The sequence below is a fragment of the Oncorhynchus mykiss genome, chromosome 1 (assembly GCF_013265735.2).
Source record: "Oncorhynchus mykiss isolate Arlee chromosome 1, USDA_OmykA_1.1, whole genome shotgun sequence".
NCBI classification, from domain to species: Eukaryota; Metazoa; Chordata; class Actinopteri; order Salmoniformes; family Salmonidae; genus Oncorhynchus; species Oncorhynchus mykiss.
This window is the reverse complement of record NC_048565.1, coordinates 77,582,953-77,655,041: the sequence shown is the minus strand read 5'-3', so window position 1 is coordinate 77,655,041 and position 72,089 is coordinate 77,582,953. Positions and strand designations below refer to the sequence as shown.

The 72,089-nt window shown below is 42.0% G+C and overlaps 3 protein-coding genes across 5 annotated transcripts; 1 reads left to right on the top strand and 2 right to left on the bottom strand.

Moving 5' to 3' along the window:
* Nucleotides 1–7,114: 7,114 nt before the first annotated feature.
* Nucleotides 7,115–9,103, bottom strand: LOC110529971 (fibroblast growth factor-binding protein 2). 3 transcript variants are annotated; one of them, XM_021612684.2, is made up of 3 exons: nt 8,907–8,997; nt 8,780–8,829; nt 7,115–8,198 (listed from the first exon to the last, which is right to left on the bottom strand). In XM_021612684.2, exon 3 carries the CDS (start codon nt 8,089–8,091, stop codon nt 7,459–7,461), a length of 633 nt encoding a protein of 210 aa, XP_021468359.1. In that variant the 5' UTR covers nt 8,092–8,198; nt 8,780–8,829; nt 8,907–8,997; the 3' UTR covers nt 7,115–7,458. The 3 variants fall into 3 exon arrangements, with proteins under 3 accessions (XP_021468359.1, XP_021468349.1, XP_021468369.1); XM_021612674.2 differs by lacking the exon at nt 8,780–8,829 and having other exon boundaries at nt 8,907–9,103; XM_021612694.2 differs by lacking the exon at nt 8,907–8,997 and having other exon boundaries at nt 8,661–8,787.
* Nucleotides 9,104–17,685: 8,582 nt separating this feature from the next.
* Nucleotides 17,686–18,783, bottom strand: LOC110522259 (D(1C) dopamine receptor-like). The gene is given in 2 exon segments (XM_036976388.1): nt 17,686–17,825; nt 17,827–18,783. Coding segments are annotated over 2 exon segments (972 nt in total). The 5' UTR covers nt 18,745–18,783; the 3' UTR covers nt 17,686–17,771.
* A 12,630-nt stretch (nt 18,784–31,413) lies between these two features.
* tbc1d12a (TBC1 domain family, member 12a) lies at nt 31,414–48,123 on the top strand. The gene is made up of 13 exons (XM_021612662.2): nt 31,414–33,157; nt 35,700–35,832; nt 37,667–37,788; nt 38,043–38,125; nt 41,106–41,223; nt 41,786–41,892; nt 42,135–42,215; nt 42,363–42,457; nt 44,240–44,311; nt 44,500–44,628; nt 44,975–45,084; nt 45,263–45,521; nt 46,387–48,123. The coding sequence occupies exons 1-13, from the start codon at nt 31,704–31,706 to the stop codon at nt 46,453–46,455; spliced, it is 2,832 nt and encodes a 943-aa protein (XP_021468337.2). The 5' UTR covers nt 31,414–31,703; the 3' UTR covers nt 46,456–48,123.
* The last annotated feature ends 23,966 nt before the right edge of the window (nt 48,124–72,089 follow it).

The window sequence follows — 72,089 nt, the reverse complement described above, 5'->3', positions numbered from 1 at the left end:
AGCATGTTTGTTATGTTTGTCTAACATTCCTGCATTTCATTCACTGCAAAAATACAATATGCACAACATCAAATTACAACCAAGCCTCTGTTTTGTTGAACACTTACAAGACTGTAAACTATAGAACTTTCATTACTTCTCTGCAAGTCTCCTTGATTATCTTCTTCAAGAAAAGCTGCATCCCACATCATCACGAGACCATTAATTAAAATTCCCAGTCATCATCAGCAATAAACATAGATTATAAAAAATAAAAAAACATTTTAAGCTCATGGCACCACCTGCTAGATGTGATCAAGTCGACAAAACACAGCCTGACAAAAATAAAGGGACTAGAAATCACCTAGGCCACCACTTTGTCACCAATGACTACCTTCAGATTGTCAATCAAACTTGTAGGGAAGAGTGTGGTAGGTTGAGCAATTTGTTACATTCAGCATCACTCCGTCAAGGGAAATATAGTATTATTTCTAACAAATACCTCAACGTATATTTCAGGATTCTGTGTATCCCTGTCAACATAACAGATTTGAAAACATAGCTTGTCCAAAAAAGTGGTTTCTTGGCACATCTTACATGTAACACTTGATTTACTTTTAAAAAAAGGAACATCTCAAGAGGTGGTCCAGGTAAGTCCTGACATCGCATAGTGGGGGGGACTCACAAAATCTTACTTGTACTCTATTGCTCCTCTGTTGTTCCTCAAGTAAGAGGGGAGGCAGATGACATGCCCTACTCCTTGAAGTTTGCAGTTGTCTATTTTGTAATGTTTTACCCTTTAGTGTGTGTACTTTACTGTACTTCTACTTGGGAAGTTCAAAAAATCTTCAAATGTATGCCTACATTCAGATACAGATCTCTCTGTTCAATATCACTTACCCATCCATTTCTTGATGAGTTGTTTCGGACAGGTATTTTGTTAGGCAAGTTCTCTGCATTTGATTATTGATATGTTTAGCAAGCTCAGACTCCATGTCATCAGATAAGACCTTGTGTGCCTCTGCTACTCCATTACACTCTCACAGATACATGTTCATTTCTTTGATGTCAATGTACCTCTTCAGTGTCATTCAGTCTATTTATTCATCCTTGCTGCTGCTCCAATGGACTTCTTCCCTTCTCTCACTTCCTTGGCTGCTCTCTCAAGAACCTCTAGGAAGGCTAGGCCCCTGCTTGTTTTATGTTTGTATACACGGGGCATGATGATGTCTGCTCTGTAACAATAAAAATGCACTGTCTTGAGTTCATATGTATGACACATTGCAAAAATACTAGGCAAAATGTAATCATCATTTGTAAGGGGTATGGTGGCCAATCAACTTAGCCCAATGGCAATTGGCTCAACTTACCCGAAGGCAAACTATTTTATTATTATTTTCTTGTATTTAACTAGGCAAGTCAGTTAAGAACAAATTCTTATTTTCAATGATGGCCTAGAAATATTGGGTTAACTGCCTTGTTCGGGGGCAGAACAACAGATTTTTACCTTGTCAGCTCAGGGATTTGAGCTGATTCCAACGCTCTAACCACTAGGCCACCTGCCGCCCACACAGCTACAAGGATACACTTTCATGCTAGGTTTAGGACTTCATTTGGTAGCTTATAGAGACCCCAACTGATGTATAGAACAATCTTAAAAGCATTTACTTTGTTTAGATAGAATGTATTGTGAAACCTATAACCCAAGAACACATTTGACTTTGTGAAGAAAAATCTGCTTTTTGGACCTAACTTATTTACCACTTTTTCCATGTGGTTTCTTCATTCACAGACTACTTGAAATTATGATATCTTCCTAAATATTTGGTAACATTATTCATTTTGTGTATGGTTTCCTAGAAACAAGTGGTGGCTCAACTAACCATTTGGCTGAACTTATCCCACTCTACCCTACCAGAATGGTACTAGCTTCACAATGACACCAACATCGAATGATTTGATGAGCATAAACATTTGGTAAGTGGTACACAAGGCTTTACAACAGGGTGTAACTGTGCAGCCAGATATCTTGAGTCACGTGTGATTCCAAACGTCCCTTTGCTTTCATTTAAACCACTGAATCACAGCCATGGTTGCTGTTCAATCTTAAGCATCTGGTAATTGGATGCACAAGTCTGGAAATTGACTGGATTTGCGGCCAATTATTTCGCTGTCATCATCAGATGCAAACGTGTGTCTGTGTCAGTTGCCCCTGGTGATTATAGGAGAGCCCATTTCACTTGTAAACATAAGGACATATTAAGTTGCTACTGTTGAAACTCAGTAAAAACTTTGCTTGGATGAAATAATAATTGACCTGCTAATGGGGGCTGGTGGAGGTGTGTAATATGGCATGGAAAAAGCTTAAATGATGTAGGCATTCTTGCAGAGTAAAATTAATCACATTGCAATTAAGAATGGAGTGTGTGACTTTCATTTCTTCTTTGGAGTTCACTGTTTGTCTGCATACCAAGTCACTCACAGTAGTGAATTCTGATTCTTCCTTAGCCCTGCTTCTGGGGGTGGCCCTCTGCCCACGGCATACAAGGCATACAAGTCATCTCTGCTCTATTTTGTCTATGAGGGACAATGGAGCAACTGTGGAGAGGGGAAGAGTCACCCTGGAGAGGAGTCTAAAGACAGGACCCTAGGTTGAGACAGGCATATAAGCACTGGGTGTGTGTGTGTGTGTGTGTGTGTGTGTGTGTGTGTGTGTGTGTGTGTGTGTGTGTGTGTGTGTGTGTGTGTGTGTGTGTGTGTGTGTGTGTCCTAATAATATACAGTATTGGTCAAAAGTGTGGACACACTTTTTTTTAAACAATTTTCTATATTGTAGAATAATAGTGAAGACATCAAAACTATGAAACAACACATATGGAATCATGTAGTAACCAAAAAGTGTTAAACAAATCCAAATTGATTTGATTTTATAGATTCTTCAAAGTAGTCACCCTTTGCCTTGATGACAGCTTTGCACACTCTTGGAATTCTCTCAATCAGCTTACTGAGGTAGTCACCTGGAATGCATTTCAATTAACAGGTGTGCCTTGTTAAAAGTGAATTAGTGGAATTTCTTTCCTTCTTAATGCATTTGAGCCAATCAGTTGTGACAAGGTAGGGGTGGTATACAGAAGATATACCTATTTGGTAAAATACCAAGTCCATATTATGGAAAGAACAGCTCAAATAAGCAAAGGGAAATTAAAGTCCATCATTACTTTAAGGCATGAAGGTCAGTCAATCACATAAATTTCAAGAACTTTTCAAGTTTCTTCAAGTGCAGTCACAAAAACCATCAAGCGCTATGATGAAACTGCCTCTCATGAGGACCACCACAGAAAAGGAATAACCAGACTTACCTCTGCTGCAGAGGATAAGTTCATTAGAATTATCAGTCTCAGAAATTCCAGCCCAAATAAATGTGTCACAGAGTTCAAGTAAGAGACACATCTCAACATCAACTGTTCAGAGGAGACTGTGTGAATCCGGCCTTAATGGTTGAATTGCTGCAACAACAAAAAACAAAACTAAAGGACATCAATAAGAAGATAAGACTTGCTTGGGCCAAGAAACAGGAGCAATGGACATTAGACCGGTGGAAATCTGTCCTTTGGTCTGATGAGTCCAAATTTGAGATTTGTGGTTCCAACCGCCTCGTCATTGTGAGACGCAGAGTAGGTGAATGGATGATCTCTGCATATGTGGTTCCCACCGTGAAGCATGGAGGAGGAGTGATGTGTGGGGGTGCTATGCTGGTGACACTGTCTGTGATTTATTTTGAATTCAAGGCACACTTAACATTCTGAAGCGATACACCATCCCATCTGGTTTGTGCCTATTGGGTCTCTCATTTGTTTTCAACAGGACAATGACCCAACACACCTCCAGGCTGTGTAAGGGCTATTTGACCAAGAAGGAGAGTAGTGGAGTGCTGCATCAGATGACCTGGACTCCATAATCACCCGACCTCAACCCAATTGAGATTGTTTGGGATGAGTTGGACCGCAGAGTGAAGGAAAGGCAGCCAACAAGTGCTCAGCATATGTGGGAACTCCTTCAAGACTGTTGGAAAAGCATTACAGGTGAAGCTAGTTGAGAGAATGCAAAGCTGTCATCAAAGCTGCAAAGCTGTCATCAAGACAAAGCGTGGCTACTTTGATGAATCTAAAATCTAAAATATATTTTATTTGTTTAACACTTTTTTGGTTACTACATGATTCCATATGTGTTAATTCACAGTTTTGATGTCTTCAATATTATTCTACAATGTAGAAAACAGTAAAGAATAAAGAAAAACCCTTGAATGAGTAGGTGTGTCAACACTTTTGACTGGTACTGTATGTGCTGTACAGTGGTGTAGTGGTGCCTGGAGAAGTGGGTATACTCTAATTTTGCCAACATTTTTCCAAACGGCCGCCCAGCGAAGGAAAGGCGTTCTGTGTGGCAAATTCTATGAGAAACAGTGACATACAATCTGAATGACTTTAGTCTTTCACAGTCAGGCCAACCCAAGCTGTACTGTGTAGTAGGTTAATAGTAGGTCTGCAATTGAAACAGATAAACTGAGTCTGAAATTCACAGGTTTACGATTTTCACAATTTTTTTCAGGTTTTGTTTCTCAAAGTCCCACTTTTGTTAACAGAAAATAACAAATTGTTATTTTCTAAGCCCATAACAATGCTAGAACCACATCAGGAGACCACTTTTGAGGTCTGGGAAAAATCTAAGAATGTTGTATTTTTGAGAGTAGTTATCTTTTAAGTCAATTGTGCAGGCACCTAGCAATGTTGTTTGATTTGCTATTTCTGTAGCACATGAGATGGATTCATGATACCATTATGTCAGGAAGGTAAGGGTGACTATGTAGCTAGTTAATATTTAATAAGACGTTTTTGGGGAAAGCCTTTCCATCTATCAGAAGACGGTTAGGTCTATCATTAGCACTGCTATATTTTTCCGGTTCCTTCATTGTTTGAAACCTGGACGTTTTACTTCATATTATGAGGCATGTCTTACATTGCCTCAAAGTAGCCTACAGACAAAATATTGAAACTTTATTTCATTGTCTAGCAGCCAAAGACATTATTCTAATCATATTAGCAACCCATGATAGTCGTTGCGTCTCTCCCGCCTCTTTCTATCAGATATTTCCATCTCTGTACATGAAACTGCTTGCATGTGCGGTGCGCATTTTAGAATGATGTTTTCCCCCCAAATTGCATTTTGGAACATTCACGCATAGGCCTACTGCCGTGTGTACATTGCTGCGCCTAAAATGTGAATAAATAATAGTTTATCAACATTTTAAGCTAAACATTCAGATCTGTTCCATCATTCCTACACTCTTAGAAAAACGGGTTCCAAACGTTTTTTTCGATGGGTTGGTCACTATGGGAACAGCCAAATAACCCTTTTTTTCTAAGAGTGTATTAATTGATACCTCCACTACACTTCATTGATACGTATTGGTGGGGATTAAGAAGTGAGTATACACATTGCCTACTGAAAATAAGTGGGTATACGCCGTATACCTGGGTATACACTCCACTACACCACTGGTGCTACAGATGTAAATGAAGGGTTTAGAGAGGTTGGAGGCATGCTGGGCTGCGCTATCAAAGGAATATCATCACGTTTTGCAGATGATTTAGGCCCGAGGAACAAACGGTTATATCTCTAGTGTGAGTTGATTGGGATTGAGTTGCTGACCCAAACAACAATGTACTTTGAAATAAACATCACATGTACTGCTTTCAGAGGTGCGTAATCAGTATGTTACTCAGACAGAGAGTTATGGAGGACAGTTTTGTGACAGAAAGACACAGACAGGGAAGAGTATCAATTCCCTGTAGGAAAAGTCTGGTTCAGGCGGGATGAATCACACCATGACTGTCAGCCCATCCTCTTTCTATTTACAAACCCACCTTCGAATTGGCCATCATCATCACATACATTTCACAGAGACCACACATGGACACACACACAAAAGCACAGTGAGACTTTTAGGCAGAACTCTGTGGCTCTGGTTGGTATAATCAGTCCAAGTTATTTTGTTTTGTTTGCGTTGCTAACCTGAACAAAATAGGAGACTTAAACAGCTTAGCTGTACTTCTATCCCTGTCACAACACAACAAAAAAAAAACGATTTGTTTCTTTCATTGAATTGTTTGTAACTGAGTCTAATGTGAAAATAGTGTGGGACCCAATATAGTGCCAGGAGGTACCCCCTGCCATCTGCTAGCATTGGCAACTCACAATGGGATGTGTGTTGTCTGTGGACTGTGGCCACTGGCTACCACATAACACAATGGCTTACACACAAAGCAACTCTGGACCAGACAGACAGTATTTCAATTGACTGCCACACTGAGTTGTCTCATGAAGATAATCTCAATCCAATCATGGATAAGAAAGTCATGATAGAACCACAGATAAATAAGATTGTACTTTTAAATTTTTTCGGGGAACTATTTATAAACATCCACTTATTACTGTAGTCATAATACTGATTTATTTCACGGAGAGCATGCAATCAATTGTGAAAATGTGGATATTCAATGTGTCACAAGAGGAGACATGCCAGTATCACCTCAGAAACCAATCACAACAGGTTCCCAAGATATATTTTCAATTAACTCTTTCATTATGTCTATTCTAAGTTCTGTTCACGAGGTCTCACAGACGTGACCCTACGTTTCACTACTTACAAAGACTTGAAAATAATCTGTTGATCAGCAGGGTTGGCAATTTTTAAGAACTGCATTTTCTGTGTTATGTTGACATAGTTTTGGTAAAGAAAAACAAACGATGGCTCGAGAGATGATTTATTTTCTGGCAACTAATATGTAGCTGGGATTGCAACAATTTTAAGGGATGAACTAGGTGGAAAATACATAAAAGGTTATCATGATTATCCTATTCATGTTGATTACAATTGATTTGTTATCATCAAGTGTAAACACTTCAGCACAAAGATCTGGTCAATATTATTGTGTTTTGAATACAGTATTACTGTATTTCCCCAGCTCCTGGAATAGTACTTATAGCACAAATATAATAGACAATAGAAATACCAGGCAACTATATCATCCATATAGTCCTACTAATTAACAACTTGTAAAAAAAAAGAACCATGTCATCTGTGTTGATGTATTAAATGAGTCGAACAACTGTTAAATGGTTATATGGTACGGTATGTTTATTCACAGGTAGAATTTTGTATGCTGTGTTAAAGTTAAAAAATATAAATCTGATACAAGTCTAGTGACTACAAATGAACAGTAGCAAATATTGTCTGTAGAAAATAAGATTAGTTTCACAATAAAATAAACACAAATAAATCTCTGCAGCCTACATTTAGGCTCTATATCACTTTATACAAAAACATTTTTGTTTACCTAGCAAAGAAGTAAGCCCGCATACAGAGGTGAGTTCATCAGCTTTGTCCCTTTTTTATCTTACAAAAACCATACAAAGACTTTAACCTTCAAAAAAACTTACAAAGAATGAGCAGACAGAATGCCATCCCTCGGCACAATAATTCTCCACTGGCTCCATGTCGTTCACCTCCCCATCCCTCTCCTCTAACAACGGAGTCATATCCTCTTTCTTCTCCTCCTTCTCTACCATTTCCGGAACCAGGGACACTGAATCCTTCTTGCCTCTGCCTTTCCCCTTCTCTTTGAGCTTCATGTGCGACTCCATGGGGGCCTTGCATGAGCGGGTCTTCAGCACCTTTTCACCGTCGCACGCACTCCTCCTCTTCTTCAGCTTGCCCACCAATTGTTTCCAATGCCTGACCTGTGCTTTCCTGTCACTGTAGGCTTGGCACAGGTCTGGCTGTCCAGTGTAGCGGCACCAGTAGGTCTGCTCCTCGGATCTACAGCTGACGAGCAAGTTCACTACGCCCTCCCCGGACGTATCCCAGGTACAGTTGTGGCCAACCTTTGTGCTGAACCCTCCTGAGCTGGGGACAGAGTTCTTGGGCTTTTTGCCTGCTGGTGGTGGTGGTGGGGGCTGCGACATCTTGTTGTCGGAGTTCTGGCGTTTGGCCTCAGTGCTGGGCAGGACAGGGAGGCACAGGAGGAAGAACAGAAGCCACAGGAATCTCATGGCTCGGGGTGATTACTGCTACTTGAAGGGTTCTATATTCAAATGCAGCCAAGCATCAGTAGCACGCCCGAATGAAACGAAAATCGGACGCGCCACAATCAAAATACCTGCAGGGAGTGATAAAGGAGAGGCAAAACAAAGTGAAACATGAGTGAATTAAACACACCTTACATAGTTAACCCATTCTCTTTCTTTTCATAAAAACACAAGAAATTTCACTACATTTTGCTATGTTCCCTGCTTAGAATACCCCAAAAAGCTGTGCAAAAATGAGTAACTAAAAACACATTCATAACAAATGTTACGTTTACAACATCTATGTTTATTTTCAGTGCACCTTTTAAATTAATCATAATATAATTTGTTTTGTTTTTTACACCTCATTAAATCAATGAGGGAGGAAAGCTTCAGCTCTAAGCTATAGATAGCTGCGGGTTTTGGGGGTTCAGCCCAAAACTGCATTGCTACCTGGTGCACGGGACTAATCCGTATAAAAATCACCTCTACAAACATTTTTGAGTAAGAATCAGCTCATGCTTTTTACACAGGACTACTCTGAAAATCCTTACTTTGAGTGTATCCTGCCGTGCGAAGGAAACCATATTGGAGTGATCCAATATACTGCTACAAAACAAAGACATGCACCAAAACAAACACCCCCAAGTCGGCTCAGAATTTTTTTACTTACAAGTAACATGAAAAAAATATGCATGCACAGCAAGCATACAGTCCACCTGCCTGCAAAAACAAATTGTACTAATCAAATTATTTCCAGTTTCAACATTTGGTATTTGGTATCTAAAGGTTGCACTTACCATGTGGAGACCCAGTGTTTGCTGCTATTCAAAATGCGGGGTCCCGGGACGCTTGCGTAAAAAAAGGGTTATAGAAGGATAAAGGAGAATGGGGAGGGGTACAGAGGGGAGTGTTCAGGGCATAAATGGGTCTGCCCAGACCACCCTTAAGCAGGCCCCCTCCTACTGTAACAATACCCCTCTCAACCCCATGCCTAAAGACTGTATTATCTGTGTGTGGGGCTGGGGTGGGAGGTGGAGTTTGGGTCATGGCGTGTTGCCTCACACACACCCATACCCAACACACCCCCTCTTCACGGCTAAGAAGACAATGTACACACTTGCCAACGTTTCCGGGCAACACACGGACTTCTTAAGCAGCTCTCACATTGAGTGACAGTACAGTGAACAATGTAGAGAGAATGTGGAGAATGCATTTGTTTGATTATGTTCAACATAATGTATTTTCAAGAGCATTGAAGACCATGGTGACTGTACTGTGATAATGGCAATTTATTTTGTACAATCATTCAATATACTTGTATATATACAGTATGTTGGCAGAGCCCACTCTGCCAGCATACTGTATATATGATTTCAATCCAGGTCTTTATTCCAGGTCTTTTGACAAGAGGATATTCTCAGTTTATCAGTATGCATCCAGATTAACCTGGTGAGAAAAAGTCACTTGTGGGGACTTGGCAAATGAATGGCCAAAGGCTTAAAAGCTCACACTAAGTGATAATGTGTTCCACTCCACTGCCAGAGGCTGAGTCCATGCCAACCTAGACCCTCGGTGGTACTCTCTGTATACCTTGTGCTCCCCTCTTTGCTGGCACAGAATGAGAGGTGTCAGTTACGTTGGCGCAGAGAGAACAGCTATGTGGTTATTGTGTGTATATCTCCTGTGTCCATGCATGCGTTGACACTAGCATGTATGATACATGATAATGTTTGTGTGCCCAATACAGTATCCAAGTCCAATCGTTTTTCCAGGTGGTCAAATGTACACAACAAGAACTTGTTTGTACATCCGTGAGCCCTTTCTTCCCCTCAGTCTTCTCATAAATCATTTGACACATTCTAATTGACCATTTTTATTTAATTGCTAACAAAGACGTCTATCCAGTTCATTCAGTATATAACATAGGCTATTGACTTTCCCCAAAATGTTCCTGTATTTGTCAACAACCAATAGTCAGTCTTTTATCGAGAGATAGTGGGGGATAGGGAATAGCAGTATAAGGCAGCTGAAGACAGAGCAACACTCACCCCCTCTAGTGGTGTGTTTATTCTTGAAAGGTGAATGGGATTCAGTGTCTCAATATTCCCAAGCAAGACACCATATTGAATTGGGGAAAACAGCCACCGCTCGTTGACACACAGCAACATAGCTAGGCCTACACATGTGGGTTTGAGGAGAGAAATTGCAGACGCCATTGCTGCATTCACACGTTCACACGTCGGCAGAATTCTGCAAAAACAAAATGTGTGAAAAGGGTGTTAAGTTGGCCTGCAAGTTACGTTTCTCTAGAAATTTGATTATATTAGCTTGTTTCTGTCCTTCCTTCAAGCTTAATCTTTCCCTTCACTCTGCTGATGACACTGAGAGAGTCCTTGACGAGGCGGGAGGTTTGAGAAGACCAATCTCCATTAAATTGTTGTCGAGAGATGTTCGCAATCAATGTGCTGCTAGCTGACTGCCTTTAAGAAACCATTGACTGTGATTAGACACTGATTGAGGCTCCGAGCGGTGCCTCTGTCATCACCCCTCGGACCCTAATGACAGAGGGAATCTAATTGTGAAGCAGGGGAGAAGCACCGTGCTCTGCAGCAAAGTTACCATAGTGTATGTAAATACAATGAAGATTGCCCTCAGCACAAATTTCCATTGCGACACCTAGTAATCACTGCTTCATTGAATTGCATAAAGAAGAACACAGACATACTGACTGATGGCCTGGCTTTGCTATCCTGTCACGCGTCTAGACAAAAGTGCACTGGTATGGTGGCACTGTCAATCCATTCTAAAGTCATAACATGAGACACTTCACTTGGTTCTTTTTGAGGTGTGTGTGTGTGTGTGTGTGTGTCAAGGGCGAATAAAAAAAGAAACGCACTTCCTGCAGTTCTACACAGTTTGACATCACTTATTATGCCTCTCTTAAGGGGTATATGGGGGGGTATTTGAAAGAAACTGTGTAAGTGGAAGGATAAGTGGTAGATTCCCCCCCCACCCCCCAACCCCCCCAAAAATAAATCTATATTTTGGGGGGGAATTTTTATATGAACTGTAACTCAGCAAAATCTTTGAAATTGTTGTATGTTGCGCATATATATATATATATATATATATATATATATATATATATATATATATATATATATATATATATATATATATATATATATAATTATTATGTATAATTTTGTGCTACTAAATACATTTTGCCACTAGGCGGAGAGAAAATGTTGCAGTTTTAAAGTATCTGTCCAGTGAAAATCTCAATTGGGTTGTGTTTTGGAGGACGCATGGCTCTCAACCTTCGCCTCTCCTGAGTCCGTATGGGAGTTGCAGCGATGAGACAAGACAGTAACTACTAACAATTGCATACCATGAAAAGGGGGGTAAATAAAACATTTAAAAAATGATACACTTAAAGAATGTTCTCTCTGCATGTTTCACTTGTAAGCCTAAATTGAATCATTATCAGGAAACTGGGCCCTGATTACATAAGACAGAAATGAAAGTCAGCATGTTGGTTCAAATCCCAGAGCTGGCAAGGTGGTTAAAACTGCTGTTCTGTTCTTGAGCAAGGCAGTTAAACCTCAACAACATATTCCTGGGCAATGATGATGTCGATTAAGGCTGTATAGCAAGCCAAAGGTCACCTGTTTGAATCACATCGGGGACAACTTTAGCTGATTAGCAACTTTAGCTAACCACAAGCGGTTTGCTACTATTTAGGAGATGTTAGCTAATCCTTGACTTAACCTTAACCATAGTAGCCTAATCTGATATGTTAGTTTCACCTAACCTGCTAGCCACTAACATTATCCACAAATGCTAACACAACAAGCAGCCTGGCCTCAGAGCAAGACGTCCTCCATATTGTATGGTATTGTACGACCGGGTATAACGGATGATACTATACATCCTTCAATCTATATGACCGCTATTCCATTCGTAATGCAACACAACGTAATATAACGTCACATAACATCATACTAAATGGAGGGGCAGAAATAACGTCCCAAATCATTCGAATTGTCCTGAGATCAGGTTGGCTTTACAGATATAATCAACCACACCCACTATCTCTTGTCCCAGCAGACCACCTGAGAAACCATTTGTCATCATTATGGAAACAGAATGAGGCTGGCCATAATTAGTGGCTAACAAGCCTCTGATTAACAGCCTCTGCAGGAGGTCACACGATGTAAATGTAAAATAAACATGACTGAAGTCAAAGATTGTGGATTATGAAGATTTCTTTGAATGGCCTTTTACCATTGAAAACAACGGTGACAATTCCAGTCTACATAATGGGTGGCTCTACCATAGGCACCAATGCAATAGCTAATTCCCATTGGATTCCATAAAAATACGACACCTAGCGTTGAGGAAAGTAGAGCCTAGCTACCGGAAGTGTTGTCGAATCCAACGGGTCGCTTTAGCATTAGTTAGCCTAGCATGCGGACGAAAAAGTCAGGTTAATAAAAAAACTAGCAGTATTTTAATCTTCTCAATTCATCATTCATAATTTTGGGATAATTAGGAGTACAGCTCCATCTCCCATCCCTGGACTGAGGTACATTTTCTGAGCCATATCTCGCACCGGCTCTGCGGTGTCCACATTCTGGCATAGCACCGTTCCAACTACAGAGAGAAGTAATGATTGTCTAGTCGGGGTCTTTAAGCTAGGAAAGGGGTTAATGCCCCTTCCCATTCTGACACGGGAAAATAATGCACCAACAACGGGTTACAACAATAACGTAATTTTATAAGTTTGCACATCTAAAGTATAGTATCTATGGTATTTTATAGAACAAAATTTTCTGATGAGGCAACGTGTGCAAGTCTCTCCTCGGGCTGAAATCATGTCACCCAGTATTAGCTGTGTTTGGTCACAACAGGGACCCTCTCACACATGGCAATTTCTGGACTGATGGAATTCAGTCAACAAAACAATAATAATGTGTAATCCTTACTCTCCCTCAGGTATGGGTAAAATGTATGTGGATGATTGCCTGCATGCGTGTGTGCATGTGTGTTTAAAACATTTCTACCTTGAAAACAGAAATTAAATAATGATTTCATACTGACAGTGAATGGTCTAGTTGATTACAAGATGAAAGAATATTTCTGGACAATAGTCTTCTTAATTGTATTTTAGTTATCTCCCATAGAGCCAAACAGACTGAAAATAACATTGTGGCTGTGCACCATTGTGATGGACTATCTAAATTGATACAACCTCATTCCGAGACATGATCAATTCTTTGCATTCATGACTGGCCTGAGATGTTTCACCAAATAAATGTAACATTGTTCAAATGCACAGACACTTTCAGAATGTAACTCTACAGCTGATGAACCTTTGCAGCACATAGCACTTTAGTTTCTATCCTCGGCCAGAATTTCAGCTCATTCATCTGTATGTCATTTCGGGGTGGGATGGTGGGGGGGTCACCTTTTCTGATGCAGGCAGACATCCTGTGCTTTAGTATAGTAAACCTCAGACAGGTACCATGTGAGCTGTGTCTTAAAGGTCAGTGTTCTTGTGAAAAGATAGAAATATCACATATTTACAGTCTATGAAGAAAATGGAGTGAGAGAGAGCAAGAGAGAGAGAAAGTTTGGTGGTAACTGATAAAATCATACAAAGGACTGGTTAATTTTAGATTTGTGAAATACTCAGGTTTATTATAACAATCATAAATTGGATCTGATTATTTTGCAGATGTTTTTAGAAATGATGTGTGTAGGGATTCATTAGACACAAAGGGGCACAGAGAGAAGTGTGTGTATAATAATAATAATAATTTGGTGGGTGCTTATATTTGTCCTGTGTTTTCTGCATATCCCAACTCTCTCTTGAGACACACTCTGAGTGGGATCACAGTCAGGGTCAGCTATTATGAACAGCAACCCTGGAGCAATTTGGGTTAAGTGTCTTGCTCAAGGGCACGTCGATAGATTTTTCAACTTGTCGGCTCTGGGATTTGAACTAGCAACCTTTCAGTTGTGTATTTATTATGAATCCCCATTAGCTGCTGCCTAGGGCAGCCACTACTCTTCCTGGGGTCCAGCAAAATGAAGGCAGTTATACAATTTTACAAACATTACAATACATTCACAGATTTCACAACACACTGTGTGCCCTCCAGCCCCTACCCCACCACTACCACATATCTACAATACAAAATCCATGTGTACGTGTGTGTATAGTGCGTATGTTATCGTGTGTGTGTGGATGTGTGTGTGTGTGTGCATGTGTTTGTGCCTACGTTTGTGTTGCTTCACAGTCCCGCTGTTCCATAAGGTTTATTTTTAGCTGTTCCTTAATCTAATTTTACTGCTTGCATCAGTTGTGGAATAGATTTCCATAGAGCCATGACTACATGTAGTACTGTGCACCTCCCATAGTCTGTTTTGGACTTCAGGACTGTGAAGAGACCTCTTATGGGGTATGCATGGGTGTCCGAGATGTGCGCCAGTAGTTCAAACAGATAGCTTGGTGCATTCAACATGTCAATACCTCTCATAAATACAAGCAGTGATGAAGTCAATCTCTCCTCCTGCCTTGTTGATAGTGCTGTTAAGAAGGTAGAGCAGCGCTATTATGGACAGACTTCTCCCCATCTACCTACTGTTGTATAAATATGTTTTGACCATGACAGTTAACAATCCAGGATTACTCCAAGCAGTTTACTCACCTCCACTTGCTCAATTTCCACATTATTTATTACAATATTTAGTTGAAGTTCAGGGTTTAGTGAATGATTTGTCCCAAATACAATTATTTTACTTTTACAAATATTTAGGACTATCTTATTCCTTGCCACCCACTCTGAAACTAACTGCAGTTCTTTGTAAAGTGTTGCAGTTATTTCAGTCGCTGTAGTAGCTGACATGTATAGTGTTGAGGCATCCGCATTCATAGACACGCTGGCTTTACTCACGCATGTCGTTAGTAAAGATTGAAAAAAGTAAGGCGCCTAGACAGCTGCCCTAGGGAATTCTCGATTTTACCTGGATTATGTTGTAGAGACTTCCATTAAAGAACACCCTCTGTGTTCTGTTAGACAGGTCACTCTTTATCCACAATATAGCAGGGGGTGTAAAGCCATAACACAAGTTTTTCCAGCAGCAGACTATGATCGATAATGTCAAAAGCCACACTGAAGTCTAACAAAACAGCCCCCACAATCTTTTTATTATCAATTTCTCTCAGCCAATCATCAGTCATTTGTCTAAGTGCTGTGCTTGTTGAATGTCCTTCCCTATAAGCGTGCTAAAAGTTTTTCAATTAGTTTACTGTAAAATAGCATTGTATCTGGTCAAACACAATTTTGGCTGATTGGTCGGCTATTTGAGCCAGTAAAGGGGGCTTTACTATTCTTAGGTAGCGGAATTACTTTTGCTTCCCTCCTGGCCTGGGGGTACACACTTTCTAGTAGGCTTAAATTGAAAATAAGGCAAATAGGAGTGGCAATATCGTCCGCTATTATCCTCAGTAATCTTCCATTCAAGTTGTAAGTCCCCAGTGGCTTGTCATTGTTGATAGATAACAATATTTATTTTTACCTCTTCCACACTTACTTTTTGGAATTCAAATTACAATGCTTGTCCTTCATAATTTAGTCAGATATACTTGGATGTGTAGTGTCAGCGTTTGTTGCTGGCATGTCATGCCTAAATTTGCTCATCTTGCAATGGAAAAATTATTAAAGTAGTTTGTGTGTACCATTGTATGTGTGGCTATATATGCTCAGGTATGCATGTTTGATCTATTTCTCTTTGCCTAAGTTCGTTTTCCACGTGCTCTTCCTAAAGATATAATATCAATGGTAATGCAAACCCCCCAAAAATAAGATTTTAAAATTCTATATTTTGATCAAGTCACTGCATGAGTCCATGCTAAAATGTCAAACTGCAAAATGGTAAAACTAATTACGGTCTCTGAAATGTCTCATTAAATGTCTGCAGCCATTTGGAAAGCTAAATGAAGGGGAGGTGAGAGGAGGATAATGTCATATTAATATGCTGAAATACCACCACTAATAACATGAGATGGTAGTATGACATTACAGTAGCTGAGGCTACTCCACCACCACCACTATCCTGGCCGGCTTGTGTATCTATGAAACACACTCGTGTGTGTGTGTGTGTGTGTGTGTGTGTGTCCAGTCGACTCCACTCCACACACCTGCCATGCGGTTCACCAGGTCAGTGTCCTGGATACTGCTTTTGTTTTTCAACCCTTTGTCCTGTGAAGATGAAAGGGGCGCTGGTGTAATTTGATGCTCTCAGGAATCTGAAGTATTTTTTTTAAAAACAGATGTGAAGTGAAATGTGTTCATTTTTGGAACAGTAGGCTACATAGGCCTATGTGTTCATATTAGATTCATAGGAAGCAATGGCTTTGAGGGGAGATAATTTAGATCATATTCCAAATTGTATTTTGATAACATTTGGGGACATTGGAGTTTGGATTAGGGCTCACTATACTATTTTCTATCTCCCAATACTGCAGAGCAGCTTAAGACACTAAAAGAATCATAAAATAAAAATAGATGCAATTATCAGAGGGGAAGATGTGGTTCAGTTACCATGGGTTACATGGTGTTGTCAGGAACTATACAGAAGACAGATGCATCATACAATTATAGTGAAGTGACATGGCGAGAACATAATCTGTTCTACATATTTTTTCAACTTATATTACATTTACAAATGTTGTATTTTATATTTTGTCATTCATTTTCTCTAGAATGTTTTGAGACATTGTGAAATGCATTTTAAAGAAAATATGACTTGACTTAACTTTAGTAAAAGGTGGCAAAGAGATTGCAAGACATTTTTACAGCTATTTTCACAACATAATAATGTCAAGTTATGTTTCTATTATTATATATCTGCTTAAACATTTCAACTTAAAACCAAAATCATTGCCTTTTTATGAATAATTATTTTACCAATATTGCTGATAAATAGATTACTCCTAAGTCTGAGAGCTACTTGACTACAGAAATGCCACCACCATTCTCATGAATTAAAGCAAGTATTTTGTCATGAATATAAAAAGCATTCACAAACTAAATGTCATGAATATCCTCTCGTACAATACACAACATCGCTTATTCATTCAATTGTGTCCCATAAATTAGAAATGTGTGTAGTGGCAAGACTAAAACTAGGCTAACATTTCTTTGTGAATTCCTTCATTTATCAAGACATGCCTATTTAAAAGAATCACAGCATAAATGTGTCGATGCCGATCAGTGAGATAATAAAGCTATTAAAACATTACGCACGGACTTACGCACGGCATAAAATAAGTTAATGATCTTACAATAAAATATAATTTTAAATAAACAAATCAAGAATGCAATACTTCAATTAATCATAACCTACAATTAATTGGGCAATATTCTAATCGTGGATTTGACCAGGGATTGAGTCGCATTCCATGGCTCCGGCTGAAGTAAATGGCGTTATGGTATCCAGTGAAATTTCCCCGTCACACTGGAATTGGACGATGGCTGGCAGCAACGTGTTCTTGTGATTGCGAGATGCGTTTGAGATAAGAGAAACTTTGTCGGACAGTGGGGTTGTGTCCTCTCCCACGTTCGCGATTGCGTGAGGATGCTGTGTGGCCATCAAGACTTGTGCGTCTTTTTGGAGCGTTGTGTCGTGGTGATAGGATACCAATTCATTGCTGAAATTAACAGCCTCCACTGTATTGCTTGAGCAAATTTTATTGCAGCCCAGAATAGTTGTAAAGGCTTTTCTGAAATCCGCGTTAAATGCGTAAATGACAGGGTTTAACGAAGAGTTGGCCCAACCAAACCAAACGAAAATTGTAAACGTGGTGTCGCTTACACACGGAGGGTCACAGAAAGGTACCATGCAGTTTAGGACAAAAAAAGGCAGCCAGCAAAACACAAAAACTCCCATGATAATGGAGAGGGTCTTTAGCACTTTTGTTTCCTTTTTAAAAGCGGTTTTTAATGCGTTTTCGTGCGCGCAAACGTTTGGGTGTTGGTTATTTTGCGCTTGCTCCGCGGCTCTCTCCAAGGAGGATATCCTCCGTATCTGCGTTTGCGCAATACGGTAAATCCTCGTGTAAGTGGCAACCATGATGACCACTGGGATATAGAAACTGATCAGTGATGAGGAAATAGCATAGGTCTTGTTCAAGTTTGCTATGCAATTCTCAGAGTGGTTGCTAAAGTATCCCGCTGACGTCTCCTCGTCGGCCATGTGCCAGTTCAGTTGGACAGGTATGAAGGAGATGAGAATTGACAGCGTCCACGCCACTCCAATCATGATAAATGCAACTCTGTGGGTCATTTTCCGTTCATATCTAAAAGGACTAGCTATAGCCCAGTATCTGTCCACGCTTATGATACACAGATTAAGAATAGATGCCGTCGAGCACATTATGTCAAAAGCTATCCAGATGCCACAAAATCTACCAAACAGCCAGGTGCCAGTCACCTCAGATATTGCCTCCCATGGCATCACGAGGACGGCAACGAAGAGGTCAGACACCGCCAGAGAAATCACGAAAAAGTTGGTTACCTTGGACCGGAGGTGCCTGAATTTAACTACCGCAGCGCACACGAGCATGTTCCCCAGCAGTGTCGACACAATGAGGAGAAACAAAATGCATCCAATTAGCGCGCGCACGCCATTCCCGCCAGTCTCCTCGTCTGTGCTGTCCGATTCCGAACGAACTTGAGTTTCATTTCCAGTATAGTTTTCCATTTGCACTTTTCTGTCTTTGGGTAGAAACGCTTCGATTTCACATTGAACCACGTATTTGTTCACTGTCTTTATTTTCATATAGCGGACAGCTTCCAAAACCTGATCAATTCAAATGGACTAAAGGAGGCTACAGAAAACGTCCAAAACTATCGGTTGCTTCCCTCTCTCGTGATAGGCTATGACTCATAGCAGGTGAGACAATTGAAAAGTCTAAACGGTATCCTTGGAACGTCACAACTCTAACGTCACCCCATTGAAGTTGCAATGTAAAGGGGGTTGGGTATGGGTAAGGGGTATGGACATCTCAAGGATGACACTAACCGTGAGACAAAATTAGCACCAGTGGTCAGCTCATCCAGTAAATTGGCAGACATATCTGTAGCTTACAACAGGTTTCCCAAACATTTCATGCAATTCTACATCATTTTACATATTAGCAGAATCTCTTTTAATACTACACAAATTATCAAAATTACAGGCTAAGAATGGACAGAGAGATAGGACAATGCGTTCATCTTATCATATTTCTCCAATTCCAAATCAGTGTGTCATGTTTGCAACAAAACTGTCCCTGTTTGCAAATAATTACATTTGAGAAGTCATTAGGAATCTGAGCATGGTACATTTAAAAAGGTAGGCCTAACCTTTCACCCCAGACAGAGTGGGCCTACCAATGAAAAAAAATGTAAGCTTTAACTGCTAGCTAATCTTCTTCTGTGGCTTAACCCAACGAGAGAAGGTCACACGTGTTTCCCTAAAAGCTGTCTGGGTTTTAGCATCTTCTATTGTACAAAAAGGGAATATCTTAATCAACTGATAGTGGCGGAGGTCTTTGTGGGCTATACTCAGCCTTGTCTCAGGATGGTAAGTTGGTGGTTGAAGATATCCCTCTAGTGGTGTGGGGGCTGTGCTTTGGCAAAGTGGGTGGGGTTATATCCTTCCTGTTTGGCCCTGTCCGGGGGTGTCCTCGGATGGGGCCACAGTGTGTCCTGACCCCTCCTGTCTCAGCCTCCAGTATTTATGCTGCAGTAGTTTATGTTTCGGGGGGCTACGGTCAGTTTGTTATATCTGGAGTACTTCTCCTGTCCTATTCGGTGTCCTGTGTGAATCTAAGTGTGCGTTCTCTAATTCTCTCCTTCTCTCTTTCTTTCTCTCTCTCGGAGGACCTGAGCCCTAGGACCATGCCCCAGGACTACCTGACTGCTGTCCCCAGTCCACCTGGCCATGCTGCTGCTCCAGTTTCAACTGTTCTGCCTTAGTAATCATTTCAGTCTGATTGGATAAGGCTGCATGTGAGAAATAGAGTACCACAGTATGAATCATAATTCCCATAAAACCTAGCAGTCAAACAAGGAAATGGTTCCAATCGTTTTTTCACCATACATTTTTCCCATATGGGATTTTTAGAAACACTCATAAGGGCTGTGTTTCATGTAGGCTGGTCATTTATGAACATTTGAACATCTTGGCCATGTTCTGTTATAATCTCCACCCGGCACAGCCAGAAGAGGACTGGCCACCCCACATATGCTCTCTCTAATTCTCTCTTTCTTTCTCTCTCTCGGAGGACCTGAGCCCTAGGACCATGCCCCAGGAATACCTGACATGATGACTCCTAGCTGTCCCCAGTCCATCTGACCGTGCTGCTGCTCCAGTTTCAACTGTTCTGCCTTATTATTATTCGACCATGCTGGTCATTTATGAACATTTGAACATCTTGGCCATGTTCTGTTATAATCTCCACCCGGCACAGCCAGAAGAGGACTGGCCACCCCACATAGCCTGGTTCCTCTCTAGGCTTCTTCCTAGGTTTTGGCCTTTCTAGGGAGTTTTTCCTAGCCACCGTGCTTCTACACCTGCATTGCTTGCTGTTTGGGGTTTTAGGCTGGGTTTCTGTACAGCACTTTGAGATATCAGCTGATGTACGAAGGGCTATATAAATACATTTGATTTGATTTGATTTGATTTGACAGAATTAGATTACTTTCCAAGCAAAGTCAATGTATTTGTCTCCTTGGATATAGAAGGTTGTAACTCAGCCTCTGAATTTCAAAGAAACAAACTAATTATATCCCCATGCATCTGAGTCACATCTTTCCTGGGTAATTTACAGCTTGTTTCTAGCATAAAGCATCGCGGGCAAAGGTGCTGTTAAAGATCACTTTATATAATCAGAACTCTATAACCATGTGTGTGAGGTGTATACTTTTGTTTCAAAGTAGATTTGTTTAAGACTACCAAGAAACACAGTTTCAACCTGACTTAGCCCACTTAAATAGGAATAAATAGTCTCCAACACAAAGCCCTCTTGTGGTTAGTAAAGTCAAATTAAAATGAAGATGTTTGAAATTAATTATTCTTACTCATATTTGCCTACTTTCAGCACATGAGCAGCTATCTTAGAGATATAACGGTGCTTCTCTGAGCATGCACTTCATAGCCTATAGGCCAGGGGTGGACAACTCCAGTCCTCGAGGGCCTGATTGGTTTCACACTTTTTCTCCATCCCTAGCAAACACAGCTAATTTAATCAAATTGCATTCTAAACTGAAGATCATGATAAGGTGATTATTGTAGTCAGGACTGGAATTGCCCAGGCATGCTATAGGTTATGGAGCATTTGATTGAGACCATATTAAACATGCCGCCATTCACATCGACAGGGCTGTAGTGGAGCGGGTCGAGAGCTTCAAGTTCCTCGGTGTCCATATCACTAAGGAACTACTATGATCCAAAAAAAACAACAGTTGTGAAGAAAAAAATATACAGCTGAGTTGAGAGCATCTTGACTGGACTCATGACTGACAATTTTTAGGGCCTTCCTCTGACACGGCCTGGTATAGAGGTCCTGGATGGCAGGGAGTTCGGCCCCAGTGGTGTACTGGCTTCACCACTTGGCAACTGCTCAGCATCCGACCGCAAGCCGCTACAGAGGGTAGTGTGTACGGGCCAGTACACCACTGGGGCCGAACTCCCTGCCATCCAGGACCTCTATACCAGGCCGTGTCAGAGGAAGGCCCTAAAAATGGTCAAAGTCTCCAGCCACACAAGTCATAAACTGTTATTTCTGCTACGGCATGGCAAACGGTACCGGAGCGCCAAGTCTGGGACCAAAAGGCACCTGAATAGCTTCTACTGCCAAGACATAGACTGCTGAACAGCTAATCAAATGTCTACTCAGACTATTTACATTGACCCCTTTATTATTTATTTATCTTTAATTGTTTTGTATTGACTCCCTTGCACTGGCTCTATGCACACGCACTAGACTCTACCCACACACTCACACATACTACACTAACACTCCAACGTACACACACACAAACCACATACGCTAACACACACATACACACATGCATATTGACGCAACACTCACACAGACACACTTTCACATACGCTGCTGCTACTCTGTTTATTATATATCCTGATTGCCTAGTCACTTTTACTCTGACCCACATGTACATTACCATTCAAAAGTTTGGGGTCACTTAGAAATGTCCTCGTTTTTGAAAAGAGAACCACATATTTTTGTCCATTTAAAATAACATCAAATTGATCAGAAATACAGTGTAGACATTGTTAATTTTGTAAATGACTATTGTAGCTGGAAACGGCTGATTTTTTAATGGAATATCTACACAAGTGTACAGAGGCCCATTATCAGCAACCATCACTCCTGTGTTCCAATGGCACGTTGTGTTAGCTAATCTAAGTGTATCATTTTAAAAGGCTAATTGATCATAAGAAAACCCTTTTGCAGTTATGTTAGCACAGCTGAAAACTGTTTTTCTGATTAAAGAAGCAATAAAACTGGCCTTCTTTAGACTAGTTGAGTATCTGGAGCATCAGCATTTGTGGGTTCGATTATAGGATAAAAATGGGCAGAAACAAAGAACCTTCTGAAACTTATCAGTCTATTCTTGTTCTGAGAAAGGAAGGCTATTCCATGCGAGAAATTGCCAAGAAACTGAAGATCTCGTACAACGCTGTGTACTACTCCCTTCACAGAACAGCGCAAACTGGCTCTAACCAGAATAGAAAGAGGAGTGGAAGGCCCCGGTGCACAACTGAGCAAGAGGACAAGTACATTAGAGTATCTAGTTTGAGAAACAGACGCCTCACAAGTCCTCAACTGGCAGCTTCATTTAATAGTAGCCGCAAAACACCAGTCTCAACGTCAACAGTGAAGAGGTGACTCCGGGATGCTGACCTTCTAGGCAGAGTTGCAAAGAAAAAGCCATATCGCAGACTGGCCAATAAAAATAAAAGATTAAGATGGGCAAAAGAACATAGACTCTGGAAAGAGGAACTCCCGAAGTTGCCTCTTCCCAGATGTTAAGACTGGTGTTTTTTCAAACTCTGTAGTAGACAAACCAGTTTAAAATCTATAGGTTTATCAATTAAGAGCAGTCAAATTAAGTAATAGTAAAATGTATTTTAACAAATGAGAAGAGAATCATATCAAAAGTAAAAGAGAGCATTGCATTGTGAAAGGCAATTAATTCATATGAACATGTATTGCAATGTGAAACGTGGATTTCTAGATGAAACACAGATTCAGTTTGGTGAAATGACTGTGATTTTGTGTGTTGCACTTAAGCAATTGAAAATGTTCTTAGAGTTTTGATGATCTGTTTTGAATTTTGTACTAAGAGCTGTGAAAACATACCACAAACTTGTGAAGAATTGCACCAAAGTGTAACAGTATACCTTTAGTCCGTCCCCTCGCCAGGCTCGAACCAGGGACCCTCTGCACACATCAACAGTCACCCTCGAAGCATCGATACCCATCGCTCCACATTCCAGGTGAAGCTGGTTGAGAGAATGCAAAGATTGTGCAAAGCTGTCATCAAGGCAAAGGGTGGCTACTTTGAAGAATATAAAATATATTTTCATTTGTTTAACGCTTTTTTTTTTTGGTTATGATTCCATATGTGTTACTTTGTCACGTTCTGACCTTTATTTCCTTTGTTTTGTATTTATTTAGTATGGTCAGGGCGTGAGTTGGGTGGGCAGTCTATGTTTGATTTTCTATGATTTAGGGATTTCTATGTTTCGGCCTAGTATGGTTCTCAATCAGAGGCAGGTGTCATTAGTTGTCTCTGATTGAGAATCATACTTAGGTAGCCTGGGTTGCACTGTTTGTTTGTGGGTGATTTTCTATGTTAGTGGCTTGTGTCAGCACAGGTCTCATTTGTAGCTTCACGGTCGTCATTGGTTTATTGTTTTTGTATAGTGTTGCAGTGTTCAGTGTTTTCTTTATTAAAATTCACTATGGACACATACCACGCTGCGTTTTGGTCCTCTGATCCTTCTCGCCTCTCCTCTGCAGATGAAGAGGAGGAAGACCGTGACGTACTTCATAGTTTTGATGTCTTCACTATTATTCTACAATGTAGAAAATAGTAAAAATAAAGAAACTATTGAATGACCAGGTGTGTCAACTTTTGACTGGTACTTTAGGCCTAGTGATTAACATTATACTAGCTTAAATTATTGGACATTAATGCCTTGGACAGTATAACGTGTGAATGGTGAGATATTTGGCAAAACATTTTCAAGCCGGTAGAGAACCTAAATGGACAATGAGTTTCATCACAGCTTGTTTCTATTTGGAGATGTTAAAATGGCCCCTTGTTTAAAAATGTGCCTAGTCACCACTACTGCCTGTGAAATTTTGTTTGTCCTATATATAGAATGTATATGAATAAGCATAACCTACAGTACATTTTGAAAGTATTCTGTCCTGTTGACTTTTTGCACATTTTTGTTATGCTACAACCTTATTCTTAAATTGATTACCCCCCCCCCCACCCATCAATCCACACACAATACCCCATAATGACAAGGCAAAAAAAAGGTCTCTGCAGAGATGTTCGATTGCGTTCAAGTCTGGGCTCTGGCTGGGCCACTCAAGGACATTCAGAGACTTATCCCGAAGCCACTCCTGCATTGTCTTGGCTGTGTACTTAGAGTTGTTGTCCTGTTGGAAGATGAACCTTCACCCCAGTCTGAGGTCCTGAGCTCTCTGAAGTAGGTTTTCATCAAAGACCTCTCTATACCTTGCTCTCTGTACCTTCATCTTAACTTCGATCCTGACTACTCTACCGGTCCCTGGTGCTGAAAAACATCTCATCAGCATGATACTGCCACCACCATGCTTCACCGTAGGGATGGTGCCTGGTTTCCTCCAGACGTGACGCTTGGCATTCAGGCCAAAGAGTACAATCTTTAAAATATATATATATATTATTTAACCAGGTAGGCCAGTTGAGAACAAGTTCTCATTTATAACTGCGATCTGGAAAAGATAAAGCAAAGAAGTTCGACAAAAACAATAACACAGAGTTACACATGGGATAAACAAACGTACAGTCAATAACACAGTGGAAAATCTATTTACAGTGTGTGAAAATGTAGTAAGATTAGGGAGGTAAGGCAATAAATAGGCCATAGTTGTCACGCGGGACTAGGTGGGTGAAGGAATCAGACGCAGAGAGTTCCACTGTGCAAAAGTGCTCTTTACTTCGGCACACAAAATGATAAGCCCAATAATACAGGGCGCGGACAACAACGTGACAACCCAAAAAACACAGGGTGCCAAGTTAAGAAAATAAATCCACCTCTACCTAAAACGCACACACGTAACATAAAGACAATCCAGCACAAAACAAGGGCGGGTCAACCTACTAAAAACGTCATGACAATAGCAACAAAAAAAAAAATAAGATATGGGGATGAGGTAGTTTGGTGTGCTATTTACAGATGGGCTGTGTACAGGTACAGTGATCGGTAAGCTGCTCTGACAGCTGATGCTTAAAGTTAGAGTGGGAGATATGAGTCTCCATCTTCAGTGATTATTGCAATTCGTTCCAGTCATTGGCAGCAGAGAACTGGAAGGAAAGGCGGCCAGAGTAGGTGTTGGCTTTGGGAATGACCAGTGAAATATACCTGCTGGAGCACGTGCTACTGGTGGGTGCTTCTATGGTGACCAGTGAGTTGAGATAAGGTGGGGCTTTACCTAGCAAAGATTTATAGATGATCTGGAGCCAGTGGGTTTGGCGACGAATATGTGCGAGGGCCAGCCAATGGGAACATACAGGTCGCAGTGGTGGGTAGTATATTGGGCTTTGGTGACAAAACGGATGGCACTGTGATAGACTACATCCAATTTGCTGAGTAGAGCGTTGGAGGCTATTTTGTAAATGACATCGCCGAAGTCAAGGGTTGGTAGGATAGTCAGTTTTACAAGGGTATGTTTGGCAGCATAAGTGAAGGTGTCTTTGTTGTGAAATAGGAAGCTGATTCTAGATTTAATTTTGGATTGGAGATAATTAATGTGAGTCTGGAAGGAGAGTTTACAGTCTAACCAGAAACCTAGATATTTGTAGTTGTCCACATTCTGTCAGAAACGTCCAGAGTAGTGATCCTGGTCAAGCGGGTAGGTGCGGGCAGCAATCGGTTGAAGAGCATGCATTTAGTTTTACTAGAATTTAAAAGTGGTTGGAGGCCACGGAAGGAGTGTTGTATGGCATTGAAGCTTGTTTGGAGGTTAGTTAACACAGTGTCCAAAGAAGGGCCAGATGTATACAGAATGGTGTCGTCTGCGTAGAGTTCGATCAGAGAATCACCAGCAGCAAAAGTGACATCATTGATATATACAGAGAAAAAGACTTGAGAATTGAACCCTGTGGTCCGAAGAACAGGCCCTCCGATTTGACACACTGAACTCTATCTGAGAAGTAGTTGGTGAACCAGGCGAGCCAGTCATTTGAGAAACCAAGGCTTTTGAGTCTGCCGATAAGAATGCGGTGATTGACAGAGTCGAAAGCCTTGGCCAGGTCGATGAAGACGGCTGCACATTTCTGTCTTTTATCGATGGCAGTTATGATATCGTTTAGGACTTTGAGCGTGGCTGGGGTGCACCCATGACCAGCTTGGAAACCAGATTGCATAGTGAAGAGGGTACTGTGGGATTCGAAATGGTCGGTGATCTGTTTGTTAACTTGGCTTTCGAAGACCTTAGAAAGGCAGGGCCGATATAGGTCTATGGCATTTTCTAGAGTGTCTCCCCCTTTGAAGAGGGGAATGACCGCGTCAGCTTTCCAATCTTTGGGGATCTCAGACGATACGAAAGAAAGGTTGAACAGGCTAGTAATAGGGTTTGCAACAATTTCAGCAGATAATTTTAGAAAGAGTCCAGATTGTCTAGACCAGCTGATTTGTAGGGATCCAGATTTTGCAGCTCTTTCAGAACATCAGCTTTCTGGATTTGGGTGAAGGAGAAGCGCGGGAGGGGGGGGGGGGGGCGTGGGCAAGTTGCTGCGGCAGGTGCAGAGCTGTTGGCCGAGGTATGGGTAGCCAGGTGGAAAGCATGGCCAGCCTTAGGAAAATGCTTATTGAGATTTTCGATTATCGTACATTTATCGGTGATGACAGTGTTTCCTAGCCTCAGTGCAGTGGGCAGCTGGGAGAAGGCGCTCTTATTCTCGATGGACTTTACAGTGTCCCCAAACTTTTTGGAATTAGTGTTACATTATGCAAATTTTTGTTTGAAAAAGCTAGCCTTAGCTTCCCTAACTGACTGTGTATATTGGTTCCTGACTTCACTGAAAAGTTGCATATCGCGGGTGGCTATTCGATGCTAATGCAGTATGCCACAGGATGTTTTTGTGCTGGTCAAGGCCAGTCAAGTCTGGGGTGAAGCAAGGGCTATATCTGTTCTTAGTTCTACATTTTTTGAATGGGCATGCTTATATAAGATGGTGAGGAAAACACTTTTTAAAAGCAACCAGGCATCCTCTACTGACGGGATGAGGTAAATATCCTTCCAAGATATCCGGGCCAGGTCAATTAGAAAGGCCTGCTCGTTGAAGTGTTTTATGGAGCATTTGACAGTGATGAGGGGTGGTCGTTTGACCGCAGACCCATTACGGACGCAGGCAATGAGGCAGTGATCGCTGAGATCCTGGTTGAAGACAGCAGAGGTGTATTTAGAGGGAAAGTTGGTCAGAATGATATCTATGAGGGTGCCCATGGTTACGGATTTGGGGTTGTACCTGGTAGGTTCCTTGATAATTTGTTTGAGATTGAGGGCCTAGCTTAGATTGTAGGATGGCCAGGTGTTAAGCATATCCCAGTTTAGGTCACCTAACAGTACGAACTCTGAAGATAGATGGGGGGCAATCAATTCACATATGGTGTCCAGATTACAGCTAGGGGCTGAGGGGCGTCTATAGCAAGCCGCAACGGTGAGAGACTTATTTCTGGAAAGGTGTATTTTTAAAGCTCGAATTGTTTGGGCACAGACCTGGATAGTATGACAGAACTCTGCGGGCTATCTCTGCAGTAGATTGCAACTCCGCCCCCTTTGGCAGTTCTATCTTGTCAAAAAAAATTGTAATTGGGGATGGAAATGTCAGAATATTTGGTGGCCTTCCTAAGCCAGGAATCTTGGTTTCATCAGACCAGACAATCGTGTTTCTCATGGTCTTAAGAGTCTTTAGGTGCCTTCTGGCAAACTCCAAGCACACTGTCATGTGTCTTTTACTGAGTAGTGGCTTCTGTCTGGGCCCCTCTACCATAAAGGCCTGATTGGTGTTGTGCTGCAGAGATGGTTGTCCTTCTGTAAGGTTCTCCCATCTCCACAGAGGAACTCTGGAGCTCTGTCAGAGTGGGCATCGGGTTTTTGGTCAACTCCCTGACCAAGGCCCTTCTCCCCTGATTGCTCAGTTTGGTCAAGCGGCCAGCTCTAGGAAGAGCCTTGGTGGTTCCAAACTTCTTCTATTTAATAATGATGGCCACTGTGTTCTTGGGGACCTTCAATGCTGCAGACATTTTTTGGTACCCTTCCGTAGATCTGTGCCTCAACACAAGCCTGTCTCGGAGCTCTATGAACAATTCCTTTGACATCATGGCTTGGTTTCTGCTCTGACATGCACTGTAAACTGTGGGACATTTTATATAGACAGATGTGTCTTTCCAAATCATGTCCATTCAATTGAATTTACCACAGGTGGATTCCAATCAAGTTGTAGAAACTTCTCAATGATGATCAGTGGAAACAGGATGCACCTGAGCTCAAATTCAAGTCTCATAGCAAAGGGTCTGAATACTTATGTAAATAAGGTATTTCTGTTTTTATATTTTATACATTTGCAAAAATGTCTAAACCTGTTTTCACTTTGTCATTTTGCGGTATTGTGTGTAGATTGATTAGGAACATTTTTAATTTAATCAATTGTAAAATAACGCTGTAACGTAAGAAAATGTGGAAGAAGTCAAGGGGTCTGAATACTTTCTGAATGCACTGTATGTGTAAGGTTATGAATAAAGGGCAACCGATTACTGAGGATAGTAAATAGAGGATTGCGGAAAGTCTCTTTGAAGGGTGAACTAAAATTGGAGGTGGAGTAGCGAGATGATGGGTAGAGTTAATACAAATGGAGGGAACCAAAACAATAGTAGATACTCTGTGATAATAGTGAAGCCTTCTTATTGCTAAAGCAAAGTTAACTATTTTTTGGGGGGTAATTTTTGCTCAATGTTTATGGAACCGGTTCCATAGGTTAAGTCATACACTCATTGTGTACAGGATTTTGCTTCAATGTTATTGTCTTGGCGTCTATGTTCTGTGTTACTAAAAGTAGGCAACAGAGTCAAGGTTCATTCATAAAACGTGAGGCATTTATTGTATGCATTGCAATTTTGAACTCTAAAAAGGGGTTTATTTTGTGTAAAAGGAACCCACAGTATTGTGATTACATTGTTATTACCAACTCTAACCATTCTATTAATTCCAAAAACAAAAAGGGCTCATGAAAACAGAAGAGTAAATAAGCCAAGATACTGTGAGAACCTCTTGCATTTATGTACTAAAATAATTACACCCTTACATATGCCTAACACTTAGAATGTTATATGGCAGGGTTCCCCAACTGGCGGCCCGTGGTTGTATTTGGCCCCCAAGTTCCCGAAAATTTCTCGGGGTAATAGCCCTAGCCCACACCCTCCGATCCAACAGGTCCCAGACGTGCTCAATGGGATTGAGATCCCGGCTCTTCGCTGGTCATGGCAGAACACTGACATTCCTGTCTTGCAGCAAATCACGCACAGAACGGGCAGTATGGCTGGTGGCATTATCATGCTGGAGGTTCATGTCAGGATGAGCCTGCAGGAGGGGTACCACATGAGGGAGGAGGATGTCTTGAGATTGCCTGCAATGACAACAAGCTCAGTCCAATGATGCTGTGACACATCACCCCAGACCATGACGGACCCTCCACCTCCAAATTGATCCCGCTCCAGAGTACAGGCCTCGGTGTAACGCTCATTTCTTCGACGATAAATGCGAATCCAACCATCACCCCTTGTGAGACAAAACCACGACTTGTCAGTGAAGAGCACTTTTTGCCAGCCCTGTCTGATCCAGCGGCAGTGGGTTTGTGCCCATAGGCGACGTTGCCGGTGATGTCTGGTGAGGACAACCACCAGACATCCTTACAACCTAGAAGCCCTCAGTCCAGCCTCTCTCAGCCTATTACGGACTGATGGAGGGATTGTACATTCCTGGTGTACCTCGGGCAGTTGTTGTTGCCATCCTGTACCTGTCCCGCAGGTGTGATGTTCGGATGTATCGATCCTGTGCAGGTGTTGTTACACGTGGTCTGCCACTGCGAGAAAGATCAGCTGTCCGTCCTGCCTCCCTGTAGCGGTGTCTTAGCTGTCTCAGTACGAATATTGCAATTTATTGCCCTGGCCACATCTGCAGTCCTCATGCCTCTTTGCAGCATGCCTAAGGCAAGTTCACACAGATGAGCAGGGACCCTGGGCATCTTTATTTTGGTGTTTTTCAGAGTCAGTAGAAAATACTCTTTAGTGTCCTAAGTTTTCATAACTGTGACCTTAATTGCCTACCATCTGTAAGCTGCTAGTGTCTTAATGACCGTTCCACAGGTGCATGTCCATTACTTGTTTATGGTTCATTGAACAAGCATGGGAAACAGTGTTTAAACTCTTTACAATGAAGATCTGTGAAGTTATTTGGATTTTTACGAATTATCTTTGAAAGGCAGGGTCCTGAAAAAGGGACGTTTCTTTTTTTGCTGAGTTTATTTGGCCTTTGCCTACTGCACTTAAAGTCGTGTTTCAAGCGTGGTCACAACGTCCCCTGGCGGTTCCACCGAGAACTTGAGCACGAGAGAGACAGAGCAAACGTGGGCAACTTTCAGACGATTAATTGGTATCACACTCAAATACATAACTCCATTTTCCCTCTATAAAATAAAAATACAATCCAGCCTAAATATGGCCACTATTCAACCAAAAGGTTATTGTCTTTGGTTCAACTATTTAAAAAGGTAGGCTAGCTATATCAATAGGCTATCACAGAAAAATATCATGCAAGTTTATTCCACAGAGTATGTAGCCTGTGGTTTATTCCTATATGTAATTACGCTTTCTCAAAAGAAGATGTCACTTCGTATCCAAGACATCTGACTTTTGGGTTTAGCGAGTCCGGAAAGACGTGACGTAATGAACACTTCAAAATGGCTACTGGTTGTGGTATTAGTGCTGCTGACTGGTACATAGGGATTGCATTAATCTGTTACAGCACAGGCCCGATTGAAATGTTATTTTGACCAAACGTTCATCAAAACAGTATGCTGTTTTTGTGGGTCTGCCAGATTAAAAACGACAGACTACAAAACATGGTCACGCTCTCAAAGAACAACGAAGACTGGGAGCTCAGACGTCCGAGAGGGCGACGCTGCAGGATTTTATGTCCGAAGCTATAACCAGCTTCGCGGAGGGTACATGAAATGGAAACAGCAGAACATGGAGATGTGGTTCTTGTTTTGCCCGTCGATGTCAACGAAAATGAAGAGGCAGGTAAATCTTACGGTTCACATGCCGACTGTAATATAATAGCAACCTCTCGCCCATTGATCGACAACGGAAGCCGAGTATGCGCGGCGGATGAGGGTCAAACGGGGAAAGGTTATGTTTATATAGCCAGCAATGGGAAGAGTCCAATCGTTGAATGTGTCGTGTTACCATCGCAGAACGTCCGAGTTGGGAATACAATAATGCGGGATTTGGTTGCAGACTGTCTCCCCATTCAGATGCATGAAAGCGGTGTAATTTCAAACCTGTGCAACGACCCACCGCACCCGAACGACCACAGATTTAATGGATTTACTGAGTCATCGGTTCAGCTGATGGTCGGGTCGGAAGCTGACGGAGGGGGGAACGGGGGGCCCTTTTCCTGCTCAGACACAGCCGCAAGCGCCTACAGACACGAGGAGGGGAACGGAATGTTACTGCAGCTGGCTCGTGTTTCACAGCGGGGAAAACTGGATTATGAGGGGGAGACTCAAGATTCCAACTCGGGTACACTGAACGAGGGGGATTCTAATATGGAGCCAGGGCCACAGCCGCCATCTCTCTCTCCATTGTCATGTAGGCCTATAGACAACCCTCAACAGAATTACACTTTCACGGACTCTGTTGATTTGGACATGAAAATGGCCAATGGGGATATGGATTGTTATTTATCAAATGATGATTGGTCTACAGATGTGGATACTGATTATTGTAGCCAGATGGACACATGCAACCGACTGCTATGCCAAGGACTTGACTGCTCTGTCATGGAAGTAAATGTAGCAAATGGTGGCCTGCATACTGTAAACACTGAAGCCACATGTGATTTGGATGCTGTTTCCTCAGAAAGAACCACAAATGTTCCATTTGATGTCGTCGTGGTGCATGCTTCTAATCTGCAGCTCCAAAACATCCAGTCATCACCTGCATTATGTGAGAGAAACAGCACGGGGTTGAGGCATAGCAGCCCAGAGGGAGCTCCCCCAGCAGCTGCCAAGCCCCCCGATGCAGCGAGTAGTGTTCCGGACTCTGAGGGTGTCCCTTCAGAATCAAGTGCCAAACTCCCGTCTCCCTCTCCGTCAACACTTTCTGAAAACACCAACAGTCCAAACACAGAACCCAGCATGAGAGAGGATTTGAGTGAGTGCAGTCTCCCAGCTAGGCCTCTCAGCCTCAGGACTAACCCAAACATCACAGTCTCTCTCAGCTGTGATGCCACCCCTCTCAGCCCGGAGGATGGGGACATGTTATTTGGAGATGAGGGGGGTGCGGACTGCTCTAGAAACACTTATGATGTCGGTCGTCGTCAAAGTGCCCCAGAGAAACTCCCCGACGGGTCGACAGTTCTGTCCTCTTCTAAGAAGTTTGGAATCTCAGATTTTTTCACCAGGTAATATGAAAAGCGTAACCATCACTGCACTTGCTCACACACACTCCCTCACCACCACTACAACAAACCCACGCATACACGTGTTGGGAAACATCTTATTTCGGAATGCCATATGTTGAATTACCATAGTGAGCATGTGTTGAGAGTAGTAATGGATATTAGTCAGTTATTGTGGTAATAAAGGATATGGTAGACTAAGCAATAGTTAAGCGAGGCCTATCTCCTTAGGGGTTAGACTTCTGATGGCATCCACAGTGCCATTTATAGTTAATGAGACTGATGGGCTACCCTACAAGCAGCCAACTACCCTTTTCCAGCAGCTCATTACTGTAGCTGGTTATCCATAATGACCATGTTTTGTAGTGACTCTGCCCATACTGTAGGGTTGTGAAATTCTGGTAACTTTCCCCAAATAACCAGTTTTCCAGAAATCCTGGTATGAGAATTCCTGGAATTATGAGGTGATGAGCAGGAAATCCTGTATTTCTGGAAAAAATATGTTTTGAAAGTTAATGGAATTTTGCAATCCTAGGCCCATGCATAATTACTGAGAGCATCTATTCAAGCACCTGCAGGCCTGGTCAATGTCATTGTTTATCTGGTGCGCCTTCATGTTCGTTACAGTGCAAGGCAGCAGACTGGAGAAAGCGATCACAACTCCTCATGATCATCATCCTGCTAATGTGGGTTTGACAGGAGGGTGGATGTGTAGCTTGTGAATGAAATTAGCCCATGTCGTCCAACTTCTACAGATGAACAGGTTGATGAAGCACAAGGCATCTGGGTCATTGTTTTGTGCCATTAAAGCAAAAATGCTTGAACAGCAAAGAGACTTTAAACTCAGGAAGCATTTTAATATCAGCTAGGATAAATATAATCTGAAGCCTGACAGCTGGATAAGACATCCTGTACAACACAACATCTACCTGTAACACTATTCCCTCCATGCGTTGACTTCATGAGATTTGCAGGCCTCCAGTTTCTCCTGCAGCCCAGGGTAATGTTGGAGGGAATTGCGGTGTTCTACCTCTTTATTGCCTGGATTTCATACTACAACAAGCAATGAGACTGCAGAGAAAATGTTTTCTATCTGTCTCGATCTCTCTGCTACCCTCCCGCCTACCCCACTCTCACCCCTATAAAAGTACTGTACTATTGGAGCTGAATCAATTCAATTTCAGAGTATTGATTTTGAGTTGCTTGCAATGCTGTGGAGACACTCTCTTATTCTAGAAAGTCATCACTGCTAGGCCTAGCTATATAGGATAGGCCTTTGTAGCAGTTCTCTATTAAAGCTTATTATACACACGGCACAGTCCTCCTAAACTAAAATCTCCAAAGCACTTTCTTCGTCCTGTATGCAGACCAGACCGTAACGAACTGAACCCCCTCCTTAACTTGTGAGAATGTTGTCTAATGACAGAGAGCTGCTTGTGACAGGTGCTGTGAGGAGTGTTGTGGCTGAGCCCTGTGCTACTCAGCCCCACAGCTCCTAGATCTTTTATCCATGGCCCGGAGAAATGGAACCTGTCATTTGGTGTGGCGCAGGGACAGGGTTCCTAGCTACAGTACTAAAGTTAGACCTCCGTTAGGCTACAGGCTGCGTAAGACGCATCGCCACAGCACGTCGTTCAATTATCCTATGTTAACTGCAATCGATACTGAGCTCAAAGGTTCTTGTGAGCACTGCACACACTCATAACTTGTGGTGTTGCTGGTACTGTGTGTCTTGCACTTCTTGATAGTCAAGGTTGCCATTTAGTCATTATGAGGAGGCATAGGCTAACACCTAGTACTACGCTGAGCTAGCAACGAGCACGTCCTCATCCATCATTGTCAACGTCCTCATCCAACCAGAATCCATGTTTGCAGATGGAATTAACTTGTTTGTACCACACTGCTGATCACTTTGAAATGAATAACAAGTGATCTACGGCTCACTCTGTCCCACTGCCTGTGTGCACAGCATTAGAGGAAATACTGGTTTGTGGAGCTGGATTCTTATGTTTGATTCCACTGAGGTGATTATGATGGCATGGTTGGGATGACGATGATGATCATAATCTTCAGGTGTTTGAGGATGTTAGATGATGGACTGTGTCCTGGATCACGTTTGTATAAGAGTTATCACTGATGTACTGTATCCAACAATCCGTAGCAACACGACCTTGGGGAGGGTGCCTTTCTGAATTCCTTCACAACAAGGGAAGAACAAACATGGCTGACCTGGCCCCCATTGTACCACACACTCACTCCACCCAGCAGACAGCCAGAAACTCTCTCATATCACTGCAGCTTCGCTGATGGCCCAACCCGACTCTTCACACACTTACGGTACACAGGGCAGGATAAAAACCTGGGAACCTCAGGGGACTGTGTGTTTGTGCGAGCATGTGTGTACATGTTATCTTTTCATTGCTCAACACCCTTCTTTCCATCCTCTACTTCCCTGAGATTTGTACCACCCTCTTTCACCATGTACATTTTCCTTCCAGATATGTCTGTCTCTTCTTTTAAATATTTGTCACTCTCTCTCCTCCAGAAACCTGTTTTCTAGGAAGCCCAAAGAGCCAAAGCCACCTTCTCAGAATGCTCCTGGGTGGAGGTTGTTTGGAAAGGTTCCCCTGAGGGAGAACACTACTAAAGATCCTAAAGACTCCTTCACCATCCAGCAGGTTAGTATCACTCTATATCGGACTCAACCACAACCTGTTTGAGTTCTACCCATAAAAATGAATGAAGATCAAGATATATTTGTGTTGGTCTGGTGTCATATAAATGATCTGGTATCCAAACTCTAGAACTCTTAACATTGTAGGAATTACCAACTCAAACTAATGGAATGGAAATGTCCATTGAATGTCTCTGTTGTGATGCTTCTGGTGGTGGTGTGTATGTCTGCAACAGGTGGGAATTGAGGCAAAGGGACAGGAGTGGGTGTCTGGATGAAAGGGCGTTATTGGTTAAACCACTAGTGGTGGTGGGGGATGGTGTGTAGCTGTCTCTCTGCTCTGCTGTTGCAGTCTGCAGCTGAGACCCCAGCTGGCTACTCTGCCCCCCTAACCACACTTCTGCATGCTGTGTGGCGGTGTCTCTGACAGCTCACCCTCCCTACTCCTCACTGGCCCTCTTCCTCTGACTGTTATGGAGGATGTGCACCCCGGCACTGCGCTGAGTGGGTTAGCATTCCTACCATGCTCAAGTCAGGTGGGATTCTGAGCTGCTCTAAATGAGATTGAGACAGAGACACACTGGGTGCTTGTTTACAGATGCGGTCAACTGAGACTGAAGCTCAATGAATAATGATGAAGGCAAGAAGTAGGATGTTACACTTAGACTATTCCCATTCCACAACAAAGTAGTAAACTACAATATACTGGCATACATCTGGTTTTTGTTTCATCAGGATCATATTCCAGACAGTTGAGCCTGAATCAACACCTAATCACAATCTCTTTAATCAGGGACTATGGGATGCCTTTTTTCTAAATATTATTCACCATCTTTCTGCATGGAACTATAGAAAATATGTTTCGCCCATCAGACTACCAGATGTACTTCTGCCTACCTGCTTCACATGACAATAGAAGCATTATCCATGACTACACTAACTGTGGGAGAGGGAGAACATCACGCATAGAGGAACCAACTCCAGCGGGGTGGGGGTGATGAATGATCACTATGTCTCATCCAGACTAACCTCATAAAAGATCTGTTGTCCTGTGGTTAACCCGGGTCTATGAATGAGGTTTTTTATCACACGTACGTACACACACACACAGTGCAGAAAAGGCCTAGGACAAAGTAGACACTATTAAGCCTACAGAATGTCCCTAGCCCTGACAGCCCTGCCTCCCATAGCCATTAGGCTGCCTTCTACAGGAGCAAAGATGGGCCGTAGTTGATGGATGAACACTGGTGTGTTATGTACAATAACTGGTCCATCCACACATAAAAGGAGTCATAGACTGTTCTCTGCTACCGCACGGCATGTGGTACCGATGCACCAAGTCTAAAACCAACAGGACCCTGGACAGCTTCTACCCCCAATCCATAAGACTGCTAAATAGTTAGTCCTGGTTAACTATTTAGCTGTCTGCATTGATCCCTTTTGCAATAACTCTCGACTCATCACACCCGCTGCTGTTACAGTTTATTATCAATCCTGTTGCCTAGTCACTTTTTCTTACCTATATGTACATATATACCTCGATTACCTCGTGCCCCTGCACATCGGACTCAGTACTGCTACCCTGTGTTTTTAGCCAAGTTATCATTACTCATTCCTCGTGTTATTAATATTTATTTATTTATTATTACATTTTTTCTCTCTGCATTTTTTGCAAGGGCCCGTAAGTAAGCATTTCACTGTTAGTCAACACCTGTTTACGAATCATGGGACAATTTGATTTGATTGTAGACCACAGTGAAGAACAGCCTACATGTAGGTTTTAAAACCTCATTGTAAACATGTTTTTGTCCCCTTGTTTCCTGTGTTTCTATGTAAAGGAGTACCCGGTGAAGGTTGGACCAGCTCCAGGTTCCCAGGTCCAGCTCTCTGCAGCGCGGCGGAAAAACCTGGAGTTTGAGCCGTTGTCTACCACAGCTCTGATACTAGAGGACAGGCCATCGTGAGTGTTTAATTTTATTTTATTTTTTATTTTTTTGAATCCTCTGGTTGGCTACTCCCTCGGTACACATCCCGTGTGATTGATTGTGTATAGTGCAGTGCCCTCATACAGGGGGATGGCCTGTTTTCCTGGAATGCACATTAATCTTATCTAAACACCATGCACATGTAATTCCTGATACTCTGTATGGCCCGTGTGTATGCCCAAACCACACACCTCTCTCTGAAGGCATCCATCTCGTCCCCTCTGTTCAGGAACCTTCCTGCCAAGTCTGTTGAGGAGGCCATGCGTCACAAACAAGAGTATGACGAGATGGTGGCAGGAGCCAAGAGGAGAGGTATGTGCTAACCACGGTTTTAACTGTCTACACACACCCAGAGGGTGACTGTGCCTGTCAGGGAGCTGTCATCAACAACACCCAAAGGGGTGTGTCCTCTCACCACTCCTCTATATCCTGTACACTGTTGATTGTCGTAGCCAGTAAGAGAACCGATATTGAAGTTTGAGGATGACTCTAATAGTCCGTCTCCTTCATGCTAATGAAACTGCCCACAGCCTTGTTGTTGATGATTTAGTGCATTGGTGTGCCAGTGCATTCTTACAACTGAATGTGACAACCAAAGATTTAGTATGTGTATTGATTTCAGAACACTAAGGGCCAGGTGGTAGACACTATAGACAACTACAAGTATCTTGGCAAAATTATTGATAATACATTGAACTTTGAGTGTAACACTTATGTGTATGAAAGTCCAGCAGTGCATTTTCTGTCTCTGGAAACCTGCCAAAGTTCCCGGTCGACAGGACCTTGATGACTGTTTTATAAGTCATACGTAGTCTGTATTAACATTTTCTATGATTTGTTGGTACGTCAACCTTGGTGTAAAAGCAAAAAATATCTATCTAGAATAGTGAAAGTGGGCAGTAAGATGATGGGGAGTCCAGCAGAGGAGTCTGTCTGATCTGAACAACAGACAAGTGGTGAGGAAGACTGAATCCATCCTGTCTGACTGTGCCCACCCCCCCCTACACCATGAAGTCCAGGGCCCAGTTGCATAAAACATCAAATCAAATGTACTTAAAGCCCTTTTTACATCTCTGCTTCCGAGTGGCGCAGCGGGCTAAGGTACTGCATCTCAGTCCCTGGTTTGAATCCAGGCTGTATCACATCCGTCCGTGATTGGGAGTCCCATAGGGCGGCGCACAATCGGCCCAGCGTCGTCCGGGATTGGCCGTTATATTAAATACGAATTTGTTCTTAACTGACTTGCCTAGTTAAGTAAAAAATAATAATAAAAGTGCTTATACAGAAGCCCAGCCTAAAACCCCAAACAACAAGCAATGCAGATTTAAGGGTTTACCTTAGAGAATTATGTTCCCTTACCTAAGGGAATTTTTTTAAGGGTGTTGCATAGAGCCGCTCAAACATTTCCTTAGGTAAGGGCATAACTTAAGGGTTTTATGGTACTTTGAGGGAATGTACGGCAGAAAGAGTCACTGGTTACTATGGAGGGGACCTGATTTCACTGACTGAAGGTCTCATTGAAGAGATCACATTTATTATGCGATATCGAAAAAATAGAGCTTCTGCATTTTAAGAGGGGCGAAACGATACAGAAGACAGTAACACGTGTTGTAGCTATGGATTGCGTACCTTCCATTGTTTATCTAAGTAGCTAGCTGCTGGACGTTTTCCTTTTGTAACCAGGGCAGATGAAAGCAACATTCACCTCCACAAATGCTGTTTACATTGAAATCCATACTGAATGAAGCCGTTAAGGGACCTCATGGGCACCCTTAACTGTTTCACTTAATTTAAGGGGGAAATTCTCCTTAAAAGGTTTAGTGCAACTGGTTTAAAGTTAAGGAAACTTTTAAGGGATAAGATAAGGGGGGCGTTAACTTACGTTTTATGCAACTGGCCCCAGGTCCTACTCTCTGGCTCCCAGTATAGAGCCCCACTGTTAAGACTAACCGGTACAAGCACTCCTTCGCCCCTATGGCCATTGCTTTTTTTAAATACTGGGAAGAGACTGTGATAGGCTAGGGATGAGTATGACGGTGGTAATATGTTGCTGTTTTTTGTTTTTGTCAGCACGTTGATAATGTTGTTGACCGGATGATCGCACAGCCGTCATACCGCTCAGGAAGGAGACTCGTTCTGTCTCCTAGAGATGAACGTACTTTGGTGCGAAAAGTGCAAATCAATCCCAGAACATCAGCAAAGGACCTTGTGAAAATGCTGGAGGAAACAGGTACAAAAGTATCTATATCCACAGTAAAACGAATCCTATATCGACATAACCTGAAAGGCCGCTCAGCAAGGAAGAAGCCACTGATCCAAAACCGACATAAAAAAGCCAGACTACAGTTTACAACTGCACATGGAGACAAAGATCATACTTTTTGGAGAAATGTCCTCTGGTCTGATGAAACAGCAATGGAACAGTTTGACCATAATGACCTTGTTATGTTTGGAGGAAAAAGGGGGAGGCTTGCAACCCGAAGAACACCATCCCAACCGTGAAGCACGGGGGTGGCAGCATCATGTTGTGGGGGTGCTTTGCTGCAGAAGGGACTGGTGCACTTCACAAAATAGATGGCGTCATGAGGGAGGAAAATTATGTGGATATATTGAAGCAACATCTCAAGACATCAGTCAGAAAGTTAAAGCTTGGCAGCAAATGTGTCTTCCAAATGGACAATGACCCCAAGCATACTTCCAAAGTTGATGCAAAATGGCTTAAGGACAACGAAGTCAAGGTATTGGAGTGGCCATCTCAAAGCCCTGACCTCAATCCTATAGAAAATGTGTGGGCAGAACTGAAAAAGCGTGTGTGAGCAAGGAGGCCTACAAACCTGACTCAGTTATACCAGCTCTGTCAGGAGGAGTGGGATAAAATTCACCCAACTTATTGTGGAAGGCTACCCAAAATGTTTGACCCAAGTTAAACAATTAAAGGCAATGCTACCAAATACTAATTGAGTGTATGTAAACGTCTGACCCACTGGGAATGTGATGAAAGAAATTGAAGCTTAAATAAATCATTCTCTCTACTATTATTCTGACATTTCACATTCTTAAAATAAAGTGGTGATCCTAACTGACCTAAAAAAGAATTTTTACTTGGATTAAATGTCAGGAATGATGAAAAACTGTGTTTAAATGTATTTTGCTAAGATGTATATACACTTCCCACTTCAAATGTATGTTGAATGTTGTTTTTATGCTCCTTTGCTGCCAAACCAATTGGGACCATGAAGTTTAATTGAACTTTAACACACACTTAACCCATTCTCTCTCTTTTCTCTGTCAGAGCTGAAGGAGGCCCAGAAGAAGAAGCGTCGGATGAAGGAGAGGTTTAAACAGGAGGACAGCATCGCCAACGCCATGGTCATCTGGAACAATGACGTCCTGCCCAACTGGGACTGCATGTCAGTATTCCCTACACTGAGGGGATCAGTACCGTTTTAATGCCTTTTATCGTCCAGCACAAACACTTGATACTATATAATATATGCCATTTAGCAGACACTTTTATACAAAGCAACTTATTAATGCGTGCATACATTTTACATATGGGTGGTCTTGGGAATCAAACACACCATTCTGGCATTGAAAGTGCCATGCTCTACCAACTGAGCTACAGCAGACATCTTGATTTGTCACAAATGATCCTCCTGAACATTATTTTCACTTGAAACAAAGGACTACCAGAAGCTGAAATGGGTTGTGTTGTCAAATGTACATAGAACAGTGGAGGCGGCTGAGGGGAGGACAGCTCATAGTAATGGAACAGAATAAATGGAATGGTAACAAACACGTGGTTTTCATGTGTTTGAAAACATTCCATGCTCTCCATTCCAGCCATTATTATGAGCCGTTGTCTCGGCAGCCTCCACTGACATATATATAGACTATTCTGATACTCTACCATAGTTTTAACACGGTTAAAGTTCCTCCGGAATGACAGACGTGTGTTGTGTCCCCTGGCAGGCGTAACACGCGTCGGGTCAGAGAGCTCTGGTGGCAGGGCCTTCCTCCCAGCGTCCGAGGACGTGTCTGGAGCCTGGCCATCGGCAACGAGCTCAACATCACCCCCGGTAAAAACACAACACTCTACTTAATGCTGTCTATCCAAACCTCCCCCCTCTCCGTTCTCACAGCCTGTTTGCTAATATTCACTGTTACAGCAGCTTTTAATGTATACAATCTAAGCAGTTGCCTACTATAACAATGACGGCCATCCTACCGCCCACATAGTCTGTTGAACGACCAGTAGCAGTATATAATCTGGATAAACTATAATTAACCACAGTATTGTTGATTGTGTCTGCTATTGTAGAGTTGTTTGAGATATTTCTGTCTCGGGCTAAGGAGAGGTGGAAGAGCTTCAGTGAGACCAGCTCTGAAAACGAGACCGAAGGTAGGTACCATGGCAACACAAAGACCCAGAGCAAGAATAAGCCCCATCATTATTTAAAACAAGTTAGAAACACGTTTTGTGCTTTGTTTATTGATCATTATAAAAAAGCTAATTGTATTTTTGCATGATTTTTTTTCTCCAAAACAGACTCTGGATCATTGCAGGCGGATAGAGAGTCAAGTCTGGACCTGATAAAGCTGGACATCTCCAGGACCTTCCCCTCTCTCTTTATTTTTCAGAAGGTACAGTCAAATGTTTAGACACCTACTCATTCAAGGGTTTTTCTTTATTTGTATTATTTTCTACGTTGTAGAATAATAGTGAAGACATTAAAACTATGAAATAACACTTGGAATCATGTAGTAACCAAACAAGTGTTAAACAAATCAAAAATATATTTTATATTTGAGAATCTTCATAGTAGCCACCTTTTGCCTTGACAGCTTTCCACTCTCTTGGCATTCTGTCGACCAGCTTCACCTGTAATGCTTTTCTGACAGTCTTGAAGGAGTTCCCACATATGCTGAGCACTTGTTGGCTGTTTTGCCTTCACTCTGTGGTCCAACTCATCCCAAACCATCTCAATTTGGTTGAGGTCGGGTGATTGTGGAGGACAGGTCATCTGATGCAGCACTCCATGACTCTCCTCCTTGGTCAAATAGCCCTTACACAGCCTGGGGGTGTGTTGGATCATTGTCCTGTTGAAAAACAAATGATAGTCCCACTAAGCGCAAACCGGATGGGATGGCGTATATCGCTGCATAATGCTGGTTAAGTGTGCCTTGATTTCTAAATAAATCACAGGCAGTGTTACCAGCAAAGCACCATCACACCACCACCCCCATGCTTCATGGTGGGAACCATACATGTGGAGAAAAAAAATCTCACATTTGGACTGATCAGACCAAAGGACACCGGTCTAATGTCCATTGCTTGTGTTTCTTGGCCCAAGCAAGTCTTCTTTTTATTGGTGTCCTTTAGTAGTGGCTTCTTTGCAGCAATTTGACCATGAAGGCCTGATTCATGCAGTTTCCTCTGAACAGTTGATGTTCAGATGTGTCTGTTACTTGAATTCTGTGATGCATTTATTTGGACTGTCATTTCTGAGGCTGGTCACTCTAATGAACTTATCCTCTGCAGCAGAGGTAACTCTGGTTCTTCCTTTCCTGTGGCGGTCCTCAATGCCAGTTTCATCATAGCGCATGATGGTTTTTGCGACTGCACTTGAAGAAACTTTAAACGTTCTTGAAATGTTCCGTATTGACTGACCTTCATGTCTTAAAGTAATGATGGAATGTTGTTTCTTTTTGCTTATTTGAGCTGTTCTTGCCATAATATGGACTTGGTCTTTTACCAAATAAGGCTATCTTCTGTATACCACCCATGCCTTGTCACAACACAACTGATTGACTCCAATGCATTAAGAAGGAAAGAAATTCTACAAATGAACTTTTTACAAGGCACCTGTTAATTGAAATGCATTCCAGCTGCCTACCTCATGAAGCTGGTTGAGAGAATGCCAAGAGTGTGCAAAGCTGTGGCTACTTTGAAGAGTCTAGAATATATTTTAACACTTTTTTGGTTACTACATGATTCCATGTGTTTTAATTTCATAGTTTTGATGTCTTCACTATTATTATACAATGTTGAAAATAGTAAAAATAAAGAAACGCCCTTGAATGAGTTGGTGTGTCCAAACTTTTGACTGGTACTGTAGGTCTCTCCTCTCATCACCAATACAGTACCTGATCTCAGAGGCTTGATATCTCTGTGGTTGTCACTATAAAACAGAACCCTTATACTGTCCATGGCTGTTTCTATCCCAGTGTTGTTGTGGTGTGTGGAAGCTTTTGTTCTTCAATGTATTCTTCTCATTGTATTGCTGGATCTCCTGGTGTTGACATTGAAAGTGCCACTGTTGTTTGGTCAGTGTTAGGTTTATTTGAACATCTTGGTACGTATGCAAAAGCAATATAAACCTCAAGTAAAAAGAGAAGACATTAATTTGACTACTCTCCCTATAGGGTGGGCCCTATCATGACCTCTTGCACAGTGTTCTGGGGGCGTACACGTGTTATAGACCAGACGTGGGCTATGTAAGTAGCAAACACTTCATTTATCCTAGATAATTGTGTTTTCTCTCAATCCACGTTGACTAAATGTTTGTCCCGTGAACTGATTTCTCCCCACGTCTGCAATTAAATTGGATTCTGTTCTTAATGGAACTGTTTATTTTGGTGAAAAAATAAATTGAACTAAGACATGCGTTCCTTGTGTTTTCCAGGTCCAGGGGATGTCCTTCATCGCTGCAGTGCTAATCCTGAATCTGGAGGAAGCTGACGCCTTCATCGCTTTTGCGAACCTGCTCAACAAGCCCTGTCAGATGGCCTTCTTCAGAGTGGACCACGACCTGGTACTGACACATACACACCTTTTGTCCTGAGAGAATTAAGCAATAAGGCCTGAGGAGGTGTGGTATATGGCCAATATGTTCTTACGCTCAAAGCAACGTGGAGTGCCTTAGCCGTGGTATATTGGCCATATATCACAAACCCCTGAGATGCCTTATTGCTATTATAAACTGGTTACCAACGTAATTAGAACAGTACAAATAAATGTTTTGTCATACCCATGGTATACGGTCTGATATAACACGGCTGTCAGCCAATCAGCATTCAGAGCTTGAAACACCCAGTTTATAATGCTGAATGAATAAATGTTGTTTCCATGGTGTAAAACTTTTTTCCTCTTGTTTTCAGATGTTGAAATACTTCGCTGCTTTTGAGGTGTTCTTTGAAGAGAACCTCCCACGGCTGTTCAATCACTTTCAGATCAACAACCTCACCCCTGACCTTTATCTCATAGACTGGTGAGTGCAGGACAACATGACACTTCAGTGCTTGCCCTCTTTGAACTAAAGTAAAATGGTTCAAGACTTTGTCCATTTCTATTCATTGTCAGTTCATAAAGTGACCTTTGCATGTGCTTCGCTTCACCTCGCCGATGAACCGTTGTTGACCTCTGTGTGTCTCGGTCCATTCCTGCAGGATCTTCACCCTGTACAGTAAGTCGTTGCCATTGGATGTGGCGTGTCGCGTGTGGGACGTGTTCTGTCGGGACGGGGAGGAGTGTCTGTTCCGGACAGGCCTGGGCATCCTGCGCCTCTACCAGGAGGTCCTACTGCAGATGGACTTCATCCATATGGCCCAGTTCCTTACCCGCCTGCCTGATGACATGGCTGCTGACAACCTGTTCAGCTGCATCACTGCCACACAGATGCTCAGCAGCAACCGCAAGTGGGGCCAGGTCAGTTAGACCCACTGTCTGATTCTATAGTCTGACCTGTGGAGCAGAAGTAAACTGGAATTCCAATTAAATGTTTGAAAAGTGGGCATCTATTTAATGACTTATGAAGTGGGGCCTGCTGTGGATGGGTTTTATCAGTGCTAAGATGGGGTGGTGTCAGTGCTCTCCAAAGGCTTCCTTTCCCCTTCATCTTCCCTTCATGACAACGGATAGAGAGCAATAATAATGGCGTCTTTTTGTAGGCACTAACAGAGGCAAACTCCTCAATGACTTGTCGGCCAAAGTCTATGGGGAAATGAATGGGTTTCTGGGATAAACGGCGAATATAATGTCTGATGAACACAGGTTTAGGAGGTCTTATACGTTTTGGTTCTAGAGATAATCTTCATCAGCTAACGTCACGTTTTGTGAATTTTTATGTGTGGATGTAATGAAAACAAGCACATAAAGGTGTCATGATTCATAAAGGTCATGTTAACTGACTGATATTATCTCAGAGCAAAACATATAAGATCTCCTAAGCTTGTGTTAACTTCAAACCTTTTTTTTGTCTTTATCCCAAAACCCCATTCTATCCCCATTAATTTCTCCCATAGGGATAGCTGAACGAACCAGGGGTAACTAATTTCCAATTTTTAGGTGTACAAGCTGGCGCGCTATGTAGGGGAGAGGACTCCTGGGTAGTTTTTTTTTACCATGTTGCTTAATCTCTTATAGTCTTTAAATATTAGTGGTTAAGGAAGAAAACAGATGAGGAGAGGGAAGCTTGTATGTTATTTGCTTTGTTTTTGTATCAACAGTACCTTCTGTTGGATATGTAGAACTACTCTATGTATTTAATTTTACATGTACATATTTCCATTAGGTCTTCTCTGCATTGATGAAGGATGGCAGTAAGGAAATGGCCAACCACAGTCCGGCTCCAAGAAGCTAACGGTTTAGACACACGAACCCCACTACCCAATGTGTTTCTGAATCTGTGACACACGCACTTGGATTTCTTCTGGGGACTGTTGCTAAGGCAACAGGAATGCTTTGCTTGGTTATGAAATGGACACCAAATGGATGTAATACTGGGAGGTGGCAACACATCCCTACATATCTCCACACACACACACACACACAAAATGGCATCAGAAGTGTGACTGAAATGAATGTTGGTGCATCAGAGAACCATTAGCAACTATGACTGATGAAATCTGGTGGAAAATACTTTAGGCCGGGAGAGTTCTGTCATTATTGCGCATACGGCAAGTGGCTATAAGGAGTTCCCAAAACTCCTATCAACACTCCATTGGTTTGCGTACACTACGCCCATTAAGTATATGTCCATTTTCGTCCCTACATATCTCTCTACATGCACACACACACTCACATAATAACAGCATTATAAACAGGCCTTAGGTGGACCATGAAACCACTGACTCACCCATATAGTCTGGTCAGAAATATGTTATACTTTCAGATTGTAAAGCTGTTAAATGTACTTGTCTCTTTTTGTTTTTAGGTTATACCAAATTTCTCCACGACTAAGTGTTTGTAAATATGAACTTAAACATATGTACCTATATTTGTATGTATTAATGTATGGTATACACATACAGTATTTTCCTCGTGTTCACTAATTCAACAGGACCCTTGGCAAACAGTGATTCTGGAATAGGAAATACCAACGGTAAATCAAGGAGCGACTTGGTGAAATCTTTTGAAAAACTATTGAATCTGAGTGCTCTTAAGTTAGTTTAAAGGTCCAATGCAGCCATTTTGATCTCAATATCAAATCATTTCTGGGTAACAATGAAGTACCTTACTGTGATTGTTTTCAATTAAAATAGTAAAAAAAAAATGATAGCTTCTTAACAAAGAGCAATTTCTCGAGGAAGAATTTTGATAGCAGTCTCTGGGAGTGGTCTGAGTGAGGGGAAACGGAATAGTAGCTGTTATTGGCAGAGGGGTTTGGCACTCTCTTTCTTATTGGTGTATTAACAAATTTACTACCTAGTGATGTCACCAGGCAGGCCAAAACTCCATCCCACCAAAACAGGTTGACATTTCAGGCCTTCTTTTCAAACAGCTCTAACACTAAAAGGGCATTATCGTAATTATCACAACCTCGTAGTGTGGAAGCATATATAAAACACAGGCAAATCATGTTTTTTTTGCTGCACTGGGCCTTTTAAATAAAGCCCTGAAGAGGAGGGGGGATAATTTTGAAATAAAAGTGCAATATGAATCTCAAGGGCCACATGATGCAGTGTTTTTGGAGAAACAGGTTTGAATAACCGCTTTATGTTGAGTTAAATCTACAGTTGGTGATGTCTGATAGTACAGTGCTTTGATTAGATATTTAGAAAGTAGTGGAGAAGGAGAACAACATTCTTGCAAGATGTTTGATTTATTTTAAGATTGACATTTGGTCTGTATGCATACTATTTAAGTTGTAGCATTGCTTCATGTAAAATAATCATTCCGCTTGTTTTTGTCCAATTTACAATTGTACAGTTTTCATATGCCTTACTGGTACTGTATATGTAATGTAAAAAAGATCTCTTTCGTAAATGGCCACTAGTTAAATGTGTAAATAAATATCTGGGCAACAGAATTGCTGTGTGGGGTTTGTTTTTCCTTATTTTTTTCTAAGTAAAACATTTTTGTAAGACACTACACTATCTGATCTAATTTATTTGAAAAAATTCCAAAACACAGTTAATTGCATTTTCTAATAATCATGTATGTGTCTGGTTACAGTTGCCAAGGAAATGGAAAGGCCATGCCATGGTAAGGCAATTCTACGTAGGGGTTGGATACATCCACCAGGGGGAGTATAACATAAGAGCCTGCCAATGTCACTGAACATCCCCTGCATGACAAAAGTAACCCCTTGACTTTATCCACATTTTGTTACAGCCTGAATTTTCAATATAAAGTGTTTGCTGGCCTACACACAATAGCCCATAATGTCAAAGTGGAATCATGTTTTCCAAATTAATAAATGAAAAGTTAATGTCTTGAGTCAATAAGTATTCAACCCATTTGTTATGGCAAGCCAAAATAAATTCAGGAGTAAATATTTGCTGAAGTCACAAGTTTCATGGACTCACTTGTGTGAAACAATAGTGTTTAGCATGATGTTCTAACGACTACCTCACCTCTGTAGCCCACACATACTGTATGGTCCCTCAGTAGAGCAGTGAATTTCAACCACAAAGACCAAGAAGGTTTTCCATTGCCTCGCAAAGAAGGGGACCTATTGGTAGATGGGTTATTAAAAACAGACATTGAATATCCCTTTGAGCATGGTGAAGTTATTAATTGGATGGTGGATACACCCAGTCACTACAAAGATACAGATGTTCTTCCAAACTCAGTTGCCGGGGAGGAAGAAAACCGCTCAGGAATTTCACCATGAGGCAAATGGTTTTTAAAACCGTTAGAATTTAATGGTTGTGATAGGAGAAAAGTGAGGATGGATCAACATTGTAGTAATTGTGGGATATTGTGTGTAGATGGGTGAGAAATAATATACATTTAATCCATTTTGAATTGATGCTGTAACACAGCAAAATGTATAATAACTCAAGGGGTATGAATACTTTCTGAAGATACTGTACTGTATGTTATCATGTATGTTTTTGGTTGAGTAAATGTAATTGGCAAAGGTGTAGACTACTCTGAAAATAAAGTGATACCACGTACAATGTAATGTTTGCCACATGCAAGATGCCTTTCTTGTCTCTTTCTACTTCTTACAGTAACAGATACGCTCACTTGGAGCTGTTAGGGGATATGTCTCCAGTGAGGGATCCAGTGATATGGGGTAGACTGGGTAGGGTAGGGGGGCAAGGCCACAGCCCCCTTCCCTGCCCTTCCCTGGGGAGAGCCTGGAGATGAGTGATCCACCCAACCCCTGGGGACAGGAAGGAGAATGTTGACCATTAATTAGTCTCCCTCTTGCCTCCTCTCTCTTTCTCGCTCGCACGCACACACACACACACTGCTGCTCTCTTTTCTACCTCTGACCTACCAATCTGTTGTTGATATAAATGTGTTTTGGTTTTGTATATGGCGTATGTATGTGTGTGTGTATATATATATATATGGTGTGTGTATACAATGCATATATGGTGTGTAGATGTCCTTAGTTGGTCTTTCCAGGCAGTCAGGACTCATGTACCTACCATAAGCTATACTGTAAGATAGGTACAGTTGAAGTCGGAGGTTTACATACACCTTAGCCAAATACATTTAAACTCAGTTTTTCACAATTCCTGACATTTAAACCTAGTAAAACAATTCCCTGTCTTTGGTCAGTTAGGATCACCACTTTTTTTTAATGTGAATTCTCAGAATAATAGTAAAGTGATTTATTTCAGCTTTAATTTCTTTTATCACATTCCCAGTGGGTCATAAGTTTACATGCACTCAATTAGTATTTGGTAGCATTGCCTTTAAATAGTTTAACTTGGGTAAAATGTTTCGGGTAGCCTTCCACAAGCTTCCCACAATAAGTTGGGGGAATTTTGGCCCATTCCTCTTGACAGAGCTGGTGCAACTGAGTTAGGTTTGTAGGCCTCCTTGCTCGCACACACTTTTTCAGTTCTGCCCACAAATGTTCTATAGGATGGAGGTCAGGGCATTGTTGTCCTTAAGCCATTTTTCTTTCAACTTTGGAAGTATGCTTGAGGTCATTGTCCATTTGGAAGACCCATTTGTGACCAAGCTTTAACTTCCTGCCTTGAGATGTTGCTTCAATATATCCACATCAATTTCCTCCTCATGATGTCATCTATTTTGTGAAGTGCATCAGTCCCTCCTGCAGCAAAGCACCCCCACAACATGATGCTGCCACCCCCGTACTTCACGGTTGGGATGGTGTTCTTCGGCTTGCAAGCCTCCCTTTTTCCTCCAAACATAACGATGGTCATTATGGCCAAACAGTTCTATTTTTGTTTCATCAGGCAGAGGACATTTCTCCAGAAAGTACGATCTTTGTCCCCATATGCAGTTGCAAACCGTAGTCTGGCTTTTTTTTATGTCAGTTTTGTAGCAGTGGCTTCTTCCTTGCTGAGCAGCCTTTCAGGTTATGTCGATATAGGACTTGTTTTACTTGTTTTACTGATATAGATACATTTGTACCTGTTTCCTCCAGCATCTTCACAAGGTCCTTTGCTGTTGTTCTGGTATTCATTTGCACTTTTCGCACCAAAGTACATTAATCTATGACGGCTGCGTGGTCCATGGTGTTTATACTTGCGTACTATTGTTTGTACAGATGAACGTGGTACCTTCAGGCGTTTAGAAGTTGCTCCCAAGGATGAACCAGACTTGTGGAGGTCTACAATTTTTTCTGAGGTCTTGGCTGATTTCTTTTGATTTTCCTATGATGTCAAGCAAAGAGGCCCTGAGTTTGAAGGTAGGCCTTGAAATACATCCACAGGTACACCTCCAATTGTCTCAAATGATGTCAATTAGCCTATCAGAAGTTTCTAAAGCCATGACATCATTTTCTGGAATTTTCCAAGCTGTTTAAAGGCACAGTCAACTTAGTGTATGTAAACTTCTGACCCACTGGAATTGTGATACAGTGAATTATAAGTGAAATAATCTGTCGGTAAACAATTGTTAGAAAAATTACTTGTGTCGTGCACAAAGTAGATGTCCTAACCGACTTGCCAAAACTATAGTTTGTTAACAAGAAACGTGTGCAGTGGTTGAAAAACGAGTTTTAATGACTCCCACCTAAGTGTATGTAAACTTCTGAGTTCAACTGTATATTGGCTGATGCCCCCCATAATGGAATGGCTTTTCCTCCTCCTCAGGCTTCATATAGATGTGTGTGGTCTGACTTGTGCACTGATCATCTTTATTGTCGTATCTCATGGTTGAGAGGTTTTGCCTTTCAGCTTATTACTTTGAAGTTGGACATCAACTCCGAGAGTGGAGGTGATCCCCAGTCAAGGCCTTTGAGTTGACATCAAGGTGTTTGTTAAAGACAGTTGGACCAGACAAATTGACGTCCATGACTGAAAATGAAAGTCTGTTCTTGGAACCACCCATGTGGCTAATGTGGAATAGTATGAGAACCTGATTCTCAATTTTCTGTTGAATCAAAGATCCTTGCACTGCTATAATTGGTATTTTATTATGTCACAATTTGGGCTCTAGACATTACATTGACTAGGCTATTACTTAACTGTGTCACTTGTTATGAGAAGGGTTTTGCATGTGTAATTTGTTCAATGATTTCTATTACGTGAATCATTCATGGGTATCACTTTCCTGTTTTATTATGTTCTATGTGACATTTTCTAATACCAACACGCAGTTTAATTGAGAAACTTGATACGTACTATACACCAATCCACAGTGTGACGCACAAATGCAGGAATATGTCACTGCCATTAAAGCTGTTGTTGACACCATCGCAAAGCTGGTAGTCAGCGCTGACGTTAATGGTTGAAGAAAATGAGACAGGGTTGCTATGTGTTTGTGTGTTTCAGTTGTCATGGATGCCCCTCTTTACTCTGATGGGAGATCAATAGGAAGATGATTCAGAGATGGTGCATGTCTTTCCTCTGTGCTCGGGAGCATGAGGCTGAATGAGAGTCAGAGGCTTAAGAGGAGGCGTCGGCCGAGCAGCACTCAGACCTGCCGCTTTAAAGGCTTTAATCAGCTTATCCTTCACTCTCTGTCATACCAACCAGACACACACATTGAAGTTTGAACCCCAGAGGTGGTGCAACCATGAATTTTCTATGCATTTGTTTTTCAATGCAATTCATTATTAATAGGGGAGTTCTGTGTGTGTCCTCTGTTATAGCCCGGTGTCTTTACGTGTTCCATCAGTCTTCTTTGTGCCCTGTCAGACAAACAGCTCACTGCGCCAGCTCTGGGCTTCGACGGACTGACTGGTGTGAATCAGAGAGCAGATGATGAGATGGTTGTTGTAGGGTCCACAGGTCAGAGCAGCCTCCCCTCCCCTCTCCTCTCCACCTTCTCATCCTCGCTTTTTAGCAGTCTTTCCCTAATCTGAATGGTAACCATGTGAGACTTGAGAGCTCAGCATACCTCTCACGCTGAGGGTGGGGGGCACTGTGCCCTGTCTAACCCTCTTAATCCTCCTGCTTTAATATCCTGAGCCCCTACTAGAGAGGTGCTATTAGATTCCTCCCCATCCACGAGTCCACTTGCCCCCTCGGCCCCCCACTGACCCCCTACTCAAGGATGGAGCTGACCAGCCAAGGCCTCCACAGGATTAGCATTCATATTACCAGGGGAGAGAGAGAGGGGTCCTCCCGAAATCACGCTGACACGCACAGCGGCAGACTACCGACAGAGAACAAGGCGTAGTGGTGGGGCGTTGTCGGGTGGAAGTATCAACGATTTTAGAAAGTAAACAGTTGCAACCCCTTAAATCCATAATTTAGAAATCATTTCCTTCACAAAATTGGTATTCAGATACATATACTTTATTGTGGAATACAGAATGCACCACTGAGCTGCAAAACATGGCAGAGTTTCTGCTTCACTCGCACACATATCATGGGGAAAGGAGTGGGTGAGGTCCAGGCCAGTTCTCTTTAGCTCCCCTTACACTTGCACGGGTAAAATATGTGCACAGAATGGCGCGGAAGTAGTTAGCTCAAAGTTGCAATTAGACAGGCATTATATAAAGGATATTCAGATAACAAGGGGGCAGCTACGGCATCAATTAGGTCACTGTGCGTCTTTGTTGAAGAAATAATGAGATTTTTTTGATAAAACAAAATGTGCTTCCTTATTACGATGACCTAATGAGTTGTCCAGTATGTGGGAAAGTCTGGGGTCGCGCGGTCCCCCCTGCACCTGCGGCTCTGCTCTGCTACAGTGCAGTGGAGGTCCCCACATTTGATGTGAATCAGCCACCCAGTGTTTGTATTCAGCGGGAAATGAATGTTTAATTACCAGAAAAGGCTATCAGCATTTTGCCTCACACAATGAATGGCACATAGAGCTCATTGAGGTTATCAACAAGGGACCCACTGGTCAATTGGGTCATTGATTTGAATTGTTTGACAGACCCGGAGGAGCAAGTAAAGTTCAAAAATCCCAAGTAAAATTGAGAAGTTTGTCACAGAATCTGTTAGAAAGGGCTGTCAGGAGTGATTAAAGTGCATGAAAGGGCCCAGCGATCAAACGGCCAAGTACCCCGTTGCAGATTTAATTTGAATTTGCATCCCTTTGTTCCTGACTCCTCATGAAGCATGATCTGATTACAAGGGTGAACAGTTACAACGGGGAATTGTGTGCTTATTTGTCTAATAAAACTGATCTTATTTTTTTCCGTCCATGTTATAGATACCGATCAAAGTTTTTTTTTTTTAAACAGAGGGCATGGTTAGATACACTTTACATTGCTTTACATGTAGTTTTATGTGACATGAACTTTTAGTGGAGTTAGTTGAGTTTGTTACGTAGCTGAGACAGTGCCGCCTCATTAATTGCGAGGCGCCTAGCCCTCTGACCTTGCTGATGTAGGGTGACAGGCCAAACGGGAGGAGGTGATTGGCCAGCAGGTTCAGCGGTTGAACGTGCCACCACTGGTGTCTCCGAAGAGAAAAACATACAGCCCTCCTCTCTGTTGTCAGATCCACTCATTCCATGGTCCTCAGTGCTCCTCACGCGAAAACAGCTTATCCCTGGTCCTTTCCACCTCATTTCTGGGAGAAAAATAAGCGTATTTGTCCCATCCAGGGCTGGCCCTAGTCAATAGCGCACATAAGCCGTCACTTAGGCCCCTGGCTGCTTTTGGTCTCATCAACTTACTGTTGAGAGTTAGAATACAATATAAAGGTTGCAATTTCAAAATTTGAAATGTGGTTTTGCATTAGCAGTTTCCCTCTTGTTATGTTAGCCCATGTGAGCTAACATTTTTTTGATTGATAAATTAGTCTAGACAGCTATCTAAACTTATAATCACTACAGAATTACCAACTGAACACGAAGAGCATGTGCCAGGGCAACATTTTCTCTACGTCCATTGGCAAGATCTGTGAAATTTAAGGAAATGTACTTTAAAACGTATAAATGTTCTCTTCCGCATCAAGAGGTGGGGCACTAAAATGCTTTGCCTGCGAGGTGGTGGGGCCCCCAACCAAATCTTACTTACTGTAGGGTCCCCGAAAGGCTAGTGCCAGCCCTGGTCCCATCACAACTTTAACGTTTATGGTTAACTTACAGCAAATGTATCACATTGTATTGGGTACAATCAATAAAGCCTTTAAAGTGTGGATTATACATAAAAAAAAGAACACATGAAATGACCATGCATTTTTATTTACATTTTAGTAAATGGAAATGTGTTCAATTGTCATTTTTGGAGGAACTGTAGTCTACAGAGTCGTCTGAAGTCTGAACACACACACACACACACACACGTCTACTTTAAATGGCTGTCATTTTGGAGGAACTGTAGTCTACAGAGTCGTCTGAAGTCTGAACACACACACACACACACACGTCTACTTTAAATGGCTGTCATTTTGGAGGAACTGTAGTCTACAGAGTCGTCTGAAGTCTGAACACACACACACACACACACGTCTACTTTAAATGGCTGTCATTTTGGAGGAACTGTAGTCTACAGAGTCGTCTGAAGTCTGAACACACACACACACACACACACACACACACACACATCTACTTTAAATGGCTGTCATTTTGGAGGAACTGTAGTCTACAGAGTCGTCTGAAGTCTGAACACACACACACGTCTACTTTAAATGGCTGTCATTTTGGAGGAACTGTAGTCTACAGAGTCGTCTGAAGTCTGAACACACACACACACACGTCTACTTTAAATGGCTGTCATTTTGGAGGAACTGTAGTCTACAGAGTCGTCTGAAGTCTGAACACACACACACACACGTCTACTTTAAATGGCTGTCATTTTGGAGGAACTGTAGTCTACAGAGTCGTCTGAAGTCTGAACACACACACACACACACACACACGTCTACTTTAAATGGCTGTCATTTTGGAGGAACTGTAGTCTACAGAGTCGTCTGAAGTCTGAACACACACACACACGTCTACTTTAAATGGCTGTCATTTTACATTTCTCAAACCTTTAGGACCTTTTCATCAGCCTCCATTGTTTCTTAATTTCCCACTTAGGAAGGCTAAGAGAGAAATGACAAGTGTCATATTTATGTTTTCCTACAACATATACTGTAGTGCCTTCAGAAAGTATTCACACCCCTTGACTTTGTCCACATTTTGTTGTGTTACAGCCTGAATTTAAAATGTTTTAAATGTAGATGCTTTGACACTGGCCTACACACAATACCCCAAAATGTCAAAGTGGAATCATGTTTTTTGTTTATTTAGCAAATTAAACATTTAAAGCTGAAATGTCTTGAGTCAGTAAGTATTCAACCCCTTTTTTATGGCAAGCCTAAATAAGTTCAGGAGTAAAAATGTGCTTAACAAGTAACATAATAAGTTGCATGGACTCAGTGTGATTGCAATAATAGTTTTTAACAGGATTTTTGAATGACTACCTCATCTCTGTACCCCACACATACAATTTTCTGTAAGGCCCCTCAGTCGAGCAGTGGATTTCAAACACCGATTAAACAACAAAGAACAGGGAGATTTTCAAATGCCTCGCAAAGGGCACCTCACCGTGAGGCAAATGGTGATTTTTGAACAGTTATAGAGTTGAATGGCTGTGATAGGAGAAAACTGAGGATGGATAAACAACATTGTAGTTACTCTGCAATACTAACCTAATTTACAGAGTGAATAGAAGGAAGCCTGTACAGACTACAAATGTTCCAAAACATGCATCCTGTTTGCAACAAGGCACCAAAGTAATACTACAAAAAATGTGGCAAGGCAATAAAAAGTGTTTAGTTTGGGGCCAATCCAATACAACACATTACTGAGCACCACTCTCAATACTTTCAAGCATAGGGGTGGCTGCATCATGTTATCGGTATGCTTGTAATCGTTAATAAGGACTGGGGAGTTTTTCTGGATAAAGAATAAATGGAATTGACCTAAGCACAGGCAAAATCATGCAGGAAAACCTGCTGCTTTCCACCAGAGACTGGGAGATTAATTCACCTTACAGCAGGACGATAACCTAAAACACAAGGCCAAATCTACAATTGGAGTTGCTTACCAAAAAGACAGTGAATGTTCCTGAGTGGCTGAGTTACAGTGTTGACTTAAATCTACTTGAAAATATATGGCAAGACCTGAAAATGGTTGAATAGCAATGATCAACACCCAATTTGACAGAGCTTAAAGAATTTTGAAAAGAATAATGGGCAAATGTTGCACAGTCCAGGTGTGGAAAGTTCTTAAAGACTCACAGCTGTAACCACTGCCAAAGGTGCATCCACAAAGTACTGACTCAGGGGTATGAATACTTATTTAAATTCGATTTTTCATTTTCATTTTCAATCCATTTGCAAAACATTTCTCAAATCATGTTTTCACTTTGTCATTATAAGGCATTGATACATTTTGAATTCAAGTAACACAACAAAATGTGTGTAGTTTCATGAGGAAAAAAATATTTAATCAATTTTAGAATAAGTCTGTAATGTAACAAAATGTGAAAAAAGTAAATGGGTATGAATATTTCATGAAGGCACTGCGTATATACAGTGCATTTAGAAAGTAGTCAGACCCCTTGACATTTTTCACATTTTGTTAGGTTACAGACTTATTCTAAAATTGATTAAATCGTTTTATCCCCTCATAAAACTACACACAATAACACCTAATGACAAAGCAAAAATAGGTTTTTAGAAATTGTTGCAAATATATTACAAATTAAAACATGAAATATCACATTTACACAAGTATTCAGACCCTTTACTCAGTACTTTGTTGAAGCATCTTTGGCAGCGATTACAGTCTCGAGTCTTCTTTGGTATGATGCTACAAGCTTGGCACACCTGTATTTTGGGAGTTTCTCCCATTCTTTTCTGCAGATCCTCTTAAAGCTCTGTCAGGTTGGATGGGACTGTCGCTGTACAGCTATTTTCAGACCTCTCAAGAGATGTTTGATTGGGCTCAAGTCCGGACTCTGGCTGGGCCACTCAAGGACATTCAAAGACTTGTCCCGAAGTCACTCCTGCGTTGTCTTGGCTGTGTGCTTAGGGTCATTGTCCTGTTGGAAGGTGACCAGAGAATCATGTTTCTCGTGGTCTGAGAGTCTTTAGGTGCCTTTTGGCAAACTCCAAGCAGGGCTTCATGTGCCCTTCTCTTACGATTGCTCAGTTTGGCCAGGCGGCCAGCTCTAGGAGGAGTCTTGGTGTTTCCAAACTTCTTCAATTTAAGAATGATGGAGGCCACTGTGTTCTACGGGACCTTCGATGTTGCAGAAATGTTTTGGTACACTTCCCAGATCTGTGCCTCGACACAATCCTGTCTTGGAGTTCTACGGACAATTCCTTCGACCTCATGGCTTGGTTTTTGCTCTGACATGCACTGTCAACTGTGGGACCTTATATTTGCAGGTGTGTGACTTTTCAAATCAATCAATTGAATTTACCACAGGTGGACTCCAATCAAGTTGTAAAAACATCTCAAATATGATCAATGGAAACAAGATGCACCTGATCTCAATTTCAAGTGCCATAGCAAAGAGTCTGGAAATGTATATAAATAAAGTGTTTCTGTTTTTTATTTTTAATACATTTGCAAAAATGTAAAAACCTGTTTTATTCTTTGTCATTATGGGGTATTGTGCGTAGGTTGATGAGGATTGTTTTTTTTATATACATTTTTGAGAATGTGAAAAAAGTCAAGGGGTCTGTAAATTTTCCGAATGCACTATATATATATATATATATATATTAATATACACTGCTCAAAAAAATAAAGGGAACACTAAAATAACACATTCTCGATCTGAATGAATGAAATATTCTTATTAAATACTTTTTTCTTTACATAGTTGAATGTGCTGACAACAAAATCACACAAAAATTATCAATGGAAATCAAATGTATCAACCCATGGAGGTCTGGATTTGGAGTCACACTCAAAATTAAAGTGGAAAACCACACTACAGGCTGATCCAACTTTGATGTAATGTCATTTAAACAAATCAAAATGACGCTCAGTAGTGTGTGTGGCCTCCACGTGCCTGTATGACCTCCCTACAATGCCTGGGCATGCTCCTGATGAGGTGGCGGATGGTCTCCTGAGGGATCTCCTCCCAGACCTGGACTAAAGCATCCGCCAACTCCTGGACAGTCTGTGGTGCAACATGGCGTTGGTGGATGGAGCGAGACATGATGTCCCAGATGTGCTCAATTGGATTCAGGTCTGGGGAACGGGCGGGCCAGTCCATAGCATCCTCTTGCAGGAACTGCTGACACACTCCAGCCACATGAGGTCTAGCATTGTCTTGCATTAGGAGGAACCGCACCAGCATATGGTCTCACAAGGGGTCTGAGGATCTAATCTTGGTACCTAATGACAGTCAGGCTACCTCTGGCGAGCACATGGAGGGCTGTGCGGCCCCCCAAAGAAATGCCACCCCCACACCATGACTGACCCACTGCCAAACCGGTCATGCTGGATGATGTTGCAGGCAGCAGAACGTTCTCCACGGCGTCTCCAGACTCTGTCACATGTGCTCGGTGTGAACCTGCTTTCATCTGTGAAGAGCACAGGGCGCCAGTGGCGAATTTGCCAATCTTGGTGTTCTCTGGCAAATGCCAAACGTCCTGCACGGTGTTGGGCTGTAAGCACAACCCCCACCTGTGGACGCCGGGCCCTCATACCACCCTCATGGAGTCTGTTTCTGACCGTTTGAGCAGACACATGCACATTTGTGGCCTGCTGGAGGTCATTTTGCAGGGCTCTGGCAGTGCTCCTCCTGCTCCTCCTTGCACAAAGGCGGAGGTAGCGGTCCTGCTGCTGGGTTGTTGCCCTCCTACGGCCTCCTCCATGTCTCCTGATGTACTGGCCTGTCTCCTGGTAGCGCCTCCATGCTCTGGACACTACGCTGCACACCTTCTTGCCACAGCTCGCATTGATGTGCCATCCTGGATGAGCTGCACTATCTGAGCCACTTGTGTGGGTTGTAGACTCCATCTCATGCTACCACTAGAGTGAAAGCACCGCCAGCATTCAAAAGTGACCAAAACATCAGCCAGGAAGCATAGGAACTGAGAAGTGGTCTGTGGTCACCACCTGCAGAACCACTCCTTTATTGGGGGTGTCTTGCTAATTGCCTATAATTTCCACCTGTTGTCTATTCCATTTGCACAACAGCATGTGAAATTTATTGTCAATCAGTGTTGCTTCCTAAGTGGACAGTTTGATTTCACAGAAGTGTGATTGACTTGGAGTTACATTGTGTTGTTTAAGTGTTCCCTTTAATTTTTTGAGCAGTGTATATATACAGTTGAAGTTGTAGGTGTACATACACCTTAGCCAAATACATTTAAACTAAGTTTTTCACAATTACTGACATTTAATCCTAGTAAAAAATAATCAGTGTCTTAAGTCAGTTAGGATCACCACTTCATTTTAAGAATGTGAAATGTCAGAATAATAGTAGAGATTTTGGGTAGCCTTCCACAAGCTTCCCACAATAAGTTGGGTGAATTTTGGCCCATTCCTCCTGACAGAGTTGTTGTAACTGAGTCAGGTTTGTAGGCCTCCTTGCTCACACATGCTTTTTCAGTTCTGCCCACAACTTTTCTAGAGAACTGAGGTCAGGGCTTTGAGATGGCCACTCCAAGACCTTGACTTTGTTGTCCTTAAGCCATTTTGCATCAACTTTGGAAGTATGCTTAGGGTCATTGTCCATTTGGAAGACCCATTTGCGACCAAGCTTTAATTTCCTGACTGATGTCTTGAGATGTTGCTTCAATATATCCACATCAATTTCCTCCTCATGATGCCATCTATTTTGTGAAGTGCATCAGTCCCTCCTGCAGCAAAGCACCTCCACAACATGATGCTGCCACCCCCGTGCTTCACGGTTGGGATGGTGTTCTTCGGCTTGCAAGCCTCCCCCTTTTTCCTCCAAACATAACGATGGTCATTACGGCCAAACAATTCCATTTTTGTTTCATCAGACCAGAGGACATTTCTCCAAAAAGTATGATCTTTGTCCCCATGTGCAGGTGTAAACCAAAGTCTGGCTTTTTTATGGCAGTTTTGGAGCAGTGGCTTCTGCCTTGCTGAGCGGCCTTTCAAGTTATGTCAATATAGTTCTCGTTTTACTGTGGATATAGATACTTTTGTACCTGTTTCCTCCAGCATCTTCACAAGGTCCTTTGCTGTTGTTCTGGGATTGATTTGCACTTTTCGTACCAAAGTACGTTCATCTCTAGGAGACAGAATGAGTCTCCTTCCTGAGCGGTATGACGACTGTGTGGTCCCATGGTGTTTATACCTGCGTACTATTGTTTGTACAGATGAACATGGTACCTTCAGGCATTTGGAAATTGCTCCCAAGGATGAACCAGACTTGAGGAGGTCTACAATTTTTCTCAGGTCTTGGCTGATTTCTTTAGATTTTCCTATGATGTCAAGCAAAGAGGCACAGAGTTTGAAGGTAGGCCTTGAAATACATCCACAGGTACACCTCCAATTGTCTCAAATTATGTCAAATAGTCAGAAGCTTCAAAAGCCATGACATCATTTTCTGGAATTTTCCAAGCTGTTTAAAGGCACAGTCAACTTAGTTTATATACATTTCTGACCCACTGGAATTGTGATACAGTGAATTGTAATTGAAATTATCTGTCTGTAAACAATTGTTGGAAAAATTATTGCCAAAGTAGATGATCTAACCGACTAGCCAAAGCTATAGTTTGTTAACAAGAAATTTGTGAAGTGGTTGAAAAATGAGTTTTCATGACTCCAACCTAAGTGTATGTAATCTTCCGGCTTCAACTGTATATAAAACAGTGTGCAAAGCTGACATAAATGTATTTGGCTAAGGTATTTGTAAACTTCCGACTTCAACTGTATATATATATTATATATATTGGGGGGCAATAATCTTTTGCATAAAGGAACCATTATTATTCCATTTGTTGAATTTGGTGGTATTTTTGTTTGATCGTGAACTCGTCAACTGCTTGTCTTGTACTTTATCTGTATGTTACTTGTTCATAAACAATTCATGTGTATAGAGTCAAATTGACAAACTTGACATCAAGATTACGGAAGTTGAAATGATATGATTTGATAAATTAAAATGGTTCGTTGAGGGGGAAAGAGCCTTCTGTTGTGAAGTACACTCTGAACTCTAAAATAATGACCCTTCCTTCTTCATAAGCGTCTGCTTAGTCAGTCATAACACATCAGAAATGAGTTTAGTATTCCATCGCAAGACAATTGACCTTGTGTGTGCCCTTCTTCACCATAGAGCTGTCACAAGGCTTCATCCAAATTGAGGCAATTAGCGACGATGTGTCTCTCCATTAAGCTGAGTCTCCACTGTGCGCTAATGACGGCGCCGGGACATGGCCTAATCAGTCTCGGATTCCCCCAGAGTTCACAACCATCTCTGACTGGCTGAGAGGGGCCAAGCATACCGCTCTCACAGCATCCAGCCCATTCAGGCCAGGGCAGCACGTAGTTCAGTGCTGTAAGCTTGTTGAAGAGCCCCTAGTGGACCTTTGGCATTTTAAATTGTATTTAGTTTAGCTACTGAGCCAGTAGGCTCCATGAGTTTTCAAGTCTTGTCATTCACAGTTTAATATAAATAGTTTTGGAACAGTGTTTTCCCTGCATTTTTCGGAGAGCATCCTGTTGGTGAAGTGTAGAGAATGGATGAGCCAAGAATGAACCAATCAAGGAAATATGTGATTAAACCCCAGCTGAAAAACACTGCTTTGACAGTAGGCCTCACACTCTTGTGATCTTGTGTGGTGGTGTACTTTTGAACCAAGCACACACCCTCTTGCTTTATACATGTAATCTTTGGGGATTTGTCTGTCTAGGCCACAAGGGCGGAACAAGGTCGGGACAAGGTAATGTTCCCCTCTGCCTGCTGGGTAGGACCGCCACTGTCTCCTGTATGTCTGAAGGAGTAGGGGTTAACAACAACCATAATGCAACTCCATATATGACTCCACCCTTTAGATATAGACATTGGTACACCTGGCTGGGAGAATAAGGGGCTGGCCTCAGTGAATAAGGTCGAGTCCCTCTTATTAGAACTTGATTATTTGTTGCCATAGTCTAAATCTGTGTACTAGTGAAAGAGAAAATCCTTATGATACATGCTGATTCGCATGGCTTTATGATTAGAATATCATCCTTAAATATCACAATAATAATAATATCACAATTACAGTAATAACATTTAGGTGTATTTTGAGTACAGGTTTTGAGCATTACTCAGTTTCTGGTAACATTGAAATATTGCATATTCAGTGTTGTGACTTAAAGCCACGCAAAATCAACCTCAAAGGAATGATCAGCTGTAATGTTTTCAGACACTTTTTTTGTCTTTAATTGCATTTATGAATTTATAGTTTTATGTTTTTACTACATCTTAAGCAGCCTGCTTTAATTGAATAATCTGTTTGCTAAGAATTCTAACTCGGAGCCAAAAAAGTATTTTGCAAAATGGAGACTGTTTAAATCTTGACCTGTAGCTGACCTAGAACAAGGCCCACATATTTTGGGCAAGGACCTGGCCTTCAGATAGATATAATTACTGTGAATCTGAGCTGGATAATAGTAATACTGATTAGCTTACTTGACACAAAGCACACAGATACGCCCATCCGTATCATTCAAATTAAAACTTTTGATATTGATAAAAATGTTTATGCCTTCCTGCGGATTTAGAGTTCCTCTTTCATCTGTGCGCCTCTGTAAGAATAAGGTTAAGGATAAGGTTGCAACCTATATGCAGAGCCATACGCCTATGGTATTACTGAACCAAATCTGTGGAGGCATCTGGGTCGGGGGCTGAGGGTGGTGGGGTAGGGGTGGGCATGGGACGTCTGGGTCGGGGGCTGAGGGTGGTGGGTATGGGACGTCTGGGTCGGGGGCTGAGGGCGGTGGGGTAGGGATTGGAATGGGGCGAGTCTATTACATCCTACATTGGTGAGGGATAAGAGTCTTTCAGTTCAACCAGGACGTTAATTTGATTTTTTCTTGGGTTTAAGGTTTAGGCCCTGTATGGGAAAGCACTGACACACTTTCCAGAGAAAGTGGTATATTTTTTCATCTGGTGTTGCCAATTGACCCATTTTCTTTGTTGTCAGGTAAGTCAGCAGCAGAAATTAGAATGAAAATGCATGTGACATTTATACTCTGAAGACATTGTAAAAAAATCTTCAGAGGTGTTGCTAGATATGGAGAGAATAGTTTATGTAGCTGTTTTCACTAAATAAATCATATTGGTAAAATATGTTTTCAATACCTTTGAAAACACGTATTTCAAATGTTTTATGGCAATCAAGACCTTTTATGGCAAGCTAGTTCTTTGTTCTACCAAAAGTAATAAAACACTCTCAAATAGGTATAGAACATTTTCTAAATCCATTGACACTACAGTTGACCCCTTACTCTCCCTGATCAATATAATTACAGCCATTGTTTAGAAGACCCCTTTTGATTTGCATGTTGTATAAGGTCATTACGTTACATAAGCTGCAGCTTTCCACTGTTGTTGACAGAAGTCTCAGCATCCTTACTGTGCTGTAAGGCTGAATTCAAATGTTTATTCAGCACAGGACTTTACTCTGTTTCATGCCATCCTCTAAGCCCAGTGACTGTTGTGAATTATTGAAACGTGTTCTTTAATACTGCAAACAGTTCAGAGTCTAATAGGTTTGACCTGTCAGTAACCTCTGGCAGGAGAAATAAAGAATGGAGAAAAAAATGAAGCTTCTGTTTTCATCTCATCTTGTGCACGAACTGCACTGCGCGGCAGATGAGTCAGCGTTGTGCTTCGGTGAAAAGGGGGTAATAGGGGAGGGGAGGGTGGGGGCTCCCCTCAATAGAGCCATTAATGAGAATACAGAGAGAGAGAGAGAGAGGGAAAGAGTTCAAGAGACCAGTAGAACGTATGAGAGAGTGACTGAAGGAGATAGGAGACAGAGACGGAAAGAGTTCAAGAGACCAATAGAATGCATGAGAGAGCAACTGATGGAGATAGGTGACAGAGAGGGAAGGAGTTCAAGAGACCAATAGAATGCATGAGAGAGCAACTGAAGGAGATAGGAGACAGAGAGGGAAGGAGTTCAAGAGACCAGTAGAATGTATGAGAGAGCAACTGAAGGAGATAGGAGACAGAGAGGGAGAAAGTGAGAAAGAAAGAACAGGAGAACGTCTGGGGCAAACCAATGAGGTAGAAAAGGTAAATACGAGGAAGGAGGTTACACGTTTGTACATCATTTCAAGTGGCACTAAGGTATAATTATGCTCAAAACAGGGGCACGGTCTGATAACCACTGTCTGTTTTTGGTTGAAGCTTAATTAACCCTGTTCAATTTATACTCCGTCAGCAACATGAGCCTGACGTAAGGGTGTGGCAGTCAACCCACTACTACAGTATTATTTATTTAAATACCTGTTGCTAGTGCAACATTTGGGCGAGGCTGCAACAGAAAAATACTAATGATTAGGAAAAATGTGTTTTCACTTGTCTTTACGAAGTACGTTGATGGTCAGAGTTAACTCTTAATTTTTAACCACTAGAGGCCACCATACACAAAACCCTGGCACCCCTACTGAGAGTTGAAATGCATTTACTAGACTAGTCAAGAAACCAACCGGATAAATATTGGACATGCATCTACAAGGTGGCAAACTACTTTTGTTGTGGTTTGGAAAGTTGCTGTTCCCCAAATAGCCACACTCATACCAGATCTGGGCAGAAAAGACATTGAAGTTTTCATCCATTTTAATTCACCATGAGGTAATGGATAGAGTATGACACCAGTTTAATTACAGCTGCTGTTGTGGAGTGTGCATCAAATAATACTCTCCTCACAGTTGCACCCTGGGCGTGGCTGGGTCCTGGATTCTCACGTGAGTCTTCTTGAACTCCGCAGCATAAAGATTTCTGCAAGAGGGAAAAGACATTCCAACCGAGGTGAAATGTAACTTTTAGGCCCCATTTGTGTATCTGTCCTCACTCTGTTGATGGCTGAGGGTTAAAAGGGCTCTTGAAGGTAGACATGGAGCTCCAAACATCTGTCAGAGACATCATGGCCTGACCGAGGCCTCATGACTTTCCTTAAATTCTGGGGTTTATATTTCAGCCACCTCTGACAAATGTCAGCTCCTCCTGACCCTCTCCTTCAGTCTCAAGACTTCTTCTCTCTCTCTCTCTCTCTCTCTCTCTCTCTTTTCTCTCAGATTTTCTCTCTCTCTCTCTTTTTCTCTCTCATTTTCTCTCTCTCTCTTTCTCTCTCTCATTTTCTCTCTCGTCCTCTCTCTCTCTCTCTCATTTTCTCCCTCTTTCTCTCACACCCTCTTTACGGTAAAAAGTGAAACTTCCTGTCGGTTAGCAGGCTCTGTTCCAAGCCAAACAAAGTCTGGGAACTTTTCACCCCAAAGCCGACAAATAGTGAATTACGCATCTATGGAAAAAGAGCACTAGGCAGGAGAAGGAATGGTTTGGCTTCTGTACCATACCAAGCTCCATTTGTTGCTTTGTATCTAACACGTATGTGTTTGCTACTAAGCAACAAATGGTTAGAGTTGGGTATCTGTAAGGGTAAAGAAGCCTCTGGTGAAAATAGAGAAATATTTGATAGATTACTTGATTAGATTTACCATTAGAAATAATGAGCACATTAATGTCTGTGTATTTGTATTTTGTATTTACAATGGATCCCCATGTATTATGGATGCCAAGGCAGCAGCTACTCTTCCTGGGGTCCAGCAAAATGAAGGCAGTTCTACAATTTTTAAAACATTACAATAGATTCACAACAGATTTCACAACACATTAAGTGTGTGACCTCAGGCCCCTACTCTCCTTTTAGTGTGTTTGTATGCATGTTGAGTATACATATCATTCCACTCAATCTAACATGGACATAGAACTCAACAAAGTGTTTGTCTTCTTCAGTACCCACCAGTGTATTTCAGTAGAGGAGAGGGACAACATATCTGGCATGTGTTGGCAGATCCCAGGTGACCTCAAAGAGAGGCTGATGTGGTTAAGAGCCGTTGTAAAGGGCTTCACTCACTCTGTATACAATAACCTATGATATTTTCTGACAAAGCTGATACTGTATCCAAGAATGTTTATAGCCCTGAGATTTCTAGAGCAAAGGCAAGGTTAAAGCAGCCAACTCAAGTCGACTGTATGCCTACTTCCAAAGAAAGCTAGATGAACTCTTAGAGCAAATGGCAAGCATTAAGGGGGAGCCACAATGCTGTGACTGCTAGGTTTAAGAAGAGGAGGGAAACCAGTGTAGAGGGAGCAGTTTACCAGTGTGGCTACCTAATGGACTGGAAGCATGCCTAGTGAATGTGTAGTGTTTGTAGAAATGTTTGACATGTCATTTATTGTCCTTCAACCTTGACCTTTACCTACTGTAAGTATTTCCTACGTTAGTGTGATTTTGTTGCCATGTGTTCCACCTACAACTGTCTTTGTTAGCCATTAGCTTAGTACCTAATCATTTATCCTTTTATAGCACATCTAATTAGGCCATCATCAATATGTGATATGGTCTTTCCACAGTACGTTTGACTAAGGTCAACGTGTGACAGGTGCATTTGTTGCTTCTATATTATTTCCCTTTGCTTGCATGTTAATTATAGTATTAATATGTCACTATGTGAAAGCCATTACCTGTGAAAAGCCCACCTGAGGTAGAGATTAAGAGGTCATTCATTGGTGGTTCAGCACAAAACAGGAGGGCAATTCCATTGGAGGGCAATTCCACGATTACAGTGACAGACTCAGATTATTCGCTTTAAAATGTGTGTCAAACAAAAAACAATGGCTGTAAAGTTAAACAAACTATACAATTCTATGCACAATGACTACTTTTAACCATTTCCACTGAACATTTTACAAAAACACATTAACTGAAAGAGCAGTGCAGATTCATAATGTGGTAGCAGAATGACGGTTTGTGCTGTTTTTGTGCTATCATTCTGTTACCAAACTTTGCAGCTGCACTGTTCTTCAAGTGAATGTGTTTTTGTTAAATTCTCTGTGGCAATTGTTCAAAGTAATCCTTGTGCACAGTTATATGGTTTGTTTAACTTCTCAATCATTGTTTTTTGTCTGACATACATTTTAAAAGTGTAAAATCTCAGTGGCACTCGTTGATTCTCTCCCCAAAAAGCAATACTCCATTAAGCCCTCTCTCCTGCTCTCTTCCCAGTCAGGAGATGCCGTCGGGTGTCCCGCTCCCACAACTATTTCCTCATACTCCTCCACAGTGATTATCATCATCTACACCAATCTCTCTGCAGAATGGGTTAGTTCAACAGTGTAACCGACTCCACTCAGCATTTCAACAGGTCAGAAACCTCAATTCAGAAACAAAAAAAAAAATAACGAAACCAGAACCATAATGACAGCACTGACCATAATCACTAATCTGACCACAGAAATCAAGGCAGTACTGACCACTCCAGCCCAGTATGTGTCCCCAGGACTGTACCATGTAGAAAAATCACATGAGTACCACTTCATCCTGGATGAGCCGGAGAAATGCCTGGTGCAGAACCCCTTCCTGATTCTGATAATACCAGTGGAGCCCTACGACAGGGTGGCTCGTGACAGCGCAGCAATACTTAAGGTAGTGCTAGACAGGTACTGGGGAAAGAGGTGAGTCTGTTCTTCCTCCAGGAGAAAGTGCTGCAAGAGAGCAAAGAGCACTAGGATCTGCTGCAGAGTGATCTCAACGACTGCTACAAAAACTTGATCATGGTGATGCTGGAGGGGCTGAGCTCTCGCTGCCCCACGCCTCCTGTGCCTTGAAGATCGACGCCGATGTGTTCCTCAAGGTGCACAACCTGATCAACATGCTGCTTAACACTTCAAAGTTGAACTGAGTGACTGGACAGGTGATCTATTCAAACCCTGTTATAAGAGATCTCAACTCCAAATAATACATTCCCAAAGAGGAGTTTCCTGATACTGTGTACCACTGGAGGCTGGTGGGAGGAGCTATAGGAGGACAGGTTTTGTAATGGCTGGAATGGAATAAATAGAACAGTCAAACAAAGGAAAGAGAAAGGGGGATACCTAGTCAGTTGTACAACTGAATGCAAACAACTGAAATGTGTCTTCCGCATTTAACCCTCTGAATCAGAGAGGTGCTGGAGGCTGCCTTAATCCACCACCACGTCATCGGCCCCTGGGGAGAAGTTGTTGTTGGGGGTTAACTGCCTTGCTCAGGGTCAGAATGACAGATTTTTACCTTGTCAGCTAGGGGATTCCATCCAGCAACTTTTCGGTTACTGGCACTATGTTTGATACCGTTTCATTACAATGAGCCCGTCCTCCTTTAACTCTTCCCACTAGCCTCTTCTGCCTTATACGCAACTAATACTGTGGGCCACAGCTATGTCTTCTCCATGGACCTCCCCAGGAAGCTTGTGGAGGCGTCCAAGCATTTTCAAGCCCTCTTCTTAGAGGATGTCTATATGGGACAGTGAATGAAGCACCTGTGCGTCCCACCAACTGACCCTTCCACTGGCCCCAGTGGTGCCCTCTCAGGAGGTTACAGGCACCCAGAACCGCTGTTTCTACAGCTCTGTCATCACAAGCGTCCTGGATCAGCAGTCACTGGACATACAGATAAATAAAACCACCTCGTCCAGGTTTCCCCCACCACTTCTAATCACTGCAGCTACAGTACGCCAGCCTGAGCGGTCACTGGTCAGAGTGTGTATGCTGACCCATGTGCTCCTAATGTGATGGGAAGGTACAGGTGACCCAGAAGCTGACGTTTGTGTTGAGAGGTAGCATCTCTTTTGTATGCCTTGGTTATGCCAAGATATGTATTATTTTGATTGATTGACCTGAGTTAAAGTTCATGTTGAATCTAATTTTTGTTTTTTCAAATTGCTGCTTGGAGCTAGAATTGGGATCATGTATACTGTGCTAATACAGATACAAAAATACAGAGAACAAGCTACAATACAGTAAACTTAGAAAACGAGGCATTTATGGTATGTGTGTAGAGGCCGCCATCTTTCTGCACGTCTGCCATTAATAAACATGAAATTCAGTTGACCCCAAACTTGAGACGCACTCACATACAATTACTGCTGTAGTCAGTGTTCATAAGGGTCTGACTGAGCTCATTATTAGATCAGGAGAACCACTGGATGGATCACCGCCGGCTCATTAAGTTCTCAGAACACATTTCTTTTACAAAATAAACTCCTCCTGTTTCTAACCCTACTGTTGCTAACCCTACTGTTGCCAACCCTACTGTTGCCAGTCCTACATTTCTTTTCACCACTTCACACATTTTTCAAAAGGAAGCGATGAGAGGATGGAAGAAGGTCGCAAGGAGTCACAAAATCCAATTGAGAAGAGGCCTATGGAAACTGGAAATAAAATGGGCGCCTGCCTCCTGCCTGCCGATCACCTCTTTTGCTTTTTGTTTCAATTAACACATGGTTTCATGGTTACTAAAGTGAGAAGTCATTTTATACAACTTAAAGAATTAAGAGAATCTGAATGGAGAATGTGCTGAGAATTGATTGCAGTTATGAAAATAACCTTGCCTTAAAACTCAATGTTTGAAACTGGTATCATGTTTAACTGACATCTATTGTTAATGAAAAACATTTAATCACATATAGCAAAAATATCACTCAGTCATACAGGTCCACAATGTGTGAAAGCAACACAGCTCATCACCCAGAACACACCATCCCCACTGTCAAACATGGTGGTGGCAGCATCATGGTTTGGGCCTGCTTTTCTTCAGCAGGGACAGGGAAGATGGTTAAAATTGATGGGAAGATGGATGGAGCCAAATACAGGACCATTCTGGAAGAAAACCTGATGGAGTCTGCAAAAGACCTGTGACTGGGACGGAGATTTGTCTTCCAACAAGACAATGATCCAAAACATAAAGCAAAATCTACAATGGAATGGTTCAAAAATAAACATATCCAGGTGTTAGAATGGCCAAGTCAAAGTCCAGACCTGAATCCAATCGAGAATCTGTGGAAAGAACTGAAAACTGCAGTTCACAAATGCTCTCCATCCAACCTCACTGAGCTCGAGCTGTTTTGCAAGGAGGAATGGGAAAAAATGTCAGTCTCTCGATGTGCAAAACTGATAGAGACATACCCCAAGCGACTTACAGCTGTAATCGCAGCAAAAGGTGGCGCTACAAAGTATTAACTTAAGGGGGCTGAATAATTTTGCACGCCCAATTTTTCAGTTTTTGATTTGTTAAAAAAGTTTGAAATATCCAATAAATGTCGTTCCACTTCATGATTGTGTCCCACTTGTTGTTGATTCTTCACAAAAAAATACAGTTTTATATCTTTATGTTTGAAGCCTGAAATGTGGCAAAAGGTCGCAAAGTTCAAGGGGGCCGAATACTTTCGCAAGGCACTGTAGTATGTGAACTGTTAACGGTGGGAGTGATTGTGGTCAGTGGAGACACCTGCACCCAGAGCTGCTGCGACGTGTCACAGCCAGACCTTTCCCTATTCAGCTCAGTGATTTACACACTCTCCCACAGTGTCTGCCTCCCAGGAAGGTTGTGTGTTGGGGGGAGGGGGTAGAAAGCAGGTCTGGGTGTCAATGTTTAACAAGGCAAACACACAGGCCCCACAGTCGCAAATCAACCCACAGACGCTTCTGTGGTAAAGGGTGGCTTTTGCGAAGTGTTGTCAGAGACAGGGGGAAGAGTTACTTCTTTCTACATTGATTAATAACGGCTTGTATGCATCTTGCAGGGGTTGCAGCGAGCGGTGCAGCATTGATATGAGGGTGTATCTAGTGGAAATGATAGCAGTATCTGTGTGTCACCCAACCCAGAATCTCTTTCAGCTCTCTCTTTCTCTTTCTCTCTTTCTCTTTTTTTCTTTCGCTCTCTCTTTCTTTCTCGTCCTCTTTCTTTCGCTCTCTCTTTCTTTCTTTCACTCTCTCTTTTTCTCTCTCCCTTTCTTTCACTTTGTTTCTCTCTCTCTCTTTCTTTCACTCTCTTTTTCTCTCTCTGTCACTTTCTTTCTTTCACTCTCTCTTTCTATCTCTTTTGCTTGCTTTATCTCGCTCTCTCTTCCCCATTGTTTATCCTTGCTCCTGTTAGGTTTTTTTTTTCCTTTTCTTTTCTCTTTTGTAAGTGATCACTCTGAGGATTGGGACACTTTGGAGGCTTAGCTCCCTGTCTTATGAATAATGAACACTGGTTCAGACCATAAACTTACTTTGGAGATTCGTTTGAGAACCCCAAACACACACTGAGTTCTACGTTTTTTTCTAAGACCTGTGCTATGTGCTCTATTAAAACATTTGTGCTGCAGTATTCTGTTTTAATTACTTATTTGAATAATGCCGTCAGATGACTTATTCTACTATAAATAGTTGCATTGCCATAATAACAGTTATAAAACATATGTGAGGAAGAT

What these genes read in the sequence shown, in the direction of transcription:
- LOC110529971 (XM_021612674.2), bottom strand. Translation starts at nt 8,091, where the DNA reads ATGAGATTCCTGTGGCTTCTGTTCTTCCTCCTGTGCCTCCCTGTCCTG.
- tbc1d12a (XM_021612662.2), top strand. Translation starts at nt 31,704, where the DNA reads ATGGAAACAGCAGAACATGGAGATGTGGTTCTTGTTTTGCCCGTCGAT. An exon ending in ATCTCAGATTTTTTCACCAG is followed by an intron (nt 33,158 to 35,699) that starts GTAATATGAAAA and finishes TCTCTCCTCCAG; the next exon opens with AAACCTGTTTTCTAGGAAGC. An exon ending in CTCTGAAAACGAGACCGAAG is followed by an intron (nt 42,216 to 42,362) that starts GTAGGTACCATG and finishes TCTCCAAAACAG; the next exon opens with ACTCTGGATCATTGCAGGCG.